The sequence below is a fragment of the Gossypium raimondii genome, chromosome 3, assembly GCF_025698545.1.
Source record: "Gossypium raimondii isolate GPD5lz chromosome 3, ASM2569854v1, whole genome shotgun sequence".
Lineage (NCBI taxonomy): Eukaryota > Viridiplantae > Streptophyta > Magnoliopsida > Malvales > Malvaceae > Gossypium > Gossypium raimondii.
Window position 1 is genome coordinate 43032395 of NC_068567.1, and position 59775 is coordinate 43092169.

Here is a 59775-nt window from a genome sequence, read left to right on the forward strand (position 1 = left end):
AAAATATGGGCAAAATTGTAAAATTTGAAAAACAGGGGATACACAACCGTGTGATCAGACCGTGTGAAAAGCCCCAGATCATGTGGAGGGAGTACATGGCCGTGCAGATGGGCCATGTAACAGACTGATGTAGTGTAAAAATTACAAAATCAACCTATAGGGGAGACACGACCGTATGGAAGGTCGTAGGCTGTATGAGCATCAAAAAACCTAGGGTTTCAAGGGGGACATGGTCGTGTGGTCCACACGTGTGACCCACACGCTTGTGTGGCCCTATTCCGAGACATGGTTTGCTCTGATTCACTTGTAAAAGAATACACCTATCACCAGGTTCTCAAGCGATGTTCCTTACGTTCAAATCTAATTCGGGGTACCTAAAATAGGTCCTTCAAACGATATTTATACATAAGTTATCATTGGGTATCAAAATTCAATTAAGATTAATGAAAGATTTCGGCAAGAACCGTATAGGATTGATTAATCAAATGTAGGATTAGCATCAGATAGTATTATTACAAAATTTTTGGATTTAAATCTTGGAAACAAGATGTATTTACCAATTCCTAGCAAAAATAGAGATGCTATTAATGTCAATCACAAATCCGATAGAAAGAACGATTGAATAGAGGATGCTTTTTATCCGAGAAAGAAAAATAATCAATAGCAAGAAAGTTGAAAATATAGTTTAAAGAAAGAGAGAAAATAAAAGATAATAGATAGAGGGATGGAGGAAAATTCTATTAGGATTTAAAAGGAAATTTGAAATTCTAATTAGGAAAATAAGATAAAAGATGGTAGAATTCTAATTCTATTTTTATTAGCTTACACATTTACTCTTTTTTTATTAACTTATTTAACTTTATAGTTTTTAACACATTCCTATTTTAGTTTATATACAATAATTAATACTCATAGTCAAGTCTCATTATTAATATTTTAATTCATTTTACCTATTTTCCAATTAGGTCCTAACTCAATTAAAACACACTATTTTCAAATTAAACCTAGTAATCAAGTTTCGTTTTGGAGTAATTAATATAATAATACTTGATTATATTATTTTAATACTTCAATTATACATTTATGACCTTAATTACAATGTCCGTTTCAAACCCTTGCTTTATAGACGCTCAAAGATAACCTTGTAAATTGAGGAGTGACCACTTTCAATTTTCACAAACCCGATTCTTCTAACCCAATTTTTGGGGTGTGAAAATATTATCTTGTTAAATTATAAAATTAATTATTAATTTATCTTAATTAAAATAAAATCATAACCAAAATAATGAAAATCTAAATATCGAGCAATAGTAAAATACATTTTATATTGGTTATCCTAATCAAAATTGGTGTTGTTTGAACTAGATCGGTCTGTTGAATTAAGGATCGTTCAAGGCACCGATTCAAAAAATTGCTTTGGATCGGTTAAATTGGGAACCGATACAAATTGGTTGAATCAGTTAAAAAATCGGTTGAATAAATTGTTTAATTGATCAAATCACGATGATGATATGTTAATTAAGAATTTTGTAAAATAAATTTAAAACAATGAAAAAATTATAATGCCCCAAAATATAGGGTGTTAAAAAAAATAAATAACTAAGAAATGACCTTGGTTTGATGGTTAAACAGTTAGTACACTTTTTAGAGGTCTTAGGTTCTATCTACTCCTCTTTCATTTCATTTCTTTTTCATTCTCAACAAACTAGGATGAAAACAACCCATAAATAAATATTAAATAGTGTAAAATTTTAACAAGAGTGGGTAGCAACCAAAATGGTTAAGCCTTTGCACTTCCCCTTTGATTCCCAAATTTAAGTCAAGCCAATCTCACCTCATTTCTCATTTATTTTTGGCAAAAAGGATAAGTTACCTTACAGCCCCTTAAAAGATTGAAAACCTAGCTATTTAGTCCCCTTTTCTAATTACATTATGATTTTGATCTATTTCTTTCATTCCAATTAGAATTTCTCCTTCTATTCTCTATATATATCTTTATCTTTTTTTTTCTCCCCCTTTTTTTTTCATCACATTTCACATTATTTTGCTGTTGAAAAGTATTTCTTTGTTTACCCCAAACCAAAATCAATCTCTGTTAAAATGTTTTCCTACCGGTTGTCAAACTCATCGTCTATAGCCTTTGTACCTTCATAAAAAATTCGGTAAGTTTAACCATTTCAATTAGTAGAACTCGTATATTCTGAAACAATATCGACCCATGCTAATCTTTCAATTCAATTCCGATACTTTGCGATACTTGTTGAAATCTTCCATTAATCTTGATTAATTCTTGAAAACAAACATTAGCCTGCGTATAAATATCTTTTGAAGGATCCGTTTTAGGTATCCCGGATCAAATTTGAACATGAAGAACATTGCTTAAGATCTAGATGAAAGATGTGTGTTCTTTTACAAGTGAATTAGGGAAAAATCGTGCCTAGGATAAGGCCACAGGAGCGTGTGGACCACGCGGCCATGTCCCCTTGAAACCCTAGGATAGTTCGTTTGTTACACGTCCAAGACCCTTCCACACAGTCTGTCACACGGGTGTGTGGACCACACGTCCCACCACACGACCATGTGCCTTGGAAACCTTAATGTAGTTCGTGAACCACATGGTTGTATCTCCCTTATAGCTTAATTTTGCAATTTTCACATGACCACAATCTGTTACACGACTTAGCTACACGACCATGTAACCCCTCTACACGGCTTAAGGCATTTCTCACGGCTTGGCCACACAATTGTGTACCCCTCTTTTTTAGGTTTTATAGTTTTGCCTAAAATTTTATTATTTGTTCAGTTCTGTCCTTGAATGGTTTCCAAACTATTTTTAGTGTTTTATTTTATTCAATTAAACCCCTGATAATATGAATAATACTAGAATCCGTGATCTAATTGACTGAACTAATGTTATGTGAATATTTGCATGAAATACACATGTTTATTGTATCTGTATTTGGATCGTACATATATCATGCCTTATGTTACTGTTAACCCGAACACATGAAAAGCATGAATTTTGCAACTGAATTGATTCGTTTCAGGTATATTAATTGCTACAGAATCTAGTTATTATGAGCATACTAGTGCTATTGTATTGTTGTGTTAAAAGCATATCAAATGTTATTTTATTGATCTGTTCGAACATGTCATATTGCATTCCATAGGGTGGGACGATATGCATAAAGGAAGTATTGGCAATTTATCAACATAATTTTGTTGTTTACCACAACCATAGGTAGATCCCATCTGCAATGTTTTTGCTGTGAACCCACAGCCAAAGATAGATTCCATCTGCAACATTTTTGTTGTGCATCCACAACCCAACGACAACTATTATCTGCAAACATGTTGTGCATCCATGGCCAATGGTGGTTTTTACCTACATTATTTTGTTGTGTAACCACAGTCATAGGTAGATTCCATTTACGATGTTTTTTTGTGTGTTCACAACTATTAATAGTTTATTTGCAAACTATTGGCGGTTAAAACCACAACCCGGTGTGTAGGTGGTTGGAGTTTTGGGGAACACCCATTGTGGTGTGTAGCGGTGGAGTAGGATCTTTTCTGTTAAACTGAAACTATAGGGCATTCATTAAGCATGTGCACACAAACTGGATTTTCTGTGATGACATATTTATACTTATGTATAAATTGTTGAGAGATCTGAAATATCGATATTCTAAAATTGCTATCATAAATCCTGAGATACTATAGATAGTTAATCTGAAATAAAGCCAATACTCTAATTTGCTATTTGATTGCAATTATTCTATGCGTTATTATTTAGTATGACTTATTGCCTGTTTGCACTGATTTTGCTTGTAATGGAACTCACACTAAGCTTCATAGCTCACTCCCTTTTTAATTTCCATATTTCCAGATAACCCATCAGGTTAGGACGCGGACATGACAATCTGAGGGGCTCGACTCAAATCTATTTTTCTATATAAATATTTTAGATTTATTATTTTATGATTTATCATCCAAAGACTATATTGTTTTATTTTGAATCGTGACATGGGACTTAGGTTGGTTTTAATTAGCATGCATGTCTTTTAAATTGTTTTTTTAAATGTTGAATTATGAATTATAATCAAATATGCATGAAATATAGATTTTATTAAAACTAAGTTAAAAATCACTTTTCCGTAGCAAGATTATAAATAAAATTTGTCTAATAAATAAACTAGAAATTAGCTAAGTTTTTCAATGATAATCATTCTTTACAAGAAAGATGCAAAACTAATTGTTTTTTTAACTCATGGATTTTTCTAAAAATAGGCTAAGTTTTCTTCTAAAATAAACAAATATTGTAAATCAACTGTTTTATAAACCTCGGTCGCTACTAGGCCATCTTAGTGGCTGATGTTATCTCCCAAATTTAAGTTTAACGTCTAGGCCGGGTTGGAGAGGTTACAAAAATCACGTTTTATACATTTATAAGAGATTAGTGATTCATATATATATATGGATTATTATTTAATATATTGATGGTGTAGTTTTTTAACTTTACAAGTTACGTTCAAATATTATCATAGATTTTATTTATTTAGTTTTAATTATTTTAAACGAAAATTATCCCATACACTCCATGTGGAGTTTTAAAACTTCAAAAGTCGGTTAAGGGTGTGTCAAGTGTCTTGTAGGGTATAGTAATTTGTTTTTGAAAAATTAAATATCTATAATCTATAATATATCAATATAAGCATAAGTTTAGAAAAACTTTTGAACCAACGAGAATATCCTTTATTTTCCATGATATTACTAAATTAATTTTAAAAATAATTATAATTTAATTTAAACTTATTATTTAAAAATTTTGTGCTACTTTTAAAATAGAGTTATTAATTTAATAAAATAATATGAATAAAATACAAGAAAAATTGATAATTATAATTTAATTTATAATTATTAGTTAAATTTTTAGGTAACAAATTTATATTAATTTTATTTTTTTAAAACTAATCTTGTTGATATAAATTGTCTTATTACTTTAATAGAACTCTAAGAATCTTCATTATCACTTAATTAATATTAGAGTTATATACAAATTAAAATTAAATTTTAGTTTTATAAATAAAATCCAATAGTTAGGCATATTCAATCAAGTAGTTAAAAATTTTATCGGTAAAACAATGGAGATTGTCAACATTGATAAGAAAGTATGGAGCATTAAAGCAATACTTCTTCAAGCAGAAAATATCGAATTATATTCGAACAACAATGACACTACAGAGCGATCGAAATTTATTTTAATTGATGATGAGGTAATATAATATTATGTTTTCTTTTCTTTTCTTTTCTTTTTCTTTTGTTTACACTATGTGGAGCATGCACTCTCAATAATAGGTAAAAATAATAAAAGTACGTTATTTAAAAATTAATTGAAAATTAAATACGTAAAATCACATGCAACACATGTGATATTAGAAACTAGTATAAATAAATGTGACACTTATTACATCCTTAACCTGCTTGTGGAGTCATCGCTTGTATATCAAATAATTATCCTATGGGAAATTATATGGTACACTGTCAATGGAGTTTTTAGACTTCACAAGCAGGTTAAGGGGTTGACAAGTATCCTATAGGAGTATATTAAAAAAACATGTGTCAATTTTTTAAAACTATTTGTGAAATAAAAAAAGTATATTGTTAGTGTACTAAATACTAACCCTTGCTTATATCACATTATCAAATTATAGGGAATTTTTTAAATGAAAACAATAGAATATTAAAAATAAAAAATTATAAAGATAGACATAAAAGAATAGAATGAATCTTTACTAAACAATTTTAAATCTTAGAAGCATATTTAAACGATAAATTATTTTATGGATCATCCACATAGAGGTGCTCATGCCCGGCCCGGCCCAACGGCCCGCCCGAAATATGGGAGGGTTCGGGTAAAAATATAGGCCCGAAATATGGGCTTGGGCAAAAAAAGAGGCCCGTTTAGAAAGCAGGCAGGCCTCGGCACCACTTTTTGGCCGGGCCCGCCCACCGAATATAATAAATATATTTATTTTTTTATTTTAATATATTTTTAAAATACTTTTTTTTATTTTTTATTTTTAAAATAAATTTTTGGTGTTTATTAAAAAATGGGCCGGGCCGGGCCGAGCTCAGGCTTATGAATCTTTTCCAGTGCGGGCCTGACAAAATTCAGCCCATATTTGGTAGGACCAGGCCGGCCAAAAATTTTTTGAACCCTACCAACCAGCCTATGAGCACCTCTACATCCACACCATATCATTCTTGGTTCATCTTCAGTTATTTAATGACATTTCAGTAATTTTTTTCATGTCATTCATACATAATTTTAGTAACACTAAACCCGAACCTGAACTCGAACCTCGAAGCCTAAACCCTAAATACCAAATTTGAAACTCTCAAAATTTAAACCCTAAACACTAAACTCAAAACCTCAAACTCATGACCCCAAATCTAAATCGAAAATCTTGAACCCTATTTGAGATTTGGGATTCTAGGTTCGGGTTCGGGGTTCAGGGTAAAAAAGTTACCAAAATTATGTATAATCACATGAAAATCTTGTTAAAATATCATTAAATAATTTGAAAATGACCATGAATAATGTAGTGGAAAAGGTCAATAAAATAATTTCTCGAATAGAATGTATGTATTATAACATGTTATTTAGATTATCTAATTAAATAAGTTATTTAGTTTTAAAATTTTAACAAATTATCTAATTATATAATAACGTACAATGCATATTAAAAAAATACCTCTTTTAAAATTTCTCATTTGGCTTGATTTATATATGTACGTTTTAAATTATCTAAAATTAAACAAAGTATCTCATTTTAACTTTTTAACAAATTATTTAAAGAACTTTGTTTAAGTTAACTTAAAAATAATACATGTTATCTTATGATTAATTTATTAAAACAACATTCAAATAATTTAAAAATATTTATAAAAATAATATTTTAATTTTTTAGAAAAATCTTTACAAATTCTATTAAACCTATGAAAAATTTAACAATTATAGCATATTTAATCTCATATATTAAAACGACAAATATCTATTAATTAACAACAAATTTTTTTAATACATGAGGAAGCGAGGACATTAGGCTCAGCCAAACCATCTAACAGCCACCAGCAGTGGCACAGTCCTTATCTTGCCTGACCACCACACGAGGCGGATTTTGGAAGATGCAATCTAACCGGTCAGCCCCTTATCAGCTTATAATGGTGAGTAAAATTTAATTTGATTTGAAAAACATCAAATTTCGATTTAATCAAATTAAATTATTCTATTTTTTGAGCCAAATCGAATAATGTTAAATCATTAGCATCTGCTTACACTACAATCTCTTAACATATATTTTTTTGTTGTTATGAATTTTATTGTTTTCATTAATAAAATTTTAGTTTCTATATTTTAATTTTCATACATTGATTCTTTAATTTGTTAATATTGGTCCTCCATCAATATTACCATTGTTGATACAGCTACTATAAAAGGTAAAAATAAATTTTTTAGGTTTTAATAATTACAATTTTGTCAATTTAATCCTTACTCTTATAAAGTACATAAATAATTACAAAAATGTTTTAAAATTTAAAATTTATTTCAGATATTCAATAAAATATAAAAAATGTGAGAAATTAAAACTCTTTAAAAATAAAAATAAAAATCATTTTAAATCATTTTAAGAAATATGAAAAAATTAAAATTTTCAAAAATTCAAATAATGTGATATTTACTCCATAAATGTTAATTAAGTCTCTCAAAAGTTTGAGCTATTTATTCAATCCATATAAAATCAAAGAACAAGTTTTTTTAAAATCATATTAATTATATATTAAAAATATTTTTATGTAAAATTAATTATAAAGCATACAAAATAATATAAAATAATTTTTAAATAATGATACAAACTTTAAATCGATTCATATTAATTTAACATAATCTTTTGCTCAAAATACACTAAATTAAAAAAATTATATAAAAATGACCCGATTTTGGCAAAATACAAAGGTTCTCTTCCATTTTTTTTTGGTTTTCACTCCCACTGTATGTGGATTTTATTCGAATTTATCCCAATTTTTAGTTATATTGTAACTGTAACACCCTATACCCGACGTCGCGACGTGACATTCTGTTTCTGCAATTTTCAAATGAATCACCAATTTGCACTTTCCAAATAATTAAGTATGCATACACAAACCATAATTCCAACTAAAAACATGCAATATTTATGATTCTAACATAACAAAACTCTTGCTATCAACCATGCACTAATGCCATTTCATCTATCGGTTAATTAATTAAAATCATTTCATTCCAACCCTTAAACATTCATGCCTGTTCATCGAGCCATAGTTAATTGTAGCTTTTAACATATTACAAACAATACTTTGAACTCACATGCCTATTTCATCTAAACAACCAAATTCATGCTTCCAAATTCTTTTCTCAATATTGCATATAACATAATCTTATACTAAAGTTGACTCAACCTAGGTACATGTCATATAACCAACAAAAGGAATCTATACAAACATTGTTGAGTCCAAGATCTTGACCGGATGCTGAAGTTGATGCTCAAGATCTCGATTTGAACCTAACTTGAGCACAGAAAAACAAACCGTACACTGAGCGATAAAACTTAATGATTTTTCTATAATTCAAACAATAAAACATAAGATATAACTAATTGCATACAATCAATTTTGATTTCAAATATCAACTAACATATGCACATTTAAATCCAAATATCATCCAATACATAAATATATACAAATGTCAAAAATAAACCACATACTTTATATGAATTATCTATACATTACTTCAACTAGCCAAACTATATGAACATGTCATACCAATATCTCAATGCCAATGGTATTAACATGTCTATTCAATTTTGCAACATTTGATCATAATACATTTCATTTCCAAATTGAATCAATTCATTTTCATCTTTCCATATCAGGCTTATTTCATCAGTTCGCATGATCTTTCACATGCTATCGATAATCAAATATTGTATACATATACTTGCAGTACAATTTTTATAAAATTTACTCATTTTTAAATATCATTCAACCAATTCATAGTTTATACTCCTTATTGACATGACTCAGACTCGAACGGATACACGGATCCAACCAACAAATCAATTCAACACCTACTGCCTCATCGAAACGTCCAAAATATTTAAATTGCGTTCTAGTGCTCATCGGTCTAACCGAAGTAATAATTATGCCCAACATTTGCCAAAACGTCTAAAGGAAAATGAACTCAATGCTCACCAACATATAGTCAAAATAACCATTACTCAATCTATCGTATGACATGCCAACTAGATCCAACTCTGCCCGTACAATTAATAAGGTAACCATTTATCCAATTCATCATATAAATCAATTCACATTCAATCATTTTCAATCCATCAACCAATTCATCATTTCATCATAGAACACAACACATTTTAGCCTAATTTAATGGCAATTTCATATAATCATTGAGTTACAATATTTTTCATTCTATTCAATTTAGTCATCTATTCTGATAATTAAACCCCATCATAACATTTCATTTCAAATAATCACTTTCAAATTACCTTAATATTTTAACATGCAAACCAATATAAATATGTAGCAAATATATTTATTCTAATTATAGAAATACAAATCGAACACTCGAGTTACTCGTTATCTGCTCTCATTTTTTGTAACACCCGGTTATCTTTATTGACCCAAAATTTAAAGAAAGTTAGGATTAAATTGAATAGATGGACGAATTTTTAGGCTCCACAAAGGAAGTTCAAAAATTTTGATGGTTGAATTAAGATTAGTTGGATCTCAATTCTGGTTTGGTTAGGATGAAATCGACTGGTTCCTTAGTGGGAGACAAAATAATTAGTAACGATTGGCTAAAATAGAGTAGAGAGATCGTACAAACTTTGTCTATAAATATTTGTGTGTGGAAAGGAAATAATTCTCCTGAATTTAGCCGATAATCTCTTTTTCGTCTACAACATCTTCTTCGGTTGCTCTGAATAAGAAGAAAAGGTTCGAGAAAGCTCTATATGAGGTACGAAGTTTGAGAAATCAGCAATTCAATACACTGCTAAGCCCTAAAAATCTATGTACTCGTGGATTAGAGAAAAGAGATGTAAGGATTCTCAAAAAGTTTCTGTATAATTATGGATTTTGGTTTTTTAAGGTTTGAATACCTATGAGTTAACCGGTAAATGATTGCTATGCTTAGCTACTAGGACGAAGAAGGCTCTAGCGTAGATAAGCTAAGCGGTAAAGGATAAAGGAAGTAAGGTGAGTCTCTGCACTTGACTTTTGGTTGATTGTTGATGTTGCGTTGCTTGCTTGAACCACATCTATGTCTGTTTTGAGTTGTATCTTAAACTTTGGTCGTCTAAGAATATGGAGGATAAGTAAGCCATGTATGCATATGGTTTCCACTGTATTTGTTGAATGTTGTACGATTGCGAATTGATGAATAGATGTATGATATAATGTATGTGTTAGAGCTAGCACAATGAATTGTATGAAATGCATCTATATAGTGTATGCAAACTACAGAGGTATTTCACCTTGACGGAGTAGAAGAAGTTAGGAATAATTGGCAGAATGGAAGAATGGATGGATTGATAAAGGACAATAAGGGGGAGTGTGACAGCATCATGGAATGTTATCAACTAGCTCGCTAGAGCGACACCGTGACAACGGTCTATTGACTCTATGGAACGACACCGTGATGGTGATAAGGTCCTTTGGGGAAAAATTGTGGAAACAATTATTAGGTCATTCGGGGCGACACCGTGGAAATGATTATTAGGTCCTTCGGAGTGACATCTTAGAAACGATTATTAGGTCCTTCAGGGCGAAACCTTGAAAGAGGGTTAAAGTGTAAGACCATAGCTCGAATGTGGCCATTAATAGAGTCCGTCAGGACATTAAACATGGGGTTAAATTATGTAATCCATATATCTGCTATGGAAACCAATAGAGTCCACCAGAACATTAAACATAGGCTCACAAAGAGTAGGACCATATCTCGGCTGTGGTATCATGACAGAACCAAGAGGCAAACATGATAAGGAAAAGAATATCATTGTATGACTTACATGGAAAAGAAACAGGAATATGTGATCTTTAACGATGGTGAGGAATTAAGAGGGAAAACTAGGCTGAGGTATGAAATATTCGCGAGTATGAGTCCACAGGTTTTTTTTTGGTGAAGTAATCTTGAATTGGGGTGATAATATGAGGTTCAGGCAAAACCTAAGCCTGAGGGTCAGTGGGTAAAAAGGCAGTCAGAGATGAGTAAGTCCGTCGAGGTTCACTCAAAGATAATGATCGCTCGAACAGTTTGACTGATAGATTCTATCTAGAACCTACAAAGAAGAAGAATGTTGACCAAGACTAGGTAACGCCAGTTAGACCACATGAGGATAACAGAAGAGTAAATCCACCATGGGCTCCATTGGATGAATAATCCACTGGAAGGTAGTAAAGGTTATGGTTCGATAGAAACTATATGTAAATTTCAATTATTGAGAATGTTGGAACAAGATAAACTAATAGCTTAGGGTCATACCGTAAAGTACGAATCCACCAGGAGGATGAGGCGTCCACTCAGTCAGCATTCAACATGATCAAAACTGTGAGTTTGAACTAAAGGAATTGTTAAGGTGGAAAATCCTAAATTTGATTTCTTTTTGGATGAACGGATCAGGGTAAATATTTGAATTTAAGGAGAACATTAGTGGAAGATAGTTAGAGGTAGGCAATGAACTCTATATCGAGGTATGTAAATAACGATCTGAGTTAAGCTAGTTAAGGTACAAAGGAAATTGGGATGCGGTGAAATCAGTCCAAGACCATGGAGATCCATTATCGTTAAAAAAGAGTATACATGTAACACCTCTAACCCGTCACCATAGCTGGTTATGGGTTACAGAGTGTTACAGAAAAATAACGAAACAATTTACTAATCTAACATCATAAACATTACTTCAATTATAATAGTCAAACTATTCGGAAAAAAAAATGTCAAACATACATTTATAAACCTTAAGTTGAGTTTAAAGTGTTGGAAAAATGAGTTTGGAAAATACAGTGGAAAATAAATTTAGGGAAAAACCAGAGTTTCAAAACTTTTTCCAAAACAAAATCTTGGTTGTGATATCTAAAGTAATAAACACTTAATCAAAATTTACCTTTTCGATTCATCTAGGATGAGCGCTTCGACCAAGTAGTCTTTTCCGCTATCCTCACGCTCACGTCTATCGAGTGTGGGCTCACTTCAAATCAAAAAAAATTTCACAAAAATTACTAGTGAGGCAATCTTAATATTTCTCTAAACTTTTGGGTCAAGTTGTAAATCAGAAAAATATCTCTAAAATTTTTTTAGAATAATCTCTTCAGAGAATTTTCTCTCTACAATTTTCTTTTGAATTCAAGTGTGTGTAAATAATCACCCAATGCTCTCTTTATATAGGGAGAGCTTAGAGAGTTCAATTATGATTAAACTTAACCACTTTAATATTAAATTAATTTAATATTTATCAAGATAAATATTATATTAAATTTAATATTAAAAATAATAGAATATTTATCTATAAAATAAAAATTAAATTAAATTAAATATTAAGATAATCACTTTAATATTAAATTAATAAAATACTATTAAGATAAGTATTAAATTTAATTTAATATTAAACTATTAAAATAATATTATTTTTGGAATAATTAATCTGAAATCAAACTCTCTAGTAGAGTCCCTGTAACACCCCCTAACCCCAAACCGTCACCGGACCAGGGCTATGAGGCATTACAGAACATATCGGTCAATTTACGAGCAATTCACAAGTAAATAAAAAACATATAAAAATTAAATCATAAAATCCCTTTTAATGGACCCTCGAGGTTAAATCACATATTAAAAATGGAACGGGTCTTGTTCGAGTACTCCAATTTTTTTTTTAAACTCAATATATCCCATTTATAAACATCTAACCTTCCCTGCAATTTTCAAACAACAACCAATCCAAAACCAATGGCACAACCAAAAACAATTTAAAATCAAATATACCTAAATCATGACCAATTCATTAACATAGTAATGTAATAACTAAACATTCATAATATCATTCAAAATTAACTAATAACTTCATTCATTTTCTATTCTAACTTAATGTCAAATTATATAATATAATCTTTACCATTTTATTAAACTAATATTAAAATATGGTATACTATTATTACAACCAACATTACAAGCATATCTATATAACCTATACAACTCATAGTAAATGCCACTTGCAATTAAGGGAGAAAACACCACCAAAGTTTATGCTAGAGTCGGGATCGTTCTAGATGCTGAACCGAGACTCTGGACTCCTTTCAACCTGTGCATAGAAACAACCGTACGCTGAGTATCTTATACTCAGTGGTATTACCATAATTCAAACTATAATAATCATAATATAATATAAATATCAAGTATATAACAATTTATTTTCTCTTACATTAATTCATTCTTAAACTATATTAGTATTAAAAATACACTTTTAACTATGCATCAATTTTAATCATATGTCATAACTTTAATTACATTTACTACATGAACATTTAGTTCATGTTTTCCATTTCCATTGCCATTTCCATTTCCAATTTCAATTTCAATTCACAATTCATTTTTCTGATTTCTTTCAATATTTTCAATAATACGATCAATCATATTCATAAATTTTCTCATTTCAGTTATTCACCCTATTAACAATTTAGACTTTGACAGATATACGGATTCCAACCCAAATACACCAGTACAACACATTGTGCCTAAAACGGTACATAGTACCTGATCAGTATACGACACATAAGTGCTTGAAATGATACACGAGGTGCCTGATACGACCCACGAGGTGCCTGAAATACGACACATAAAGTGCCTGATATACGACACATATAGTGCTTCATCGGCAAAGCCGATAAATCCCGTACTCTTCCAAATCCTATGGCATGCCAACTATATCCGACTCAGTCTGACTAGTTAATAGGGTTTCAAATTACATATCTATTTCATTTTCAATCCCAATTCAATCACAATTTCTCATGTTCACAATTCAAATCTATTTCTCAATCCAATATGCATTTCAATTGCTCACATATAATCACAATTAAATTTCAATCAAAGTTATTCCAATTACAATTTCTCTTATTATCAATTCAATACCACCTTAATTCTTTTAACTCAAATCATATCACTAATAGTTTCCATTCAATTCACATACAATTCAAAATCATTTAATTCAATATCAATTTTCAACTTAATTTTATTTACTAAACATATTATTCAAAATTCAACAATTGATAATAATAAATTTAAGACCAATACGTATTTATCATTCAATTTAACCTCCATTCAATTCAATAATGATACTTACCTCAATTTACTTATCATGCATATTAATTTAAAATTTAACAATTAATAATTAAATTCGAATTATAGTAATACAAACCCGAATTTACTCGATTATTCCTCAATAATCTTCTCCTTTCCTTTGTGTGTCGATGCCTCGAGTTCCTTGTTAGCTACGAAAATAATAATAATTTACACTATTAATTACAACATTAAATTATAATAATAATAGAATTTCTATCCAATTTATACTTTAATTCTAATTTAATCCTAACAAGATTTATCTACTTTTCTAATTTAATTCACACTCTATTTCTATTCAAATTTCATCCAAACTCAAATTTATCTACTAAATTTTCAGCATATTTCACTAATTTTGAATTTTTCTCAATTTAGTCCCTACAACATAAAACTTATAGCTTACTTTACAATTTAATCCCTTTACCTATTCTAACTTGAATTTCATTCATTTAAATCCCTAATTCATCTTTTGTTCAACATAAACTATACTTGAAAACCTATGAACTTACAAAATATCAACTTAATTCCATCAAAACCTTGTTTTAAAACTTCTAAAACATCAAATTTAAGAGAAAAAAAACTTAATTTAACTTACCAATTAAACTTCAAGTTTCAAATCCCTAGTTTTCCTTTTATTTTTCTTTCCTATTCTTTCTTCCCTGTTCGAATGGCTTCTGCTGTTCGTTTTGTTTCTTTACTTCTTTTTTTCTTTAGTTTCTTTTATTTACTTTATTGTTTTAATTACTTAATAATTAATATAATATCAATGTAAAATATCTTATGCTTAAATGTTAAGTAAACCAATTATTTAATTACATTTGTACATATTTATATTTTTACACTTGTATAAATTTGGTACCATATATTTGTCAATTATCTTATTTAGTTAATAAAATCTATTTAACAACAAATAAAAATATTACAGATGTACATATATATTTTATTCATAAATGTGCAATATCATCTATACCATACACTTGTATTAAATCATTACCATACAGTTGTCTTTATTTAACTTATTTCATAATATAATAATAATTATTATAATTTATAATTTAATATTAAACCTTAATAATTATTAATTAAATATCATGTAATATCTTCAATTCAATCAACTTATGCCGCCTCATATTTATGAATTGGCTTAATTGCCAGTTTGGCCATTTATACTTTCTTTTAATCTATAATTCAACTTTTACACCTTATTCTATTTAGTCATTTTTCCTAATTTCTCTTAATTAAACTAAAATTCATCTAATTAAAACTTAATTAGACACATTACTAGACTCATAATTACTCCTAATAATTATTTACGAACTCGGTTTACTAATACGGAGGCCCGATATTGCACTTTTTTTATGCCCGTGAATTTTGGGTCATTATAGTCCCAGTAGGGGTGTAACTCTTCCACTGCTCAATCACCAATGACCAACCGCCGTCGGCCACCAGGACACCGTTATTGCAGCCACTGACATTGTCGTGTCTGGTAATGCAAGTGCGACACCCTTACGGCACCCCGAGCCGGTTCGATTGTTACCAGTTCTGTCTGGGTCAATGACGACACGACAAGTCTGATCTAGCCACCGGTTGGACTGTCGATTCGGTTTCACATAGTTTGACCAGTTTTTGGGCCTTGGTCTCGATTTTGGGCTCCCGTACCCAATTTACGATTTCAAGTCCAATTTTCAAGTTTAATTACCCATTGGGCCAATTGTCTGACTTAAAAATTAACTTTCAAATTTATCATATTAATTTTAATTGATTTGATTAATTTAATTTTACTTAACCCGAGCCGGTTCGGTTATTATCGATTCTGTCTGGGTCAATGACGACACAACCAGTCTGATCTAGCCACCGGTTGGACCGTCAGTCCAGTTTCACATACTGGGCCTAGTTCGATCAGTTTTTGGGTTTTGGTCTCGATTTTGGGCTCCCGTACCTAATTTACGATCTCAGATTCAATTTTTAAGTTCAATTACCCATTGGGCCAATCGTCTTACTTGAAAATTAACTTTCAAAAATATCATATTAATTTTAATTGATTTAATTGATTTAATTAATTTAATTAATTTAATTTTACTTGATAAAAAATTAATTTTTCCAAAAATCACTTAGATTTTCCAAATTAATTTTTCAAGAAAATTCTTTAATCAAATTCTCTAGTTCAACAATTCTCACGATCACCTAATTTAATTCCACATCGAATAAATCGACTCAATTAATATTTTCTCAAAGTCGTAGAATTTTCTTATGATTCAAATGCAATCCAATCGAACTTTTGTTGAGCTAGCGGAGAGACCAATCAGACATATACAATTAGGCTCTATTGATTGCAATACTGTCCAGAAGCATCTTTCCGATAATTCGCAATTACTTAATCATGAAGTCAGTCCACAAGAAGTACCATGATTGTTAACTCCGCATTGTATACTCTTTACGAAAGTAGTTCATCCGACTACTTTGTCTAACGATCTCGGTATATGTGTTACCCTCATATGATATCCTTGATTCCTTTGAGTTACATCCGTTCACTCAATACAATCCTATTTTATCTCATTGTCACCATTATGTCTTCTTAATGATTAATATTATCACTGCCAACAAATGACTGTGATAAATTGCTCGTTCGAGAAATAGCAACCCGTGGCCATATTCCATATTTATCAATCAACACAATGCCAGTGAGAGGATATCATTAACTCTTTAATTGAGCTATGAATTCCACTGTTGCCAGTAAAGCCGTGCCATACACAGGTCATTACCCAACATACCAGTTATGGGCTCAATCATCTTTAAAGCATAAGCCTTCACTTATATCAAAGCACATGAGTTACATACACATGCTCAGTGACTAATTCAGGATTTAGGTAAATCGCACCATGAACGTCACAAGTGAATTGATTCACAAGCATATTCGGAATTAATTCATCTTGAGTCCAGTCCAGTGTATCATTCTACCAATGAATACATTTATGTCTTTACTCGTGGAGTCAACGGTTCCAATAGCTAAGACTAGTCATCTCCCTAATTGGAATTATAGACAATATAATAATCCTGATTAGTATTTGAATCAAATGCTCACTTTTACTTTTTACGGGATTACGAACTCATTTAGATTATCTACTGAAGTAAGTTGTCTTTCTCGTAATGTAAACTTTCTTTACAATGCCACTTATCTTCAGTTTTAACTTTAGACAATCAATGAGCTAATATTTGCTTGTCATAATTTCGCTATGCATGCAAAATATAAAAAACATAAATACAAAAGACATAATAGTGAAATGTGAAATTAACTTTATTTATTTATTCAAAGTTCAAATAAATAGAAAACAATTACATGTTTACTACAATTTGGGAACATTTCAAACATAAAGAACCTAAATGTGAATTTCAAGTACTTAATAAAATAAAATTAAAAGTTTAAGTAATTATATAAAAAATTTTACAAATTTGGTATTGATACCGAATCAATACCTATGAAAATCGGTACCCAATTACTATATTGTTTCCAAAACAAAATAGAGGTTTCGATAATTAATACTCGATAATGATACCTTATTTACAAATATCGATAATAAGTTAAAAATCAATACCATTTTGGCATTCTGTTTCTCTCAAAACTTTTCATAAATCTAGGTATCGATACTAGATTCTAAAGTATCGATACTTGAGTTCAGTGATAAAATCTCAACTTTTAAAAATTTCAATTCATACCTTATCCACCTACAATAAGAAATAACAAGTTTTATTTATAAACAACCTTACATAACACATTCAAAATCACCCAAAATATTCTCAATCAACCATTCTATGGAATCTAACCAATATGTCATTCAAAGGCTTATCAATTCATACTAAAACAAAGTTATTCAAGAACAATACTATAATGCCATATCTCAATCACAAAATTAAGTAAAATAGCTACCTAATATCAACCATTATTAACCCATTTTACCATTCAAAATAAGCATACCAAAATGATAATTTTCATATAGCTTTTAACATATACAAGCCAACCATACCATATATGCATGAATTTCCAAAAGTAACCAAAACACAACAAAAGCATAAATGACATTAAACCCTATACATACCATTTATAGCCCTAGCCCAAATAACCAAAAACTATCGAAGTGATCGCGGGATAGTGTGATAGGTCTCCGTTGAAATTCCAACCGGCTGAGCTTCCGAGGATCTACAAAATAAAAGAAAACAACTACATAAGCCATGAGTGCTTAGTAAGTTCGTATAAACTTAAACATAAGCTTATCTTTTTTAAACACAAATTATAAATTATGCATAACATCATTACCATGCTCATAAGCTGAATAAACTGCTATTTACATTACCAAACTCACAAGTTAGTAAGTTCATACATAATTCATATACTTTCAACCTTATCATGGAACATATCATGAATGAATTTCCATATACGTACCATTCATCACATATTTATTTATTTCCCTTTTCAATTTATGAGCATTCATCAAATTTACCTTTTCATAATATTATGGACAATCATCAATTTGTATACATGCCTTTCCATTAACCTTTACTTACTCGTTGAACCATCTAGAATTTCATGAATACATAGGAATGCTCACACATAGTGTGCCTTTTCAAGTAAACTTAACATTTCCTTTTCATTAATGCTCACACGAGCTATGAATTAGGCCTACTCACACGAGTTATGGGTCAGAATGTTAGCTACAAGATATTGTTCACACGAGCTGTGGAGAATCTGCAAGAAATGCATGACCTCAGTCATTGGTAAGACATTCAAGACCAGTACCCAAAATCGTATAACCGTAAAACATTTCATTCGTATCCTAAGAATTATTAAGGTTCAAACGGGATTATTTAACTGTCATTTATTCAAAACATTGATATATTTCTGAGTCAATTTCTATCTAACATAACATAACAGATAATCAACTCAAACTATCATTAATAAAATTATAATTCGTACGAACTTACATTGATACAATGATCGTGTTAACAGAGTGAAAAACTAATCTGATACCTTAGATTTGCCTCGATTCAAATTCGGTTGTTGCTTATCTTGATCTAAATAATAATTTAACTCAATCAAATTATACAAATAAATTTATATCATTAATTCTTGCTTATAGCTTATTTAAATATGAAATTACAAAATTACACCTAATATTTTAACTTTTATATAATTTAGTCTTTAATCACAAGTTTTACAAATCTACCATTTTTTCCAACTAAAGCATGCTAGTCGATTTTATTAGGAGTCCTAAACAATCCATATTTATCAAAATTTCACTTAAACCTCAAGGAATTATACACTTTTAACAAATTAATCATTAACCCTAAATTCATAAAAAATCATTTCACAAAACAAGTTTATCTAACAACCTAGTTTAATAATTTATCCACTGACATCCAAACTCAAACATGGCAAGTCTTTCATTTATTAACAATTTTGCAAATTAACCCCCGGGTCAACTATACTAAGCTAAAATGAGCAAAAAAACATAAAAATCATTAAAAACGAAACTTAAAAACATACCATGCAAGGCAAAACACCATGACCGAAAGCTTTTCCCCTTTAGCAATGGTATAAGGTTTTGAGAACAAAAGAAATTGATGACGATGACATTTGTTTACCTTTAGTTTATTAGTCTTTAACTTATTTAATAACCAATCTAACCTTTAAAATCTATTAAAATTTCACCCAAAACCTTATCATAACTATCCACTAACTTGAATTAGGGTAATATTACCAACTAAATCCTTTAATTTATACATCTAAGGCTATTTACTCCATTTACTTAATAAAACCTATCTTTTGCATCTTCTATGATTTGATCATTTTCACTTAATTAACCACTTAAACTTCTAAATTTCTTAATAAAAATTTAATACTACCTTAAATTAACTCTATAAACATTAAATTAATCTTAAAATATCTACTCACTCGTCGAAATCATGGTCCTGAAACCACTTTTTTCGACACTGCTAGAAACAGGTTGTTACAACTTTCCCCCTTTAAAGAATTTTCGTCCCCGAAAATCTTGCGAAAAAAAAGTTTGGGTATTGCACTTTCATAGCCTCTTTTGGATCCTAGGTAGGTTACTCGACCCCGTGACGATTCCAAGGAACTTTAACTAGAGCTATACATTTATTTCTTAATTTTTAACTTCCCGAACTAAAATTCTAATCGGTTCCTCGTTGTAAGAAATATCAGGCTAAATTTCAACGTCGATTGGTGAAATCACATACGAATGATCAGATCGATACCGCCGCAACATCAATACATGAAACACATTGTAAATCTTTTCTAGTTTAGACGGTAAGGCTAAACAGTAAGCTACTGGTCCAATTCTTTCAATTATCTTGTACGGCCCAATGAATCGTGGATGAGCTTTCCTTTTCGGCCAAAATGAAATATTTTCCTCCAGGGTGATACTTTTAAGAATACTCTTCCGATGACCTGATATTCAATGTCTTTTTTTTAAATCAGCATAAGACTTCTAACAATCTAAAACAGTTTTCAAACTTTCTTGAATCACCTTGACCTTTTCTTCAGTTTCTCGAATTAAATCAGTACCGAAAAGCTTTTTCTCACTCATTTTAGCCCTGTATAATGGAGTTCTACATTTCTAACCATATAAGGCTTCATAGGATGCCATTTTAATACTTGACTGGTAACTGTTATTATATGCAGATTCGACCAACGAAAGAATTTTTTCCCAGTTACCTTCGAACTCTAAGATGGAACAACAGAACATATCTGTGAGTACTTGTACCACTCGTTCAGACTGACCATCTGTTTGAGGATGGAATGCGGTACTAAAATGCAATGAGTACCTACAGTTTCGTGTAATTTACCCCAAAATCTAGAAGTAAATCATGTATCTCTATCAGAAAAAATAGATAACAATACTTCGTAAAGTTTAACAATCTCAGCGACATACAACTCAACCAACCTCTCAAGTGAATAATCTGTATGCACAGGTATGAAATGTACAGACTCAGTCAAACGATTGACAATAACCCAAATAGCATCATTCTTTCGTGGAGACAACAACAACCCCGATACAAAATCCATGGTAACCCATTCCCACTTTCACTCTAGAATCATAACATGTTATAACAATCCAGAAGGTACCTGATATTCGACTTTGACTTTTTGACAAATTAAACATTTCGATGCAAAATCTGAAATCTCACGTTTCATACTTGGCCACCAGTACATTTGTTTCTAATCACCGTACATTTTATTACTACCAGGATGAATCGAGTTCCTGGTGCTATGAACTTCTTGAAGAATCTTCTGTTGAATTTTAGATAGGGCCACACGTATGGACCATACAACCTCCTCACATGGCCATGTTCCTCTTGAAACTCTAGGAAATTTGATTCTCACACGGCCTTGGACCCTCCACACAGTTTGCCACACGGTCATGTCTCTCTCGTAGGTTGATTTTACGAATATCACACGACCACAATCTGTTATATGGCCTAGCCACACGATCGTGTAACCTAGCCACACAACCGTGTAACCCCTTCATACGGTCCAGGGCTTTCCACACGGTCGTGTGCCCCCTATTTCACAAATCTTACAATTTTGCTCAGAATTTTATGTTTTATGTAGATTAGTCCCTAAATGGTTCTCAAACTATTTTTAATGTTTTATTTATATGATTCCATGAATTGTGAATAAACATGTCTATTGTATTTAAATTTTTTAATTATTCGAAGAACATGCCTCATGATACCGTTAGATTAATCATTGAAAAGTACATGTTTTGGCTTTTGTACCAAACAGTTGAGAGTATATTTATTGATTCTATTCTCGATCTGTTATGAACATGTTAATCATTTTCGTTTTATTCTGTTATAAGCATGTCATATTTTATTGCATAAGATGAGACGTTTTGATAGGAGGAAGTTCTGGCAGAATATTAATCTACAATTCTAACGGTTCATCCACATATTATCTGACAGCTTTTATCTGTAATTAAGTTGTGTACTCACAACCATCTGGCAATGTCTTAACTTGCATGCATGCATGCATATTCATGCATGCATGTATGATATGCATGCATACATGCATGCATGTATGATATGCATGCATGCATGTATGATATGAATACATGCATGTATGCATGTATGTATGTATGCATGTAGGCATGCATATATGCTTGTATGTATGTATGTATGTATGTATGTATGTATGTATGTATGTATGTATGTATGTATGTATGTATCTTTGTATATGCGTATATGCGTATGTACGTATATATGTATGTACGTATATACGTATGTACGTATATGCGTATATGCGTATGTATGTATATACGTATGTATGTATGTATGTATGTATGTATGTATGTATGTATGTATGTATGTATGTATGTATGCATGTATGCATGTATGCATGTATGCATGTATGCATGTATGGATGTATGTATGTATATACGTATGTATGTATCTACGTATGTATGTATGTATGTATGTATGTATGTATGTATGTATGTATGTATGTATGTATGTATGTATGTATGTATGTATGTATGTATGTATGTATGTATGTATGTATGTATGTATGTATGTATGTATGTATGTATGTATGTATGTATGTATGTATATATGTATGTATAGATATATGTATGCATGTATGTATGCATGTATGTATGTATGTATGTATGTATGTATATATGTATGTATGTATGTATGTATGTATGTACGTATGTATGTATGTACGTATGTATGTATGTAGGTATGTATGTATGTAGGTATGTATGTAGGTATGTATGTATGTATGTATGTATGTATGTATATATGTATGTATGTATGTATGTATGTATGTATGTATGTATGTATGTATGTATGTATGTATGCATGTATGCATGTATCCATGTATGCATGTATGGATGTATGCATGTATGCATGTATGCATGTATGCATGTATGAATGTATGTATGTATGTATGCATGTATGCATGTATGCATGTATGGATGTATGTATGTATGGATGTATGCATGTATGGATGTATGTATATACGTATGTACGTATATGCGTATGTATGTATGTATGTATGTATGTATGTATGTATGTATGTATGTATGTATGTATGTATGTATGTATGTATTCTCTTCCATGCATGCATCCATGCATGTATTAACTGCAATATATTAACTTGTATGTATGATATGCATGTATGCATGTATGTATGCATGTATGTATTATCTGGCAGCTTTTATCTATACTTAAGTTGTGTACTCACAACCATCTGGCAATGTATGTATGTATGTATGTATGTATGTATGTATGTATGTATGTATGTATGTATGTATGTATGTATGTATGTGTGTGTGTGTGTGTGTGTGTGTGTGTGTGTGTGTGTGTGTGTGTGTGTGTGTGTGTGTGTGTGTGTGTGTGTGTGTGTGTGTGTGTGTGTGTGTGTGTGTGTATGTGTGTATGTGCATGTCTGTCTGTATGTATGTATGTATGTATGTATGTATGTATGTATGTATGTATGTATGTATGTATGGATGCATGTATGTATGCATGTATGCATGTATGTATGCATGTATGTATGCATGTATGTATGGATGTATGTATGTATGTATGGATGCATGTATGTATGTATGTATGTATGTATGTATGTATGTATGTATGTATGTATGTATGTATGTATGTATGTATGTATGTATGTATGTATGTATGTATGTATTAATGTATGTATGCATGTATGCATGTATGCATGTATGCATGATATTCCGAATCTGTCATTAAGGGTGTGCAAATTTCGGGTAAAACTGAATTAATTCGGTTGACCAATCAAATTCGTTTAACCGGTTGGTTAACTGAATTAATTTGGTCAGGGGTCGGTTAATAATTTTTGGAAAGTCCGTTTAACTGTTAATTTGGTTCGAAATTAGTCGGTTAACCGAATTAACCAAACTTAATAAATAATATTATAATATATAAGTATTTTGTCGGAGGTCAGTCGGTTCGGTTAATTTTTTGGAAGTATAAATTAATCGATCGATTAATTCGGTTAATTTTTTATGTGTTTTATACTTGTTTTAACCAAAAAAAAATTGGGTTAATTCGGTTAATCGACCGAATTAACCGAAAAAGTTCAGTTTGGTTGATGGTTAAAGGTTTAAAATGGTCGATTAATTCGGTTAATGATAGTTCGAGTTGGTTAACTGATTGAACACCCCTATTTGTCGTTGCAAAATACTATATGTGATGTGATTTTATATGCTAATTGGTTGCACGGATTCTCTAGTGATGGAACTCACACTAAGCTTCATAGGTGACTCCCTTTTATCTTCCATCTTTGTAGATATCTCACCAAGTTAGGACACGGGCATGGCATCCGGAGGGACTCAGCCTTGCTTTTGTTAAAAAAAATTTAGATTTATTATTCGACATTTTTTTCTTATTCAGAAATTGTATTATTTTATTTCGAACTGTGGCATGAGACTTAAGGTTTATATTTCTTTTTATCTTGCATGACATTTAATTAAGTTTTAAGATTTTTAATTATTAATTGGTTAGGCATGAACCTCGGTTTTTAATAAAAACATTAGAAATTATCGCTTCCTGCTACTATACTTTGACTAAAATTTTGAGGCATAATTAATCGGTATTTAACTAAGTTTTCTACTAAATTAGACAAATATTTTAAAATGATCGGTTTCAAAACTCCGGTGGCTAATGTAATCTCTCGAATTCGGGTCTAACGTCTAGGCCAAGTTGGAGAGGTTATAGGAATTTTTTTATATTTATAAAATCTTGTTTATATTTTTATTTTTTTTAATTTTAAAGAGTTCTTATTTTTGCATTTTTTAATTTTTAAAAGATTATAATTTTTTAGTTTTTATGTTTTTATTTAAAATATGAAAAATTAATTTTAAATTTTTATTTGCTTTTAAAGGGTAAGGACTAAATTGAAAAAAATTGTAAATATTGGAGACTAAAAGATTATTTAACTTTTGACATCATTAACTTTAGTTGGAAAATTAAGAGGGACCATGACTTTCAAATATAAAAAGTACAAGGAAATAATTTCCTAAAATTAAAGTATAAAGACTAAATTTAAAGTTTTAAAAATAGTATAAAGACTTTTGGCATATTTAAACCGAAAAGAAATGACCTGTAATGGGTAATTTGAGTGTTAAATTAGGGCCTGAATGTAGGTATATTTGTCTCTGATGATGGGCCAAGCTTTTTGAAGAGTACTTTATTGACTTTATAGGAACTGAATTGAAGTCCCCAACAATTTTGTCTTACTTTACATTTACTTTATCTTGCTTTAGCTTTTCCATCTACTTTTCTTATCTTTTCTATACTTTTGGGTAACTTTGGTTTCCCATGTAATTATTCTTGCAATTCACCCAAACTCACCAAACAAAAACAAAAATGAAAGTTCCCTCAAAAACAAACAAAAGTGAGTGAAGGGGAAATAAATAGGGTGCCATGGAGGATTCTACTTTAGTTTTTTTGGTTTCAGTGCCATCTATAGATGCCAATTCCTTGGATACCAACAAAACTAACCCAGACAAAAGGCCTGCCCTTTGGGTATTCAGTGCAATTAAAACACCCATTGCCTGCTCACCAAATTATTGAAGGCCATCCATGAATTCTCCTTGTTTGGTAGCTTGCATTTCAAGCGATAATCAACCCCAATAAACTCTCTCTTTACATTTATAATTTCAAACTAAAAAAGCTCCAGAAATTTTAAAAGTTGTCTTTCTCTTGCAATATTCGAGGCTCAAATTCTGATAATTATGCCCAAAAAGGTTTGTCGGGGTATGCTTCTTTTAAGTGGAAATGGGCATTTTTTTTTTCTCAAAGTTAAAGTTGAACCTACTTTGAAAGCAAGTAATTTCAGCTTTTAGCCTGCCGCCTACAAAACAAAATTAAGATCTAAAGCCCGAGTATAATTTAGATTAAGAAAACATGGTGTAATTCCTCTCATCATGTTGCACAAAAGAAGTGGGTTAATGGGAGAGGCAAATTGTTTATCAAAAAAAGGAGGAGGGAGTTACCACATATTTAAGCATTGAGATTCTGAATTTGGTAGTCTGTAATTAATTATGTACTCCAACCCTTGATTAATGGCAATGCATCTACCATTATTAATTTACGTCTTCCGCTAGTATTTGTCATTCACCTTTGTTTTTCTCAATAATTATACACCTAATAAAGTAACAAAGAGTTATTACATTACAAAATTAATGGTTCTTTTTATTAGGAATTTAATGTCTTTTATTTTTTTCAAATATGCAAATTAGTCCCTATACATTAGATCAAATAGTAAATTGGTTATTTTGTTGTTTGATTTAATATACAATAACTATTTCCTCATTTTTGAGTAAAGAAATACAGAAGCTTCAGTGTTTGTAGTACAATACAACTCTATTTGTTTATTTCTTTTATGTATGATTAAATTATTTTATTTTCATGAGAATAAAAGAAATATTATCAATTTTTTAAATGTCTAATATGCTATCAGCTTAAAATATGTGGAAATGTGAGGTTTGTACAACTTATAAGGTCGCAGTTCTTGTGGATGTTAAAGAAAAACAATGATAATAGAAATTATGGCATTCTAATTTAGGTAAGAACACAAAATTGTATGAAGTATAGACGTTAAAAGTAATATTTTTACAAATTAACATATAAAATGAATAATATAATATAAAAATCGAATATGAATACTATTCTAGATTTTATATAAAATATAAAATTCCTCTCAAAATAATATTGATATATTTATTAAAACAAGAGATTTTGGGTAACAAATAGAATTTGATAATTATAAGAAGAAACGAACTTGATGAAAATTATTTCACAAACACATGGTAATTAAGTAATAATAACGTCTTTTTTATAATATAGACTCATAATATTTTTAATTTTGGATTAAAGTCAATCTTTTCAATCATAACTTTATAAATATCATCAAATAAAAAGTTAATAACAATTTTTCTTACACTACAAATTGATAATAACATTGAATTTTATAAAAAATATATATTGTTTGAATTAATTTAAACTATTAATAAAATAAATTCTTAAAATATATGTCATTAATTACAATTGGAGTTACATTTAAAATTGAATTGCCGATGCTCAGCAAATACTAGGTTCTGTTGCTCAACACATGATGGCTTGTTTTTTTAAATTTTTGGTTTTCTCGAGTCTAGTAATTTTAATACATGTGCTTAATTGTTTGAGTTGTATGACTCTAATTCCGTCACTTATTAAAGAAATAAAATAGAGTGCAAAATAGGAGAATACGTGGGAGTGAAGTGCGAACCATGCTGCACAAGTTGAATCCGTATATGACTATACTTCTTCTATTAGACATTGATTATAACAGAGTTGTTTAACCCTTAAATAGTTGTAGTTCAACTCCTTTTGTAGTATTTGTTTATCAACATAGTGAATTTCTCCTCCTCTGTCTGTGATTTTTCCCGATAAGAGTTTTCCACGTAAAATTTATATGTTCTTATTTTTCTTTTTTTATTGTTTTGCGATCTTTTTACTGCCATTATCGACGTTGATTATAACATTAACTTATTAGAAAAATAATGAAAAAGTAAAAATATTTTAAAATTACTCTTTTAATTTTTTGAGAACGAATTTACATGTGTTAGACCCTCTTTCTTTTCCTTTTATTCGATGCAATGCATATGCATTTTCATGGTGTTATTTGGATAAAATAATTTAAGAAAACATCAAGATTTGTTGAATAAATTATATATATCATAAAAAATGATTCGAGAGTAAATATAAAATAACTTGAAATATATTATTTGGACTAATTTTAAAATTAAAATCTAACATTGTAAAATAGGAATAATGTAAAACTAAAAAGAAAAAAAGAAAAACTACGAAACTCAATATTTGTCGTGTATGGATAATTCAATTTTGAAAGTTTTTTTTTTGTTATAATTAGGATTTTCACTGTTGACAACAGTGATTGGTCATAAAATATATTCTATTTCTAAAATAGAATTTCAAAACAAAACAAAAAGAAATAAAATCTAGAAAAATAAGTTGTAATGGTTATGAATATCTTATTAAGTGGATGTCCATCATGATCAAGATAAAATTTTGATGTACTTTAAATTCTAGTAGTTATTATAATTAGATCTCTACTTCTTTTATATTTCTTATGCTTATAAATAGAAACTTTGATGAAACATTGTAATCATCTCTTTGATTAATAAAGTACATTCTCTATTGCTTTCATTTTTTTTGTTCTTTATTCTCTCCATCTCTCTTTATTTTTTAACAGGTTATCAGCACGATGATTCTCTATTTTTTTCAAAATCTTTCGAAGTCGTCCCACAAATCTAATTCTTTTTCACCTTAAACTTTCTCTCTTACAACTTCATCTTCAAGATGTTGAAAGATTCAATCTCAGAATGGATTGTGCTTCTTATTTCTAATCTTTGATTTATAATCGTACAAGCATGGGTAAAGAGTAGATTTGGTAAGAAACTTTTATATTTTGACCATATTTCATTTTCAATTAAGGTATGACTACTATTAATTTTTATTTGACATAAATTTTACATTTTGATGGTATTTAATTTTTTCCTTTTATGTTAAATTTTTTTATGTAAAAGACATAATTGTTGATTAGATATGTTTGCTATTAATATGGTATGTTTTCCTTCTTTTGAAGTTTTTTTAATTAAGTTATATTATGTATAATATTTTGATGTTTAAAAATTTGATTATTAAATTCTTGTTATTAAATATTTTTATTTTTTTTAATTATGGTGGAAAGTATTATTAACCTACCATTGTTGATTAAAGGAAACTTGATAGGATCTATTGAGTCTTATTAACTTGCTAATGTTGAATGATTGTATGATATCTTTTAAATTGAACATATAAATATTTTATTAGAGCAAGATAAGATTTTATAATATATATATAGTATTGAAATTTGGTACAATGAATATCGGATAATTTTAAAGCATCGTACATGAAAACTTTGATTATTTATTAAATGATTTTTACTATTAGATTATATATGTTATTACGAAAAAACAAAGTTGTTTTACTACTTGTAATAGTGCTCGTGATAATAGTCAAGGTGATGGCAATGATGTTAAAGATCTTCAAGTATATTTTACTATGTTTTACTTATTATATCATGTTTATTATAATTGGAGAATAATCATGACAACATGAATGGATATATTCTAATTTAAAATGCACGCATGTTTATGATGGTGATTATAAAATAAAAAATCAATATAGGCGTTTAGTATCCTACTAGATTTATTGCATTCCCTAAGGTGAATGCAAACATAAAGAAAATAAAAGATATAATCATGTATCACTAAAAGTGGGAACATAGTAATAAATAAATAACAATGAGAGTTCTCAAGATAACTCTTCAAAGGGTAAAGATAACTTATGTTATCAATGTGATATAAAGGTTATTGGCCACATATGTGACATATGCCTAAATATTTTGTTTCATTAATATTCTTTGAGAAATGATATGAGAATGTAGTAACAAATTCTATCATTATAGATAGAAAGTATTTATCTTATTTGGTACTAAAACAAACAAATATTATTCCAATATTTCATAGTATAAAATTAGTTGAAAGCTCTAAAATAGCAAATATATTAATATATTGTGATGGTTAATCCATTGGTTTTAAAAATATTTATAATAGATCTTCTATTGAAATTGTGAATGAGGAAAATATTATATTTCATATAAATCACTATTGCTATAAATATCTATTTTGAAAGGATGAAAAAGAGGGATTGTGTTATTAAATTATATTTATTTTATAATATTTGTGATCTTTTTTGTCATCATCCCCATTAAGGGTTGGAAGTAAAATATTTTACTGTGAAAGATTTATTTATGAGTAATAAAATATGATAATTCTATCTAAAGCTCGTTATAGTTGGATGCACATGAAGTTACAATTTTTTTTAGATATTTGAATATTTTGGCATATTCCTTGAAGCGAATATTGCATATAATTGTTTGGAAATTATATTTATTTTGTTGACTTAGTGACATTATAATATTCACATTGATTTAGACATTTCCAGTAGTAAATGTCACAATAGCACTTATATGTGGATACAAAATAAAATAAATGATAGTAAAATTATTAATTTGTTACAATTTAGTACAATTGAAACACATGTTAAAGTAAACGAAGTTTACTAATACAAATGCATTTACTACTTGGCGTAACTAGTTAGATCATCCTGAATCATATATGATGCGAAAATTAATTGAGAATTTATATGGACATTCATTAAAGAACCAGAAGATTCTTTAATTTAAATAATTCTCATTTGTTGCTTGTTCTCAATGAAAATCGATTCTTAGAAACTCACTAGCTTAAGTTGAGATTTAATATCTTGCATTTCTGAAATAAATATGGGTCCATTCATCCACCATGTGGATGGTTTTGATATTATATGATTTTGGTAGGTACACCTACAAAATAATCACATGCATTATCAACTCGCAACCTGTCGTTTGCGAGATTGCTTATTTAAATGATTAATTTCATATTATGAAATTAAAACAGTTCATCTTGCTAATGTTGGTGAGTTTACATCTCAAGTTTTCAATGATTATTGGATGTCAATTGGGATAAAAGTTGAACACCTTGTAGCTCATGTTCACACACAAAATGATTTAGCTTAATTGTTTATCAAATGCCTCCAACTAATAGCTAAATCATTACTTATGAGAACAAAACTTTTTATTTCAACATGAGATTGTATTAATTTACATGTTGTACGCATCAAGCCAATAAATTATAAATATTCCCCATTACAATTGATTTTTGGTCAAGAGTCAAATAATTCTCGTCTTACAATTTGTGGATGTGCGATATATGTTCCAACTGCTCCACCACAACGCACAAAGATGGGTTATAATAAGAGATTGGGAATGTATATTTATATGAGTCTCCTTATAATATTTTTGAGCTATTAATTCGATATTTAGTTATGATATGAGTTGTCAATTTTCCCAACATTAGTCGGAGAGAATAAAAAGTTGGATTAATAAAGTACTTGAAATGAATTATCAATGTCTAAGATCCTCGTACAAAGCAATGTGAACCAGAAGTTCAACAGATAATTCGTTTTACAAATCAACTGTCAGATTTATTAAATCTCACATACCAGCTGAAAATGCTCCAATACGAATCGATGTCCTAATAGGGCAAACTGTTAATGCAAAAGAAAGTTATCCATGCATGAAGCGTGGAAGACCGGTCGATTCCAAAGATAAAAATCCTCGTAAAAGTAAAGGAGCAAACATTCAATATGGTCATATAGTGGAGGAGGGGGTTCCTGAAAAGACCCATGACATAACTAATTATAAAACTCAAGAAGAGATTTAGGTACCTAAAAGTGAAAATGAAAATGATGAAAATAAAGAGATCTCGATAACTTATGTCAATACGAGAAAAAGATGGAGCAAAAAAAATGTAGTTGTCGACAACAATTTTGCTTATAATGTTTTTATTGAAATAACAAAAGAAAATGAGGATCCTGAGCTTAAAACTACTAAGGAATGTAAAAATAGAAAAGATTGGCCAAAATTGAAATATGCAATTCAAGTATAATTGAATTCACTTTCTAAACGTGAAGTTTTTGGACCTGTAGTCCAAACACCTAAAGGTGTAAAGTCAGTAGGCTATAAATGGGTATTTGTGCGAAAATGAAATGTTGATAAAGTCGTAAGATATAAAGCTCGCCTTGTAGCACAAGGATTTCTGCAAAAGCCCGACATTGATTATGAAGAGATATATTTTCCCGTGGTGGATGCAATCACATTTAGATATCTTATTAGTCTAGCAGTACATGAAAAACTTGACATGCATCTAATGGATGTTGTTACATCCTATTTATATGGTACACTTGATAGTGAAATTTATATGAAAATCTCTAAAGGATTTAAAATCCCAAAAATATATAGAGTTTCTTGAGAAAATTGCTCGATCAGGTTAAAGAAAAGTTTATATGGATTAAAACAATCTAGACGTATGTGGTACAATCGTCTTAGTGAATACTTGTTAAAAGAATGTTACAAAAACGGTCCAATTTGTCCATGTGTCTTTATAAAAAGGTTTGGATCTGATTTTGTGATAATTGTTGTTTATGTTGATGATCTAAATATTATTGGAACTCCTGAAGAGCTTCAAAATACAATAAATTGTTTAAAGAAAGAATTTGAGATGAAAGATATTGGAAAAACAAAGTTTTATCTTGGCTTACAAATTGAGCATTTGAAAGATGAAATTCATGTTCATTAATCAACTTATATGGAAAAGATATTAAAGAAATTTTACATGGATAAAGCACACCCATTAAGTACTCTGATGGTTGTACGATCGTTAGATGTGAAAAAAGATCAATTTTGTCCTTGCGAGAATGATGGAGAGTTTCTTGGTCCTAAAATACCATATCTAAATGCCATAGGGGCATTGATGTATCTTGCAAACAACACAAGACCTGATACAGCTTTCGCTGTAAACTTGTTTGCAAGATTTAGTTCTTCTCCAACATGTAGACATTGGAATGAAATTAAACATGTATTTAGATATTTCAAAGGGACCATTATTATGGGGTTATTTTATTCAAATGATTCAAAATCCCTATTAGTTGGCTATGCTAATGCTGGATACTTATTAGATCCGTATAAAGATCGATCTCAAACAGGATATTTATTTACATATAGGGGTACTGTCATATCATGGCGTTCAACAAAGCAAACATTACTTGCCGTTTCTTCAATCATATAAAAATAATTGCAATGCATGAGGCAAGTCGAGAGTGTGTTTGGCTAAGGTTATTGACCCAACATATCCAGAAGATATGTAATTTGCCTTTACAGGAAAAAATGTCAACTATCTTATATGAAGATAATGTAGCATGTATAGCTCAATTGAAGGGTGGTTACATCAAAGGTGATAGAACGAAACATATTTCACCAAAATTATTCTTCACCTATGATCTTGAGAAAAGAGGTGATATAAATTTTCAACAAATTAGTTCTAGTGATAATTTAGCAGACCTTTTTACTAAGGCATTGCCAACTTCAACATTTAAAAGACTACTACACAAGATTGGAATGCGTCAACTCAAAAATGTAATGTAATGTTGCCATTAGGGGGAGTTTAAAATAAGTTGTACTCTTTTCCTTTAATCAAGGCTTTGTCTCATTGGGTTTTCCTGGTAAAGGTTTTTAATGAGGCAGCTTGTAATAGAAGATTGTGTACTCTTTTTCCTTCATTAGGTTTTTATCTCACAGGGTTTTTTCTAATAAGGTTTTAACGAGGCACATTATGTACAAATGGACATTGAAGGGGGAGTGTTATGAATATCTTATTAAGTGGATGTCCATCGTGATCAATATAAAATTTTGATGTAATTTAAATTCTAGTAGTTATTATAATTAGATCTCTACTTCTTTTATATTTCTTATGCGTATAAATAGAGACTACGATGAAGCATTGTAATCATTCATTTGATTAATAAAATACATTCTCTATTGCTTTCATACTTTATTTATTCTTTATTCTCTCCATCCCTCTTTATTTTATAACAATAATGATTTTTAACCCTCATTTAATGTAAAAATAATCTAACATAAAATGATTCACAGACTAAAACTGTTTTAATTTTCATTTGGAAAACACTGCTCTGAAATGCAGAAAAGGAGGCTTGCATTCATGTAATAACATCAGTTGATGTACAAATGAATGAGATAAATATAAGTAGATGTGGCACCATAATTTGAGGAAGTCATTAGGTGAGTAACATTGAGCCAACTAGAATGATTAGGATTCCTATCGTTTCTTTTCCTTTATTGAAGAAGGGGAGTTATAATGGCAAATGTTTACTTCAAATTTGAAAGTTAAAAAGAAAAAGGGGTAAAAAAAAATTTTATTCTTAGCAATGATTACAGCCTTCTTGAAAGTGACAAATCTTGCTTCCTTCACCTTTAGAAAAGCTGCCCTCTGAAACAAAACAGTAATAACCATTAAATCAGGTGTTTAGTTGGCTCTCATTTATGTTTACAGCTTTCCTTAATCAACCACTTTCACCCCTACCAAAAATGTCACGTGCAAGAGGTGTGGCCTTCACAAATATTTTAAATATCTGTTTTTGTAATAATAAATAATTAATGTAAAAAAACAAAGATTTTATTACTATACGTACGAGTCAGTGGAGAAATATGTAGTGTACATAAAAATAAGATGTAAATTGGAATTCATGCAAATTTAGGATGTGATGTGAATAATGACAGTTTTGTTTAATGGTGGGGTGGGTTCACTGTCACAAACTCTCTCCAAGTCTCTAAACTCTTTATAACCAAAGACATGGCTGCCCTTAACATTAACCGCTGAAGGTGGGTTTCAATGAAACAAGAAAAAAGAAAAGCCTTCTTTCCTTTTTTAAGAAAAAGGGTCTTAAAGCTTTACAAAAAATAAAAGCTGATTGCAGAAAGCAATAGCAAGCTTTTCTTCTTCTGCTTCTTCTTCATGTTTCTTCTCTCTTCATTTTTGTATTATCAGTAAAGCTGAATTCCCTCTCCGCCACCTGTTTCTAATAGATTGATTGATTTGTTGTCACTTCCAACCCCAACGTCTACTCTAAACAAAGGCGGTCAGCAGCACCCAAATCCAATAGCAAACATGTTGGATAACTCTACTGTTTCCCTTCTTCCATCTTCCCCCTCTGATCCTCTCTCTTCTTTCCAAAATGGGGTCTCCCACAAACGAAAAAGAAAGCCAGCAGGCACCCCTGGTAATATAGCTGCTATAATTAATTTAATATCCTATTTTTCTTCTACTTAATCCGATTGGTTTTCTTTATGTTTTTGAATGTAGATCCGGATGCAGAGGTGGTTTCTTTATCTCCAAAAACGTTGTTGGAATCAGACAGGTATGTGTGTGAGATCTGCAACCAAGGGTTTCAAAGAGACCAGAACCTTCAAATGCATAGGAGGAGGCACAAGGTTCCCTGGAAGTTGCTGAAAAGAGAAACGCAAGAGGTGAAAAAGAGGGTATTCGTTTGCCCTGAGCCAAGTTGCTTGCACCATCACCCTTCCCATGCCTTGGGAGATCTGGTTGGCATTAAGAAGCATTTCAGGCGGAAGCACAGCAATCAGAGAAAATGGGTTTGCGACAAGTGCTCCAAAGGATATGCAGTCCAGTCTGATTACAAGGCTCATCTCAAGATTTGTGGCACCCGTGGTCATTCTTGTGACTGTGGTCGTGTTTTTTCCAGGTCAGTTTTTTCACAATCCCCTCAAAAGAGTGCCTTAGATTTTCAGAAACAACCCACACGTTTTTTTTATGTTATTTTATTTCCCCTTTTTTCCTATATATCGTATGTAATTATGATAGCTTTTCTTTTTCTTTTTCATTCGAACCCTAAAAATAGTTACCCTCAATAAACAAAAGCCATACATTATACTATACTCCTCATTTTTCCAAGTTCCGTACTCCAGACCCTCTCCCGAAGCTAAAACAAAATCTAAATTATTCAAAATCCAAGAATGATCTGTTCTACAGTACAAAATGACCTCATGTTTCCATTTGCTTGTGACCTAGGCTTTTGCCAATCCTAATTTATGGGCACTTGCCTTTACTATTCCCGATAACAGGTCTTTTGTCTGGTTTTAATATAACCCAATTAGCCGTATATAATTAAAAAACTAATTAAAGTGTTTTAATGAACGAACTAATATAGTATTATCAAAACTTATTCGGTCTTGAAGCTGAGAGTGAGACCCCAGTTCATTTCTTTTTTATTTTTTAGCGTTTTAATTTAGCTAACCCTACATGAACTGGACTTGATTGCTTCCTTTGACTTAGTTTCTGTTATCTTAACTTGATTATTAATGTTATATTTATCTGATTTCAGGGTGGAGAGCTTCATTGAGCACCAAGATGCTTGCAGTGTTAGAGGAGTCCAACCTGAATTGCAGGCGGTGCACCCTGGTTGCTCCTCTCGATCGGCTTCAAGCACTAGTCCATCAAGCGATGCCAATGTTGGCATATTTCCCGTGCCTAGAATTGGATTGTCAATTACGAAATCAACTGATCCGACTGTTTTCTCGTACAGTAACGCATCTACTTCTGACCACCACCCCCAGCCGCAACACAACCTTGAACTTCAGCTTTTGCCATCATCAACCACTCACTCAGATGAGGATTGCGCAACTCATTTGAAGCTTTCCATAGGATCAAGTGACGGCGGTGAAAAGAATGAGCCTAGCAAGTTTAGTTTGGATACATTTAGGGAAAAAAATGCCAGTGAAACAGTATTGGAAGCTACTAGGTTGAAAGAGCTGGCAAGTGAGCAGCTAAAATTGGCCATGGCCGAGAATACCTACGCTGAAAAGGCTAGACTAGAAGCGAAGAAGCAGATAGAGATGGCTGAGCTTGAGTTTGCAAGTGCTAAAAGGATAAGGCAACAGGCCCAAGGTGAACTGGAGAAGGCTCAAGTGTTGAAAGATCAAGCAACTAAGAAGATAAGTGCTACTATCATTCAAATTACTTGTCAAGCTTGTAAGCACCAATTCCATACATCAACTGCTGCGGTTCCAGCTGATGAGACCTCACTTGCTATGAGTTACATGTCTTCAGCCACAACTGAAGGAGAAGGAGAGTGACGGTAAGTTGAGATCATACAACGATAATGATCCATTCTTAGCCTCCAAAGTCTCTTTGTTTTGATGTACATGTTAATTTTTCTTTGCAATGCCTTGTAGTTCACTTATTCTGACAAATTTCGTGACTTTGAAAAAGGAAAAAAAGAAAGGGGGTCATCTCAAGCATTTCCTGTACTGATTTAATACATCTTCATTTGTTTGTTTAATAGAAAAGTAGAAGATGTAGTTTAATGTAATGTAATGCGGTGAAGTGCAACAATATCTGTATGAGATTCTGATATGAAAAAGAAAATGATTACGCGTTGGGATTCTCCCCATCTCTCATTGCAATGCGCTAGAATACCTGCAAGGATGTCATGTGAATGTTATAAACATTACGAATTTTTGTCTTGGGAGTTGGCACTTGGCATGATTGAACAAGGTATCCACCACTCATATTATTACTTGGAATTACGGAATGGAGGACATGTACGTATATGTAACTAGGAGTGACTACTAGCCTAAGCTATAAATGATGACTTTGCATCAAATACTTAATGCTAAATTTGGGTTTCCGTTTTAAAAGCTTGTGTTAAATCGTAATGTTGTATCCACTGTGATGGGTTTTCCTTGTGCTTCAAGATCAGGAAGGAAAACAGAAAAGGAATGATCAAGAGAGGCTCCCAGAAAAGGCTTATTGCTTGCTAGATTTTAGGCGTAATTGTATTCGAAAGGTCTGCAGTAAAGGGTATTTAGCTAAGTTTCAAAATGGAAAGCAAAGGAAAAGGAGGAGCCTGTCTTCCTATAAATGAATGACACATGGAAAATGAAACTCCTCTCATTGGGTTGGGATTTTTTAGTTGTTTTTACATATATTGGGGGACCATTTCAGCTAGAAAATAGGAAGAACCATTCAAAGATGCTGACCCATATATTCAAAACCCAAATTCAATGTTTGGATAGAAAGAAAGAGAGTGGAAAAGGAATGTCATTTTCATTGCATTTGTTGTGTCCTTTTAAATGCTTATAAAAAGCACCATGTTTTTCAGTGCCATAGTTGGAATGGTTATAGGCAGGCAATAGTCCTTCTCAAACATAAACAACACTCACTTTCTCAGAAATCAGAAGAGGTTGCAGACACCCGACACCCTTCCCTTTTTCATTAAAATTTTTTTACCCTATTATTTATAATTGTTACAAAAATGAATAAAACACACAACCATTTATTCATTTTATGACCACAAAACATAACAAACAGGATCCCTATATACACATATATTTTTTACTTTCGGATGTTCAGCCGAGAAGACAAGAGTGAAAATGAACCAAAAGGTTTCCATTTTCTCACTTTTTTGTTTTTTGGAAGCTTGGGGGGGGGGGGGGGGTTGTATGACAGGACCACATGCAGCACTCTTTCCCCACCTTTTAATGCAGCTTCCTTTTTTTTGTCCTTTAGATGGCAAATAGCAAACGAATGGCAGTAGTGTTAATTTTGGATTGCTTTAGGCTTTAACACTTATCTCCCGAAATTAAAAAAAAAGAAAGAAATGAGAAGGCCTTTTCTTTCCCTTGTAGTAATCCAAACAAAAGGTGAAAATACTTGTATTTGTAAATAGAAAAATATATATAATAAAATATTCACAAAAGTTGGTTTGTCTCCTCCATGTCTTAATCTTGGTGGATAGCTATAAAATCTCTCCTGAATGGAATATACTACAGGAATGGGAGGAGTGGGAAAAAAAAAAAAGAGAGCCCTACTTTTAGAATAAGTAATTGATTTTATAATAACACCCATGCACATGCACATGCACACTATGGGACAATGACATTCTAATCCCTATTGCATTTTCTTTCTTAAATGTACTAATAGGTGAGATTTAATTAACCCCTATATTTTCAGTAAAAGTATTAAAGAAGCTCCTATACTTAAGGTCGGATTGCATTTCGGTCTCTCTATTTAAAAAAAAGATAAATTAATCATTGTACATTTCGAAACGTGAAAATTAGCTCATCCGTTAAATTTTATTTGTTAAATGATAATGTGTAATGTTAATTTAAGTGGTTAATTACTAATTTGGTCCCTTAACTATAGCTAAAATATCATTTTGATTTTTTAAAATTTAATAATAATTCTAAAACTTTTAAAAAATCATAAAATAAATATAAATTATTAAAATTATGTTAATATATATTTTAAAAAATTATAAATAAAAATTTCTAAAAATTTAAAATATATATGTAAAAATCTAAAAAACTATTAAGATTTTTTATCAAACTTTTAAGTGGAAACCCAAAACCATAGTGTTTTTATAAGACTTTCTTCCCTCTTTACAAAACCCAAAAAATAAAAAGGATTTTCCATGCTTGATTGAAGCCATAAATAAATAAAAATTAGACTGAAACAAAAAAATAAACTACAAGTTTTGATTACTCACTTTTAAATTTCTCATGCTTTCATTAATGTTTAGTTTCATCTTCATCATTCATGCTTCCAACTAAAATGTACTAAAAAATTATTTAATATCTTCTTCCTTCTACTTCAGTGAATACTCATTTTCGTATCTCCTAAGCTTTTGTATCTCCTTGTGGTGTGTAATCACTATTATAAAATTTTGGTTACTCATCTTCGCATCCCCTTAGCTATTACATGCTTTCCCGCTTGAAGATCTTATTGTTTAATATCCTAAGAAGCTTTAATCTTATGTTATTGGGTTTAACAATTTTTGGGTTTTAAACTTTTAATATAAATTTCTACATTCTGAACAAGGACGGTATGAGTTTTGAAATTTTAAAAATAATGTTTTAAACCTATGGGAAGAAATAAAATATAAAAAGTAGAATTTTAATTTAAAATAAAACCCCAAAGTCATTAACACTTCTCTAGATTTGGAGAAGTAACAAAAGGAACTCCTTGTCTTCATCTTCTTCTTCGCTGCCAAAAGGATATGCAAAATGAAATATTTTGTTTACTGTAAATATGTTGTTCCATTAGTTTGATTGTATTTCAACTGTAATAAAACAATGATTTTATTGAAATGAGTGCTTTTAGAATTGCACTGAAGAGTGTTTTCAACACGTAAGGTTAGTGTCTCGTTGTATCAGATAATTCTCATTAAATCGAGAATTTTATTGAAGATGGAAATGTTTCCCCATCATTGAAAGAAAACTCAATTTTTCAAAAAAAAAAATGAAAACAAAAACACCATGATTCACTAAAAAAGAGCTTATTTGGATGTAAGTTTTGGCTTTAATAAACCTAGGTTTGATTTTGTTTTAACATATCTTTTAATATTTTAATATATAATTTATTTTATTTTTAGAATTATTGTTAATTTTAAAAAAAAAATCAAATTATTTAAATTAGTAACTAACCATTTAAATTAATGTTTCATTAATTATTTAACAGATAAAATTTAATGGAGAGGCTAATTTGCATGTTTCAAAATGTATAAAGACTATAATTTGTCTATTTTTTAGTAGAAGAGCTGAAATGCAATCTGCCCCTAAGTACAGGGGTTTCCCCAGTGCTTTTACCCTATTCTTTTTGTTATACTTATATTTATTAAATTTTGTGAAATCTGTCTTATAAACCCTGAAAAGCAAAAGTTAAAATTGAACAAAAAAGTTAAAGATTGGCAAAAATTCTATAAACAGATTAATGCTATACTTAAAATTTTTTCTTTAAAAAAAAGCTTTTTTTTTTCAAAATAAAAATAGAATGATCGAATTCGAGACATATAAATAATAAAAATAAAAATTTTGGGACCAATTTTATTTTTTGGGATAAAAAAAGCAAGGCAATTGACTTGAGGGTGGAATATGGGTTGGAGGGAGAAAGGGGCTGGCTAAAAAGGGTTTTAGAGATTCTGAGGCCCAGCTTCAACCCAACACTTATGTCATTTTAGGGTTTAGCCCTTTGTATAATAATCTCGTAAAATTATTAAAATGGTGTGGTATGTTATAAATATTATATTATTATAAAGCATATGTTCATTAGTACAAAAAGTTGATATATTTTATATGATTATTTGAATCAAATTGGATTGGTTGGATTAGGATTTGGTTAGGGTATTGGTTAGGAGAAATGCTTTAAACTGGTTGAGTCACGAATCGATATTGACCAGTTAAATCGAGCTTAAAAGTTGGTTAAACCAATTGAACTGATTTTAATATTTTAATAGATATTTTTTATGAATTTTTTTAATAATTATTTAATCAAATTGTCCAGATTGGCGAACAGATGGTTTAACTAGTTCGACCACTGATCCAATTTTGAAAACCTTGGTACTTTAGGATTCTATTCTCCATAAGGAGTAGAATTTTATTTCATTTATACTTCGTATATTTATAAATATAGACTTTGGAAAAGCATTGGAAATATTTAATTGATGAATAATATTACATATTTCTCTTTTTTTTCTTTTGTTTCTTTTTAACTTTTTATTCTTTATTTTATTATATGTTATCAACACAATTTCGCTCAAAAGTTAGTTCCTTTGTATCAATGATTAAATTTATCCTTCATGATTATTAAATTTATCCTTCATGATTTTCAAGATTTTAGACGACAAGATGCAAAGTTTTACATGAAGTTTCTTTTATTTAATGTTTCATATTTGGTTAGTTTTTAATTAATTAATTATGATTAATTATAATTGTTTTGATTAATTTGTTTTATTTTTATGTTCTTAAAGACCGTGAAAGATTTGATATCAATATGAATCTTGATTCTTAATCTTTGGATTTATTATTGATTAAGTCAGGACAAAATTTAGATTTGATAAGGAATTTCAAAATATTTGACAAATCTTTTAATTGAGGTATGACTATGACTATGACTATATATATATATATATATATATATATATATATATATTTATAATTGCATGAAAAAATAATATATAGTACTAATTATAATTTATTTTAATAAAATTATATTTTATAATTGTATGAGATAAAAAAACATTAATGATTTTCGAATGTGCTAAATGTACTTCTATAGTAGCGATATTATTAAAAAAATCTAAATGGATTAAATCATGTTGGGTTTTGAGGTAAAAGCACACTAGTATCAATTATTTTTATTAAGCATACATATATATATCAACTTCTGTATTATGAAAATGAAGCAAAATGATGATATTAAAAATTTGGAGCAAGTTTTGTAAAGTAAGCTATTCGTCAATAAAAGCGGAACTAGTAGTAGTTCTGGACAAAACAAAAGTAATCATGAAGGATATCTAGGAGAATATAGAGGTGGACGAGGAACACGTAGATGTGGTACTCAATTAGTTGGTATAGGCCAAACAAGAGAAGATAAACATACATCTATTCATGGACGATAAGTTAGAGGTTGAGGCCAAGGTAGATGCAAATTTCAACAAGAACTTAAATCTCAGGTACAATGTTATAATTGTAGCAAATATAACCATTTTAGTTACAAGTGTAGATCAGCTTCCAAAGTGGATGAGGGAATTCATGTAGCAACAATTAAAGAAGAAGAAAATGTGGAATCTAATGTGTTTCTCACTAAAGAAAGTGAAAAATCAAAGAAAAATTTTGATATCTTGATAATTCTGCCAGTAATCACATTTGTGGTTGAGAAAACCTATTCTTAGAATTGGATGAAACTATTCATGGGCAATCCACTTTTGGAGATAAATCACACGCTGCGGTCAAAGGTAAAGACAAAGTCACAATTACATAAAAAATTGGAGAGAAGTACATATTAGATTTTATTATGTACTACCTTTGAAAAGCAACATTTTTAGTTTTGGCCAACTTCTAAAAAAAGGATATGAAGTACATATGAATGATCGTTTGCTCGACTTAAAAATTAAGAGTGGAGAATTAATTTCTCAAGTTGATATGACGCGCAATCGTCTGTTCGCTATTGACATCAAATCAAGAGAAGTGAAGTGTATGAAGATTGCTATCAAAGATGATTCTTGGTTGTGGCATTTAAGGTTCGGGCATCTCGGACTTTTGGGCCTAAAGCTACTGTCAAAAGCAAAAAGATGGTGAACAAATTGCATCAACTATGTGATGCTTGCATTAAAGGGAGACAACATAGACAATTTTGAAGTTGGAAAATCCCGAAGAGTCGATAAATCCGATGTTGCTTAAAAACATCATTGGAAGTTTAGGGTATTTGACTATCACACAATCAAATATAATGTACGCTTCCAACAAAACTTTCCTTAGAATTTCTCACTGCAATGGTTTCTAAGGCAGCACCAGGGGGTTAGCAGGAGCCTTGAACCCCTAAAATGTAAAATTTCAATATTTACCCTTTAAGTTTTACAAGATTTTAATTAAATAAAATATAAAATTACGCTTTGGCCTATCCCAAATGATAAACTTTTGATTTAGTCCTTTAAAATTTGTAAAGATATAAGTTATTGAAATTGTGAAATTGCATTTTAGCTTAAATAAAAATATACAGCTTAATTCTGATCCATCAAAAAAATCTTCTAGCTTCTCCCATGATGGTTTCAACTGCGAATCTTGATTTTCTCCACGGTTTGGATAAGGTGAAATTATCGGATTTGATCCCTACTTTGCTGATGATGATTGTTCAATAGGTGGTTGCAAAGGATGTGATTGGGATTGGAGGACCAGAAAGTGGCAGCGGACCCATTGTTGTCTTCAATAGAGGTCTAGTGTCATCTAGAAATTGCAAAGGATGGACATTGTTGCTAATCAAGATCAAGGCGTTTTATAAAGAAAAATCGATGACTCCAATCCAAGAGCTTATAGTACTTAAGATCAATCCAAAAGGGCAGATAAAATGGCGACGTCACCAGCTCCATTGCAAATGTCGGTCCTAACGACAGTTTTTCGGAGTAACATTTAACCACTACTGCTTATCCAACATACACTGCCATAGCAGTGGCCCAAGGAACTGACCAACAAAAAAAAGAGCAACAATATCCAGCCTCTATCGCCAAACCGTCTTTCACTAACAACTATACTCCTCTGCTCAGTTGAACCATGGAGGGAGATGTCAGTGATTGAGGTGAATGGAATGGTTGTTGCTAATGACTTTTGATTTTTTCCCAAAATTTTTTATATTATGAAAGTAAAACTAAAGTGTATTGGTGATTTTTTATTTCTTGCAAAGCTTGTTTGAATAAGAATCAAATAACATTTTTTAATGTTTAAATATTCAAAGTGATGTGAATCAGTTTTCAACTGTTGGTTTAAGGAATAAAAGAAGGTGATGAGTGATGAGAGAAACAAATTTAGTAAATGTTTGCTTTATTTCAATTATGAAATATTTGGGTTTAAACAATATTCAACCTTTCCTCAAAATTTTATTTTATGCAGCGGCTGAGTTAAGAAAATTTAGAGTGTGGGATCAAATTTTAACATTTTTATATAAACTAGTATATAATCTTGATAAATTAATGTCTAATATAGTTACAAAATTATTAAAATAATAACTAAAAGAAAGAGTCACATTAAATAAATTCTAATAACACCTATTCTCTTCACAGTTGTCAATGATGAATTATCTTCCCTTATCAATGTTTTTAAAAATATGAAATAAATAATTTTCAAAATTAATATTTACTATTATCAAATAATACAATTATATGTAGTTTTAATTTTAATTAATATACCAAATAAATTCAATATTTATACCAAAAGTTCAATATTCAATTTTTCAGCATTTAATTTTTTCGTTTATCAAATAACAACTTAGTAAATATAATTACTATGACAAATTATATGAAATATGAGATCAATTGAGTACATAAATAAATTTGTTATTTATAATTTTTTTTCATGAAGCCAACATATAACTAATATTTTTTCACAAAAATAAAAACCATATAAGTATTTTTTTGGTGTCATGAGAATGCAATATATATGTCAAACACAAGATTAACACAAAACAAAAATTCACACTAGCACCTAGGGATGAGAAAAATTCGATTTGACTCGAAAAAATCGAAAAAAAGTTCTAATTTCGAATTACTCGAATTGAATTAATCGAGTCTAACTCGAATTTTTTTTTTCAAATTTTGACTTCAAATCAAGTTGAATTTTTGCATTCGAATAACTCGAATATCAAACCCTTTTACTTCCCCCAAAACCCCCCAAAACTTTTTTTTCCGAATTTATGTCTACTATTTATATCATTGAATTAAATTTCACATTTTGTACTAGTAACAAACCAATTTTATCTGGCCCAAACCCAAACCAAATAAACAGAACAACAAAACAAAAATAAAAATAAAGTCTATTTACATAAGCCCAAATACAAAAAAACCCTAAAAGCCCAAAGCCCACTATCTAAACCTAAAATAGAAAACCCTAATTCCCCTAAGCTTCCAGCTGTTGTCGCTCCTCTGCCTTTGCCACGTCAGCAGTTGCGCCACTCGAGGTTTGCCCTCCTTACACCGAAATGGCAAGGTGTGGTTTCCATCACCGTTGACCTTGCCACAGAAACCTGCAAAAAAGAAAAAAAAGAAAAAAAAATGAAGCAGAAGCAGAACAACAGAGGTAGAGAAAGAAAAATTAAAAATAATATATTCTATATTCAATGCGACTATAAAGCCGCAACCACCATATGTATTTTTTTTACACGAAGAAATTTGATAGAGAATCCAAAAATAAAAAAAAGGTGTTCTTTTTATTTTCAATCCATTATTTTTTTCTATTTTATTTTTTATAAAAAACATTAAAAAAATAAAAACAAGATTTAAAAAATAATAACTTACCGCACCGTTTCTATTCCCATCTCCATTAGCGGCGGCTCTCTGCCTATTTGAGGGGTTTTCGAACCCATTGGGGTTCGTCGATGGCTTCATCAAAGAAAAGAAACCGAAGGGTTCCTTGGTTTTTTTAGGAATATCGATAAAGTTTTAGGGGTATTTAGTCTTGGATTTGGGTAAAGGAAGTCGAAAGGATCACAAGGAGGTGTTTTAGGTATTTTCTGACCACTGGAGGGGGCAGTCACTGTCGCTGATGACTGGTGGTCACAGTGGCCTTTGTGATTAGAGGGTAAGGCCTCTTGAGAGAAAAAAACAGAAGAAATGGAGCTTTTTTTTAAACGGGCTGTTAAAATGAAAATTTGTTAGATTTTTTAACCTAAATAAGCTCTCCAAACAACATCATTTTGGTCTTGGCTTAAAACGCCCAAAACCACGTCGTTTTGGAGCCTAACCCAATAACCAGATTCAAATCTCCTGGGATCCATGTGTTTTCATAGAGGGGGTCTAAATGCTGCCTAAGTCCCTCCGCTTTTAGGCATTATTTCATATGGTCCTAATTTTGACTTTCTCCTTTTTTTTTAAATTAAGTCATTTAATTTCAATTTGTTTCCACTTTAGTCCTCCGACTGTTGACCCTTTTTGGGAATGACACATGTGCTGGGTTGGGGGAAAATAACATCTTAGGTCCCTGAACATTTTCATTTTGTTTTAATTTAATCTTTTATTCATTTTTTTGTTTTTTTGTTTTCTTGCAATTCAGACTTCAAATTTTTTTGGGGTTTCAATTTAGTCTTTATTTTTAGAATCGGTCCCTTTATTTTCTGTTATTTAAATTACAGCATGCTTAAATTTTATTTATTTATTTTTTGCCCTTTGAATTACGAATTTTATAAGTTTACCCTCAAATTTTCCAGTTATTTTCTTTTAGTCTTTTATTTACCTTTTTTAAATTTGCCCTTTAAATTTTGTTTAAATTTCATTTTAGTCCTCTATTTATTTCATTCAACATGTTTATTTCTTTTAATTCCTTGCACTTTTAATCTTTGTTATTTATATTTACGCCTTTTAAATTGTATAATTTATTATTTAACCCTTACTTATTATAATTAATTATTATTAGTGCCAATTAACATTTTAAACTTATTATTAATCATGATATATTGCATTATTTACGTCCTTATGAAATCATATAAAACATTTAAACATGTTCGTCTATCTTATGTAATGTTTTATGCTCGAATAAGTCTATAGCATGTCATATTAAAAGTTTCATTTTCACACACACTACACCAAAACAGGCTTTTAGCGGCGTTTTTAGTGGCGTTTGGACAAAAAACGCCGCTGAAAATCGAGCATTAGAGGCGCTTAACATAAAACGCCACTAAAGATAGAGCATTAGCGGCGTTTTCCCAAAAAACGCCGCAAAAACCTAAGCCCAACGTCATCGTTTTGTGACCTTTCGGGGCTTTAGCGGCGTTTTTTAGAAAGCGCCGCTAATGCTCAGGCTTTTAGCGGCGTTTTTGAGAAAGCGCCGCTAATGCCCAGGCTTTTAGCGGCGTTTTGGAGAAAGCGCCGCTAATGCTCAGGCTTTTAGCGGCATTTTTGAGAAAGCGCCGCTAATGCTCAGGCTTTTAGCGGCGTTTTTCAAAAAGCACCGCTAATGCTCAGGGCTTTTAGCGGCGTTTTTAAAAAAGCGCCACTAATGCTCGGAGCTTTAGCGGCATTTTTCAAAAAGCGCCGCTAATGTTCGGGGCTTTAGCGGCATTTTCCAAGAAGCGCCGCTAATGCTCAGGATTTAGTATTTTATCTGTCTATTTACTATTTAATTTGTTTATTTAATTATATTAATTAAAATTCAATTTATTTTTAATTGAATATTGGTTAAAAATGGATAAATTTGAAATAATGACACGTAAAAATAATTTGAAATAAAAAACATAGAAAAATAATTGTTAAAATGGAAAAATTAAAATACTATTATTTAAAATAATTTTAAAATTTTTGGGTACATGACTGATTGATTTTAATTTATATATTAAATAATTTCATATATAATTGTAAAAGATACAATAGTATTAATTTTAAAATATTTAATTAATTATCATTATAGTTTAGTGTTTAATATATATGGTTTAGGGTATATGGTTAATTTAAGATTTAAGGTCGGTTTAGGAGTTGCAATTTTAAGGTTTATAAATTATGGAATTAGGGACTATGGATTAGGAATTTTGGTTTAAGGGTTGTGATTTAAGGGTTAAGGGTTAGGGGTTAGAGATTAAGTGTTAGGGATTTAAGGTTTATGGATTCGGTGTCAAGTTATAGGGTTTAGGGTTTAGATTAATTAGTGTGTTTTAATTTATATTAAATAAGGTTTAGGGGTTAGGGATTCGGGCTTAGATTAATTAGTGTTTTTTTAATTTATATATTAAATAAGGTTTAGGGGTTAGTAGTTAAAGATTAAGGGTTAGGGGTTAGAGGTTAGAGGTTAAGAGTTAGTGATTTAGGGTTTAGATATTTGAGGTCGGGTTAGGGTTTAATGTTTAGATTAATTAGTATTTTTTTAATTTATATATTAATTAAGTTCTTATATAATTGTAAAAGAGGGGTTAAGGGTTAGAGGTCAGGGGTTTAGGGTTTATGTTTTATGATTTAGGGTTTAAAATATAAGGATTAAGGGTTTAAGGTTTAGATTAATTGGTGTTTTTAATTTATATATTAAATAATTTCTTATATAATTGTAAAAGAGATAATATTAATTTTAATATATTAAAATTATGATTATAGTTTAAATTATTTAAGAGATAATAGATCAATTATATATATTAAATAGTTTAAGATTTAAGGTTTACTTTAAATTTGTTAAATGATGAAATTTTATACAATTAATTAATGTTTTTATATTTAAAAATATTTAATCTAAACCATTTGATATATTTAAATATTAGATTTAAAAAAACATTGATAAATAAATAAAAAAGTAATGATTGATATTGATAGATAACTATCTATTTTGGATAGGACCAAATTATAACAAATAAAAATAAAATACAAAACTAAAATCATTCCACATCGAACATCATGGATAATTCTAATAAAATGGAGATTAGATTGGAAAAGAATAATATAAAATCATCATTAACATCTCAATCTTTAATGAAATTTGATATGTGAGAGATTGATTGCTTACATTGGATAATTCTAACTTAATAATTAATTACAGCCATTTAATCATTTGTTTTTATTAAAATATATTATATTTCTTTTGAGAGTACTTGGTTTTTTAATAAACATCTAATAAAAAATAGTTATAATAAATATTTTATAAAATCACATAACTAATAATTTTTAGCAGACAAAATAAAAAAATTTTAACAGAGCAAAACGGCGTCATATTGATCAAAATGAAATAATTTTTGTGGCGTTTTTATGAAAATGCCGCAAAAGATTAGCAATTACGGCGTTTTTACCACAAAAAAAATTTACTTTAAATAAATGACGCCATTTTATCCCTAAATTCCCCCTAAAACCCTAAATTTTCCCCCTAAAAATAATCACTTCAGACACTATTACTCCCTCAGCTTTGCGCCAAACCCTAAAGCAATGCCTCCCAAAGCAGCTAAATCCCTAGAAACAACGAACTCGCCTTCAACCTTCTTCTTCAAACCAAGTCCCCCTCTCTCTCTTGCTCTCTCTTTGCTTTTTTGCCTGATTTTTTTTTTTGTTTTTTCTTAGAAAAAAATTGTTTGCATTTATTTGCATTTTTCACTTTCTCTTCTGCATTTCAGTTACGTTTTCTGCTCGTTTACTCAGAAAATGATACCACTTTTTTCTCTCTGTTATCATTTTCTAACGTTCAACTTTCTCTTTTGCTGCATTTCATTTTCCATGTATCCAAACAAGCTCTTTTAATTAAAAAAAAGTTCATTGAGCTGTTATTATTATTATTATTATTATTATTATTATTATTATTATTATTATTATTATGGTTAATTTTCATACTAAAATGACGACTTAGAAAGGGGCTTCACCTAAATAGGGTAGGGAACTTTATTAACAATTATTATTATTTTGGGGTAATTCCTGATGAGTCCCTGGATGGTTGGAGTCTTATTGTTTCAACGAGGCAAGTGGGTGTTCCAGATCCATCATCGAAGCTGGAAATACATATTTCCAGGATTTTAGGCAGTTTTTCTTAGTTGTTTTATGGGCTTAAATTGAAGCCGTTTAAGATCTTCTACTCCGTTTCACTCCAAGCCTTTGTTTCGTAGACATCTTCAATCCATGAAGTAAGTTCCTTTTTCCAAATCTTTGTTTCGTATAAATGCTTCATATGAAGTCAGATGGGCCATATAGCGGCAAATTGTGAAGGAAAGGCAAAGAGGTCCCCAAGTCAAATCCTTTTTGGCTTAAGATGTCGTTGAAATGGCAGTTTTATTTTATAGTAATGTGATGAAAATTCTGTGTTTGAGACACAACCGTTGTTGCGTTGACTGTCTGTTTAATTAACGTAGTTTTCATATGTAAAATACATATTTCAACAAGCATTTTAGCTATGTGTATGCTTTTTCTGCTATTTATCTTTCCATTTGGTTTATTTATTTATACCGATGTTCAGGTTTATTTCCCTCAATTGGATTCACCTCCACCAAGATGGGTTCATTTCGCTCATGGGTTACTTCTATTTTTTATATCAGGTTTATACACCTTAAAGTTATTTCTTCTTTATGGTCTCGTGGTGCGTTATGTTTTTTACTTTAATTTTTAGTACCAATCTTTTTTAATGTATTACTAATTGCCTGCTAGACTTTTGATGCTGTCGATTGGAAGCAAGCAAGAAGAACAAACTCCTCTAGTCCCCTCGGAGAACTTTTTGACCATGGTAATATTACCTTATCTCGTCTTTTCTCTTTGCCATTTACATTAGAAGTTTGTATTCTTACGAAATAATTATTTTTGGCGGTTTTGAAATATTACAGGGTGCGATGCGCTTGCATGTGCGGTACATGTATTTAACTTGTTGCGTTGCATGACAAAGGCTAATGGAATTCCTCATTATATAAGATTTGATTCTTTTCGTAGTTCGAAACCATGGCCTTTGGGAGCACTGCTATGTGTGGAAGGGACAGTTTCTGGTTCTGGGTAATTTCAGCTGTTCCATTTTACTGAGCTACATGGGAACAGTAAGTAATCCGAAGTGTATTCATTTCTTTCCTTGCAAGAAACCATGCTGTACATTGTGCAATTCTTCAATACTTGGTTTTTTTCTAAAAGGTTTTATAAATTTGTTTCCAATGTTGCGATGATTTCATGATATGTTTGAGGTTTTTCAAGTATGTTGCTTGCCTCCAATGCTGGTTCTTTTTGCATACAGGTCAAGTTTTTAGCAGTGCTGATCCTTATGTTGTTTTCTTTTTGTGTTTTCAGCTATTTCACCAATACGCTGATCCTTCCCGTAGTTAATGGGCCAACTGAGGGTCTTGCTCTGATATATGTAATGCACTTTTTGACAGGATTTTTGGTACAAAAATCCATTTGATTCCTTCTTTTATTATTAGGGGTTAGTATACCATTTAGTACCTGAATTAACTAATATTTAATTTGGTACAAAAATTAAGTATCACTTAGTACCCTTATGATTATTTGTAATAACACACTCTGTTCTTGCACCTTTTTTACAGCTGAGCTTCTTATGTTTGAAACGCGGGAGACGAAAAGAAAAATATCTTTGTTGCCTTTTGGCCTTACTTGATCTGATTTTTTGATTCCTTTGCAAATCAAATTTCTAAGCTTTTGATCTCTGCTTCAAACAGGTATACATAAAAAAAAAACCTTTTTTCTTCAGTTTTCTCATTGTTTTATTGTGTTTACTTGGTTTTAACTTTTTGCTTGCTTTTGAGTCTTAGATCTGCTATATTTTTTCAGTGTTTGATCATTTTGTTCCTTGTTTTCACTTTAAAATCCCTTTATTCATGATTTATGCTAACCTATTTCTTTAATTCTCTGTTTCCAAAGTTAACGGAATCTATTAACTTTAACTATTAATTCAAAAGTTAATCTTTTTCTATGCAAAGAACAAGCATGGGGTTTTCTTTAAATTGATTTTCTTGATTTTTTTTTTACACTTAAATTATTTTCTTTGCTTGCAGATCTTTTCTTTATTAAAATTTCCATCTAATTTTTGAGTGCTAGGAAATTAAAACATCATGAGGCACCATCCAACAGCTCAATATTTTTTATCTCATATTCTCTGTTACTATAGCACAGTGGCTAGGATGGCTTGCTAAATTTTCTTAAATCTCTGAACTTCCTGTACATTGATGAATTTCTTGCCACATTTTTGTGTGGAACAATTCTTATTTTAAATTTGAAAATAATATAAAATAAAATAAAATACAAACCAAGTGTTAAAAGAAGTAGTCCAGTAAATTAACAATTTAGAATCTAGTTGTATCTTTTTCAGTTAGTATACTTGTATTACTTGACATCTTTCGAAGGGTTGTTATGAGAGAATACTTTATTGGGTTGTATTCTGGATCAGGATCTTCACTTCTGCTTTAACATTTAGTTCTATTGTATTCTTTTATTGGAAGAACTAGAAAGAAATGCAGCAGTGTTTTATTGTTTCGGTCATTAAAATTGGCATATATACAATTGTGAATTTTGAATTCTACTGTCTAATATATCGTAAAATATGAAGGTATAATGTGTCTCTGCCCTTTTCAGACCTTATTTTGTTGCAAGAGGATTATTATGACCATAGCATATTACATATATACAATAATTCGTATTATTTTTAATGCACCTCTGATGCCTATGAACTTAGACCAGCTTGTGAAGCTGTGATGCAGCAGTGTATGTGAATAAATTTTCATCACTTGCTTTCAGGTGGTTGAAAATTATAAAGATTTTGCATTCTTAGACTATGCACATTATACCAAATAGAACATTTTACAATCCGTTAGCTTCATAACTTCATTCATACTTTTAGCCCCATTTATTTATTTATTAATTGAAAATAATGTACATTATACCAAGCAAGCAAATGTACATTTTTTTTTCTGAAATCTGTCAAGTTTACATAATGTTCTTATGCCATTTCTTCAATACCTTCTTCTATAAAAAGGTAGTTGCTTGCTTCTACCTTCAGCTTTCCCATACTTTACTTTGCTTGTTCATGTAAGTCTTTGTAATTATCATTAAACTACTTTTTCGTTTCTAAATTATGATGCTCAGTTAGTGAATCCGGAGAGTGGCTATAATTATAGAGCTGTCAAAAGATGGACTTCACAAAGGAAGCTGGGTTACTGCCTATTGGACTGTGATAAAGTAAGTATTTATCTTAACACTTTGAATCAATCATTTGTTTTGCATGATATATTTATTCTTCCTTGTATCTATTATTCCATGATTATTCCATTTTGCTCAGATATTTGTCCCCATACACAAAGACATACATTGTTGTTTAAGGAACACATCGGATGTGTATGTCGGCTTTCATCAACTACTTTCGAAGGCCTTACTAAGAATTGAAATGGTGTGCAAAGAGATTGCTTCTTCTGATATAGAATCTTAGTTTCTTCACTTGTATTAGACTCAACAATGGCTTGCATTGCATTGGTGTTGATTTTACCTAAATTTTGAGGTTTATAATTTATAATTTTTATTAACTATTTATGTTTTCTCACTTTTATTAATTTTTATTATTATTTAAGCTTCCTTTATTTGCCTTCTTTTATCATTTTTATAAAAAATTTAATTTAAATAATATTTTTTATTTATCCTTAAAAGTATATTTAAAGTTAAAATTAAAAAAATAAAACATAATATAATATTTATCATAAAAATAAATATTATTTGATTAAAATAATTTTTTTGCATGATATGTTTTTAGCGGCGTTTTTGCGAGAAGCGTCGCTAAAGGTTTGATCTATAGCGGCGTTTGTGGGAAAATCGCCACTAAAGGTCATGGCCTATAGCGGCGTTTGTGGGAAAAACGTCGCTAAAGATTATGGTCTTTAGCGGCGTTTGTGAGAAAAGCGCCGCTAAAGGTCATGGTCTTTAGCGGCGTTTGTGGGAAGAGCGCCGCTAAAGCTCATGGTCTATAGCGGAGTTTGTGGGATCTTGACTTTTAGCGGCGTTTATCTTTAAAAATGCCGCAAAAGTTAGCGACGCATTCAATAGCGGCGTTTTTTGCGGCGCTTCTCAAAGCGCCGCTAAAGGCCTAAAAAAGCGCCGCTAAAAGCCTGTTTTGGTGTAGTGACATTGTATATTTAGGAATTTGAACCAAGGCGATATTCCTTATTTCAAGGATTCGAGAAATTGTGCCCTTAACTTACGGAGTACGATTTTCTCCTTGATCTGAAATAATCGAACATCCCTTATTATTTATTATTTTTTTTAAAAAAATAATAAATAAAATGAATAATAATAATTAAAAATATAAGGTTTGGGCAATAATTAAACGGTGAGCGTTCTTATTTTCGAGAATTCGAGATTTTGTGCCCCAACTTACGAGACATGATTTTTTGTCTTGATCAACCCAAAATGAGAACGTCTCCTCATTAAAAATTCAATTTAGATCGAATATTTTTAATACCATCAAATAACACCAACCAAGGAGTGATCGTATTTTGAATTCTCTTCGAATTTTCAATTTTCAACATCAAGATATTAAGTAATTAACTAGGTACCAATGTTGGGCGTTATGAGGGTGCTAACCCTTCTTTATATGTAACTGACTCCCGCGCCCATTTCATGAATTTTGTAAACTGAAAAGTACTGTTTTAATTAATCTAACATTTTATTAAAATGACCAAGTTTTGAGGTGCTCCAGTCTCACCTAAATAAAAAGGATTGGTGGCGACTTCATTTTTGTCTTTTTTAAAATAAAAAGTCTATCTAAAAATAAGGGAGTCAAGCCGCAAATTGATTACTTTTTGGTCTTTTTGTCGAAAATTGATAATTTAGTTTAAATTGACGATCCCCTCCTTGTATTTCATCCTTCATATTTTATTTTAGTGGTAAATAATGTTTTTATTATCTTGGGTTACATAATGATTTAATATGTCTGCTTTATTGGTTCGAGTTTCTCTTAGTATATTTTCACATATATTGCATGGCATAATCGTTCCATTTTACCCTTTTTAAGTGGGAGTGAAATGCTATTCCTTCGTGAGGTCTTCACCTCCGTATAGGATAATGGATCGCTTTCGGGATACATCCGTACCTATGTTTTCGTGAGGTTTTCACCTCCGCACGGACATAGGGAAATGTATTACCCTGAACTAAAATCAGTCCGTATGAGCCTATAATGGGTGAGGATTGAGAAATCTACTGGTTTTGGTACCCTTACTTTAGAACCAAACCGCAGATAATGAGCCCTAAGAACCTACCCTAGGTAGAACCATATCAAACCTTTAGTGGTCATCCGAATAGATGTTCTATTTATTATTTCTTGCTTTGTATTCTTGTTTTGTATAAAATGTACTAACTTGTTTCTTTTTATCTTGGTTGTTATTGCATTGCATTTTTATCTTAGAAAAGGGTGTTGATTCGTGTTCAATTGCTAAACACAGAGCTTGTCATGGAAAAGGGATTTCTTGATAAAGTGGAAGACAATGCGGCTGTGTGAATATGGTCCGAGAAAAGACAATAAGAGAAAGACGACTGCCTGTCAGAGGGGAACATGTCGGAATTATGGGATTTCACCCGCATTAGTGTGACTCAGAATAATCTTCAAGAGCAGAAAGAAATTTGGGATTAATGGGATGATGAAATCAAACAATTATTCTACCATGAATATGGTGATTTGCCTTATCTACTCGATGTCAAAGTGGATAAGTACCTATTCCGAGCTCTCGCTCAGTATTGGAATCTTGCCTATAATTGCTTCACTTTTAGGAAACTAGACCTAGTGCAAACCGTAGAAGAGTACACCACTTTGCTCCGTTACCTAAGGATCTAAATCAACAAAGCCTACTCTAGAGTCGCCAATATCCCGACTGTCTTAAAGAGACTAATGAACATAATTGGGATGAGCGAGCAATGGGTTGCGACTCGGATTAAACAAAAAAGAGATAGTAAATGCATCAATTGGAAAAGTCTGAGGGATTTGATCTTGGTACATCCGGATACGGAAAAAATGGTCGACATTTTCGCCTTCAGTATTTATGGGTTGGTCATCTTCCCCAAAGCACTAGGGCAAGTAGATGATACAATTTTAGATCTATTTGACCGACTTGACAAAAGGGTCACTCCAGTCCCGGTAATTTTGGCTGAAACTTTTAGATCTTTAAGTGCATGTTAGAGAGCGGGTGAAGGAAGATTTATCAGATGTGCACAGCTCTTGCTAGTCTGGTTTCATAGCCACTTCTAGAAGATAGAAAAATTCTCTTATCGAGTGTTCTCCAAAAACTATTCTCCGCTGAAAGAATTTATGGCTATCCAAAGACAAGACAAAATTTCTGAAGAAAAGTGGATGGCAATTCTCCAGAGTCTCAAAGACGAAAATGTTGAATGGAGGGCCCCTTGGATGATCCTTGATAAAATTTTGTACCGATGTGGAGACTTTGACTGGGTCCCTTTTCTCGGGATATAGCGAGTTGTTGGATATGCCCTTCTACTTGTATTGAGACAGTATAGGTTGAGGCAGTTTATTCCGGTAGCGCAATGGTTGGCTTAATGTGAGTTTGCATACAAAGGTGACAATTACAAAAAGAAGGTTCGTAAAATTTCGAACGCATAGAACCAAACTCACAAAATGAAAAGATTTGCCGCAAATCCCATGACGACCCTAGAATACGATTGATGGTGGGGTAAAAGAATCAATGACAATGTCCTTTCGTCAAGTTAAGAAAGTATCCGACTGATAAAAGAACACTTGCAAGTGATCCCGTCTGAATTAGATATCATAAAGCAAGACTTTGAAAAGAAGAGTTCGGAGTTGGGAAAAAGGATAAAGAAGTTAGAAGAGGAAAAAATTCAGCCCTAAATACGAATCAGAATCAGATCGGGGCCAAGAATTAGATTGGCTTCTTAGGAAAGTTAAGGTTTTGGGTATTAGGGCAAGGTCATATATGTAAAATGTATCCGTTTTATGTAAAAAAAATTATTTTCTAGTAAAGTTATTCTAATTGAGTTGAACCAGAATCAATGCTTTTTTTTGCATTTATTCATTAGCCTTAAATTTCATTACATGTATTAAATTTCATAAAAAAAACCCTAATTAATTAAAATTATGACAGTTATCCTGGAAACCACCAAGAATTTGCCAACTGAATATCGTTATGGTACCCGCAGTAAAACCAAAGCCATGGATCAAATGTTAGAGAGACTAGAACAAATTCAGAAAGACATGCAAACAGTTGCAAGATCAATTAGCTAAGGTGTAATAAGACATGAAGGACCAAATACAGGAGTTCTAAAGAAGCATAATAAGCCAGTTGATCTAGTTACTGGCCGGAAGGATTGAAAAAGGGAAGAGTAATTTGATTAACTCTGGGGACAATAATGAAAACCCTACATACCCCTCGGGCGTTACCCTAGTAAACGTACAAGCCCAACCAGATACATATCCACGAAGAGTACCCGCATAAGACCACAACAATACCAGGCTGGCACCTCAGGGCCGGTGAATTACCCAATGGGTTCAGGTTCCAACCCCGAAGATAATTCAACCAACCCCATTGTTCCAAATTTGGACAACATGGTAAAAATGGTGAGGGCAAGAGTAGAACTACCGAAGTAGCTAGAAGATTGGTGTAAGTGGTTGGAGGAAAAATTCAGAGCTATGGAGACTGTTGACTACCTTTGTGGGGTCGATGCCAATGAATTAAGTTTAGTTCCGGATCTGGTGCTCCCACCAAAATTTAAAACTACAAAATTCAAAAAATACAATGGGACTAGTTACCTTAAAGCCCATATCACAATGTTCTGTCGAAGAATGACGGGATACGTCAATAATGACCAATTGTTAATCTATTACTTCCAATGGTACAATCAACTGAGCCTTGCCAAAATCAATTCATGGAAAGACTTGACATAGGCTTTCATGAAATGATATAACTATGTGACCGACATGACACCCGATATAATTACGCTGCAAAACATAAAGAAGTAAAATGAAAGCTTTAGGCAATATACTTAAAGATAGAGGGAGGCGGCAACACAAGTTCAGCCACTTCTTTTGGAAAAGGAGATGACAATGCTTTTTATAAGCACATTGTAAGCCCCGTTCATTAACCATATGCTAGGTAGTGCTACCAAGAGCTTCTTAGATATAGTTATGTCCGGAGAAATGATTGAGAATGCAATAAGGAATGGAAAAATAGATGCAGGGAAAAGTGCTAAAAGGTCTACCCCGATAAAGAAAGAAAATAAAGTAAATATCCCAGACGTGTACAATAAGAGCTATTCAAAACCGGTCATAGAGGCGCAACCAAGGAGCTTGACGACCAGCCACCAAGGCCCTTCGAGGTAAGAATCCAATTCAAGGCCAAACACAGAAAAACTCAAATTTATGCCTATCCTGATAACATATGGAGAGTTATATCAGAATCTGTTCAACGCGCATGTAGTATCCTCGTTTTACTTAAAGCCCATGCAACCTCTTTTTCCAAAGTGGTATGATGCAAATGCTCAGTGCGAGTACCACGCAGGAATAACGAGACACTCAATTGAGAACTGTACTGCATTCAAGAAGTTGTTTGAGAGGTTTATTAAGATGGGGATTGTAAGGTTTGATGATCCCTAAAGACCTAATGTGTCAGGAAATCCGTTGCCCAGTCATCCTGACCAAAGGGTAAATGCGATAATCGAGAGTGGGGATAAGAGGACCAAAATCGATATTGCGGAGGTGAAATCCCTACTAAAATGGGTTTGGTAAAAAATGATAGACATGTGATTGATTATTCAAGATTCAGAGGAGATACCCAAAGGAGTGAGGAGTTAGTGTGAGTTCCACACTAAAGAATATCATGAGATCTAAGAGTGTACCGAATTCAGAGCTCTAGTGTAAAGTCTAATGGATAACAAAGAATTAGAATTCTTTGAAAATATCAAAGGCTCGGAGGGAGGAGATGTTTGCACCTTAGATGAGGGATCAACGGAGAAAGTTTACAAGGTCAACCACTCAGTGGTGATTATTTCCCAGCCGAGAGGTAATGAAGTGGGAGCATAAGTTAAGCAAAGAATCATAATTCAAAAACCCGTTACTTTTTTCTACAAAGATAGAAAAAGGGTTCTAAGGAATTATGATTGCAACATAATGATTCCGAGAGAGGAGAAATCGATTGACACTTTAGAAGGGGTCCAGGATATTGGTTTTTTTTACCAATAAGGAAGAAACCTTGGTAGTTGAGCATAAGAAAGAAAAAACAGCTAAACTTGAATCACTTGTCAATGGGCTAGTAACCGAGAACAAGGCTAGCAAATTCTTGAAGTTCTTGAAACATAGCGAGTACAGTGTAATAGAGCTGCTACACAAACAACCAGCTCGTATATCAGTATTAGCCTTTCTTCTGAGCTCAGAGACACATCGTAACACATTGATGAATGTGTTAAATAAAACTTATGTCGCTGATAATATATCTGTGGACAAGCTAGATCGTTTGGTTAACAACCTGAGTGCTGACAATATCATCTTCTTCAATGATAATGAAATACCTCCAGAGGGTATGGGATCCATGAAGGCTCTAAACATCACTACATTGAATAGGTTATTAGTTGATAGCTTTCACATGAAGGCGTGCCATAATATAGTGAGAGCATTCGATGGTACAGAAAGGAAGGTAATAGGGAGAATTGAAATACCACTCCTAATTGGTCCGAACACATATGAGGCAGAATTTTTGGTAATGGATATCAAACCCTCCTATAACTGCTTGTTGGGTAGGCCTTGGATTCATTCAGCTGGGGTAGTACCGTCGTCAGTG

The 59775-nt window shown here is 31.0% G+C and overlaps 1 protein-coding gene and 1 long non-coding RNA gene across 5 annotated transcripts; both read left to right on the forward strand.

Annotated features, from left to right (window-relative positions):
• Positions 1-34845: 34845 nt before the first annotated feature.
• On the forward strand, positions 34846-37459 carry LOC105794337 (zinc finger protein SHOOT GRAVITROPISM 5). Its single transcript, XM_012623477.2, has 3 exons — positions 34846-35269; positions 35353-35752; positions 36392-37459. The coding sequence occupies exons 1-3, from the start codon at positions 35158-35160 to the stop codon at positions 37140-37142; spliced, it is 1263 nt and encodes a 420-aa protein (XP_012478931.1). The 5' UTR covers positions 34846-35157; the 3' UTR covers positions 37143-37459.
• Positions 37460-49392: 11933 nt separating this feature from the next.
• Positions 49393-57029, forward strand: LOC105794338 (uncharacterized). 4 transcript variants are annotated; one of them, XR_001133876.2, is made up of 9 exons: positions 49395-50130; positions 50460-50538; positions 50648-50723; positions 50821-50843; positions 50924-51024; positions 51269-51401; positions 51523-51654; positions 53078-53170; positions 53271-53516. It is a non-coding gene; the product is annotated as an uncharacterized LOC105794338 (long non-coding RNA). The 4 variants fall into 4 exon arrangements; XR_001133870.2 differs by having other exon boundaries at positions 50821-50838; XR_008194470.1 differs by lacking the exon at positions 53271-53516 and adding an exon at positions 55420-57029 and having other exon boundaries at positions 49393-50130; positions 50821-51024.
• Positions 57030-59775: the final 2746 nt, after the last annotated feature.

What these genes read in the sequence shown, in the direction of transcription:
- LOC105794337 (XM_012623477.2), top strand. Translation starts at nt 35,158, where the DNA reads ATGTTGGATAACTCTACTGTTTCCCTTCTTCCATCTTCCCCCTCTGAT. An exon ending in AAAGCCAGCAGGCACCCCTG is followed by an intron (nt 35,270 to 35,352) that starts GTAATATAGCTG and finishes TTTTGAATGTAG; the next exon opens with ATCCGGATGCAGAGGTGGTT. An exon ending in TGTGGTCGTGTTTTTTCCAG is followed by an intron (nt 35,753 to 36,391) that starts GTCAGTTTTTTC and finishes ATCTGATTTCAG; the next exon opens with GGTGGAGAGCTTCATTGAGC.